Source organism: Ranitomeya imitator, chromosome 1, assembly GCF_032444005.1.
Source record: "Ranitomeya imitator isolate aRanImi1 chromosome 1, aRanImi1.pri, whole genome shotgun sequence".
In the NCBI taxonomy this organism is placed as follows: domain Eukaryota; kingdom Metazoa; phylum Chordata; class Amphibia; order Anura; family Dendrobatidae; genus Ranitomeya; species Ranitomeya imitator.
In genome coordinates, this window is record NC_091282.1 from 1,129,961,706 (window position 1) to 1,130,033,794 (window position 72,089).

General features: G+C 45.7%; 1 long non-coding RNA gene and 2 other non-coding genes across 4 annotated transcripts; all 3 read left to right on the forward strand.

Moving 5' to 3' along the window:
- The first annotated feature begins 20,790 nt into the window (after nucleotides 1-20,790).
- On the forward strand, nucleotides 20,791-32,427 carry LOC138657013 (uncharacterized). 2 transcript variants are annotated; one of them, XR_011316993.1, is made up of 3 exons: nucleotides 20,791-20,860; nucleotides 29,406-29,754; nucleotides 30,757-32,427. It is a non-coding gene; the product is annotated as an uncharacterized lncRNA (long non-coding RNA). The 2 variants fall into 2 exon arrangements; XR_011316994.1 differs by having other exon boundaries at nucleotides 20,841-20,957.
- LOC138660520 (small nucleolar RNA SNORA26) lies at nucleotides 21,073-21,188 on the forward strand. The gene has a single exon (XR_011317908.1). It is a non-coding gene; the product is annotated as a small nucleolar RNA SNORA26 (small nucleolar RNA).
- On the forward strand, nucleotides 30,554-30,683 carry LOC138660513 (small nucleolar RNA SNORA27). Its single transcript, XR_011317903.1, has one exon. It is a non-coding gene; the product is annotated as a small nucleolar RNA SNORA27 (small nucleolar RNA).
- Nucleotides 32,428-72,089: the final 39,662 nt, after the last annotated feature.

Here is a 72,089-nt window from a genome sequence, read left to right on the forward strand (position 1 = left end):
CTCGGATGCGCTCTGTCCAACTCCACAACATGGCATTGCTCCCTGAAAATTTTTGCAGGTTAACTATAATGGTTCCCAGGGAGATGCTAGACCTGGGGCCTCCCCCAACTGCTTGGTCTGCCCCTTCCGCGCTACCGTGTGACATCCTGCCGACTACGCCAAGTGTAATAGAGTGCAGGGTAGAGTATGTCACCACGGAACAGACAGACCAACTGTTGAAGGGGATTTATTAACAGGAGTAAGATTCTCCTCGCAGGGAGAAAAACGGGATTAGTAAAGATAAAGCAAGCAGTATAACAGTACACAACAAGTTAACTGAAGCTATGAAACAGTTAAGCAGAATAGAAATGGAAAAAAATGAGTGTTCTTGTAACTTATCAGTCCAGGGAGATACTGACTGGAGGGTCCTTATTCCAATGTGGGTACAGTCACCAGCAGCACTTGAAGATTCTGAAGTCTTTCCAGTCTTGAGAACTGGAGACTCTGGGGTTAAACCTTTGCAGTCTTTTATCCTCAAAGTGAAACTGAAATCAGGAAGTAGCACAGTCTCGGTCACTGCTGCAGGAGTCTCTGTATGTTAGCCTGGCAGTTTCTGTGTAGTAACGATGTCACACACACACTGGGCAGTTACTTATCACACTCAGGGATCTTTGCTTGTCACTGCGCCCTGGTCACTGTCTCTGCACTGTCAGGGGAAGAGTCTTCTCTGATTCAGGAGGCTTCCGAGTCTACACCCTCACATACAGCCTTCACTATGGTGGGTATCTCAGCCTCAGTGCCCTCATGGGGAGCACTACCTTTAGAGGAGCACGGCGCTGCAGCCTGCCCTCTTTTTGGCGCGCTGCCCTCTCTCTGCTCTCCCGCTCTTTTCTGACCACACCCCTCTCTCTTCCTCTCTTCTCCCAGCAGTCACCTGATCCCCTCTGTCCAGGGCAGAAAGTCTTCCCCCCAACAAAACAGCTGTCTAAGTGGTTCCAAGCAAGGAGCAGGGAAAGCAACCTCCTTACAGCAGTGCAGGAGTTAATTAGCTCTCAGCTGTGCACTGTTAGCCACTCCCATCTCCTAAATAAAACAGACCCTAGCACTCATTGTCAGAGATAGCTTCTGCTGCATGGTTGGAGGTTGTTGTTGGTTATTATTGGAGAAGTCATTTGGTGGATTTATCAGTGACTGTTGCTAGGTTTTGAGTGTGTGATAATTCCTTTTCTTCTCCTACTTTGGTTTAACCCCATCCTCCACTCCCTGGTGCATACCTCTGTTATATGTGAGTCACAAACTTATAATCCAGCTCAAGAAGGTCTGTTAAAAAAAAAAAACAACTTAATTCTTTATTGGAAAAATATCTTTCATAAAAATGGTTACATATCATAAAAAATCACAACCCCCATGTGGGAATATAGTGTGGGCAGACAGGTTTCGAACAAGAGTTATTAGTCCTTGCAAGTTTTTTTGTTTTTTTAACGGACCTTCCTGAGCTGGATTATACCTTCATGACTTACTTTTTTTCTGCTACACTGCAGTTTCTGTGCTTGGATACCGGGACCGATTGATGGGTGAGCTGACTTTTTTCTATATTTTCTGTTATATGTGAGTGTATATTTGTATGTTTGGTATTGTTCTTTACCCCAGTTCGTATTACCTTGTTAGTCTGGTTGGTGTATTACAGTACACTACTACCCCCGTCTTCCCTGGGTGGGGGAAGGATACAGACTGAGGACAAATTCAGGATCTAAGGCAAGATTTGTGGCCCCGGCATCTTCACCATCAGAAGTAATCCGGTGGAACAGGGCGAGCTAAGGCACCCGTAGTGTTAGGGATAAGGAAAGAGGCCCTCGTCCTGGGACACCCAGCAACAGAGTCGTGACATAGCAAGTGAAAATGTTATATGAAGACAAGAAATATTGGCATTATATTTACAAAAACTGTGCCACTCTTGGCTATATGTAGTGCCTGCTATTGCAGGTCAGTTCTATTGAGGCTGAGTGGCAATACCAGACATGGGCTATGGCAACGGTCAGGTACATATCAGTAGAAGGTTAGATGGACTCACTGCCAACTTGATAGTAACATCCTACTGACTGAATTAATACATTTCATGGCGCTCAATTAGCACAGAAAGTGGAAAATAATTTTCTTAGTTGATGAGAAAAGTTGGAAATTAGGTACATTATGCCACAATTATAAATACACAGACTATTTTTAGATTCTAAGTACAAAGGAGCCCAACATTCAGACACATGGCATATGTATGGCAGACCTATTTCATCTTTATGGCAGAAAAACAGGATTTGGACATTTGCGTAGACAGGGCCATTGACTTTAATGATTAGGACAAAGTCAAATTATACTGTCAGACATCATTTGTTCGTGGTTGACTGCGCTTAGGTGCAATCCTCAAATAAGAGGGTACTGATGAAAATGCCAAATGCTGTTTTTCAAACCTTCAAATATAAGCCCTGATGGCATCACTGAGGAGTGCATAATACGTGATGTGAACCCAGCCTTAGCAATTCAGCTCAGTCTATGGCTAGGTTCAGACGAACAACTGCAAAATCGCACATTTTTCATCAGGAAAAAAGCGGGCAATTTTTCATCTGTGTTAACATCCGTTTTGTACATCCGTCAAATACAGGATCCACAAAAAAAGTGACCTATGGATGGTAAGTGGTATGTGATCCATTTTTTGTGTACCAATTGACTCATAATAGGCATATCTGATCCAGAATATGGATGAAAGTACTGCATGCTACAACTTTTTAAATGCAAACCATCGGTCTGTGTGTAAAAATGTTCATGTGAACAATCTCATTGACTTGCATTGGTCCTTGCACTGTCGGTGTGCTATCTGTTTTGCATACGGACAGCACACGGAGATGTACTACAGTCGCCTCACTGAGCCTTAAAACGAACCTGTCAGCAGTTTTGGCTGATATAAGATACGGACACCGCCTTTCAGGGATTATCTACAGCATTCTATATTGCTGTAGATAAGCGCCCATCAAACCTGAAAGATAAGAAAAATAAGTTTTATTATACTCACCCAGGGGGTGGAGTTCTCCCGTAATGGTGAAGCAAAACTAGAAGCCCCGGCTATGGACAGCATCTCCATTGCCGGGGCTTCTAGTTTTGCTTCACCATTACGGGAGAACTCCAGACAGTCAGGAACTTCTCAAATAACTTTGGTGAGATCTACCCATAATTTGGGAATGTTTAGTGTACACATTGGTTGTTTGGTTGGACCAACGTCAATGATTTATACGCATTTAAGCTAACTCTAGCATCTGTAGTTCTACTGTAAGGGAACGCCCATTAATACTATAGGGGGCAAGATGGTTCCATATTTACAAGAATGTGGACTACTGTGCATTTGTTATAATGTTGGCTTTGAAGCCCCTTTGCTATGCTGCTACTAATTGACAGTACTGTGTTGTATGGTTTATAATTGGGACGCTCATAAGCACAATATAGCGGTTCAGCCCCCAGGTGTGACATTATAGGCTGTGGACCCGCATTGGTGACTAATGCTGTCCTCATATTCCTCTTATAAAAGCCTCCTGATATAACACTGTGGGCTGTAACTTCATTCTAATCCAGTATCCTCCGAGTGGTTCTGATATATGCATGTCTTGACTTTAGTTTGTATAGATGGAATAAGTAGATATCAGTCCATATCTTGTTACCCCTCATGGTAGATGGTTTTGTGATGCATTATTCTTTTGATTTAAATTTTTCACTCTCTCCATAGGGATTAGGAGGAATAGTGCTTCCCTACTGCACTTTAGTAGTGTAGATTTTTTGCATTACCTTTGTTGCTGGCATATTACCAGTCCAACTTAAAATCAGTACTGTCATTTTATATTTGTGTCTGTGTTTGTCTTCCCTTCTGTGTTAGGGTATAGGGCACTTCCTCACTTTTGGTCCCTTTCCTCCGTGTACATATTTTTTGTTTTGGTGCATATGTCGCATTCATTTAGTATTTTTAACATTAATAAATAAAAGTTAGGTTTCAAAAAACAATAGAGTACATGGTGTGTTTTTCATAATTTTCTGTAGCATTTCTACACCAATTAGCTAATTTAACCTTTTAATGATCGCCGATACGCCTTTTAACGGTGACAGCTAAGGGTACTTAAACCACAGCGCCGTTAATTGCGCTGTGGAAAAAGTGTATAGCGCCCCCCAGAGTCGGATTTTCTCTGGGGTCTCGGTTGCCAAGGGTAGCCGAGACCCCAGAGAACATGATTCGGGTTGGTTTTTACTGACCCCCGAGTTGCGATCGCCGGTAATTAACCGTTTACCGGCAGTCGCAAAAAAAAAAAGCGATTTGCCATTTAATTTCTGTCCTCCGATGTGATCGCATATCAGAGGACAGAGAAATGGGGTCCTTGATCACCCCCGATACTCATCCGTCTCCCCCGGTGCTCCTCGTGGTTCCCCATGGGCGCCATCATCTTCTTCCGGCAAAAAAATTGCGGGGGCATGTGCAGTGCGCCCGCCGGCCGGCACCAGGGAGATCTTTGGGGTCTCGGCTGCCGGGGGTAGCTGAGATCGCAAAGAACATGATTGGGGTTAGTTTTTACTGACCCCTGTTTTGTGATCGCTGGTAAATAACCGTTTACTGGCGACCGCAAAAAAAATGCGGTGTTATTCTCTGTCCTCTGATGTGATCACACATCAGAGGACAGAGAAATAGGGGGATCGGGGACCATGTTATACTTACCGGTGTTCCTGGGTCCTCCTGCTTCTTCTCCTGGCCGCCAGCATCTTCCTCCGGGAAGAAAATGGCGGGCGCATGCGCAGTGCGCCCGCCGTGATCTGACGGCCGGCAGAGGAAGATACTTCCTCTTGTTTTATTTTGGTCACTGTGAGATCCTATCAAAGTGATCAAAATTTAAAAAAATCGTAAATAACCCCCCCTTTATCACCCCCTTAGTTAGGAAAAATTAATAAAATAAAAAAAAGTATGTATTTCCATTTTCCAATTAGGGTTAGGGTTGGGGCTAAAGTTAGGGTTGGGGCTAAAATTAGGGCTAGGGCTAGGGTTGAGGCTAAAGTTAGGGTTAGAGTTGGGATTAGGGTTGGGATTAGGCTTTGGATTAGGGTTAGGGTTGGCATTAGGGTTACGTTTGGGATTAGGGTTACGTTTGGGATTAGGGTTAAGGTTAGGGTTGGGATTAGGGATGTACTGGGATTAGGGTTAGGTTTGAGGTTAGGGTTGAGATTAGGGGTTTAGGGTTTTGATTAGGGTTATGGTTAGGGTTGGTTGGGATTAGGGTTGTTTTGGGGTTAGGGTTGTGATTAGGATTATGGATCGGGTTGGGATTAGGGTTAGGGGTGTGTTGGGGTTAGGGTTGGAGTTAGAATTGGGGGGTTGCCACTGTTTACGTACATCAGGGGGTCTCCAAACAAGACAGGCAATTTTGCTTTCAAAAAGTCAAATGGTGCTCTCTCCCTTCTGAGCTCTGCTGTGTGCCCAAACAGTCGTTTACCCCCACATAAGGGGCATCAGTGTACTAAGTACTAGTTGGACAACTTTTGGGGTCCAGTTTCTCCTGTTACCCTTGGGAGAATAAAAAAAAATTGGGGGCTAAAAAATCATTTTTGTGGAAAATGATTTTTTATTTTCATGACTCTGCAACAATTACTGGGGTCTAATTTCTCCTGTTACCCTTGTGAAAATAAAAAAATGCTTGCTAAAACATCATTTTTGAGGAAAGAAAAATGATTTTTTATTTTCATGGCTCTGCGTTGTAAACGTCTGTGAAGCACTTGGGGGTTCTAAGTGCTCACCACACATCTAGATAAGTTCCTTTCGGGGTCTAGTTTCCAAAATGGGGTCACTTGTGGGGGGTTTCTACTGTTTAGCCACATCAGGGTCTCTGCAAACGCAATGTGACGCCCGCAGAGCATTCCATCAAAGTCTGCATTTCAAAACGTCACTACTTCACTTCCGAGCCCCGACATGTGCCCAAACAGTGGTTTACCCCCACATATGGGGTATCAGCGTACTCAGGAGAAACTGGACAACAACTTTTGGGGTCAAATTTCTCCTGTTACCCTTGGGAAAATAACAAATTGCAGGCTAAAAGATCATTTTTGAGAAAATATTTTTTTTTTTTTATTTTCATGGCTCTGCGTTATAAACTTCTGTGAAGCACTTGGGTGTTCAAAGTGCTCACCACACATCTACATAAGTTCCTTGGGGGGTCTAGTTTCCAAAATGGGGTCACTTGTAGGGGCTTTCTACTGTTTAGGTAAATCAGGGGCTTCCGCAGACCATTCTATCAAAGTCTGCATTCCAAAACGGCGCTCCTTCCCTTCCGAGCTCTGCCATGCGCCCAAACAGTGGTCCTCCCCACATATGGGGTATCAGTGTACTCATGGATAAATTGCCTAATACATTTTGTTGAAAAGTTAAATGTTAATTTTTTCCTTCCACGTTGTTTCAGTTCCTGTGAAGCACATAAACTTCTTGAATGTGGTTTTGAGCACCTTGAGGGGTGTAGTTTTTAGAATGGTGTCAAGTTTGGGTATTTTCTGCCATGTACACCCCTCAAAGTGACTTTAAATGTGAGATGGTCCCTAAAAAAATGGTTTTGTAAATTTTGTTGTAAAAATGAGAAATCGCTGGTCAACTTTTAACCCTTATAACTTCCTATCAAAAAAAAATTAGGTTTACAAAATTGTGCTGATGTAAAGTAGGCATGTGGGAAATGTTATTTATTAACTATTTTGTGTGACATATCTCTATCTCTCTGGCTGCGGTCACACTAGCAGTATTTGGTCAGTATTTTGCATCAGTATTTGTAAGCCAAAACCAGGAGTGGGTGATAAATGCAGAAGTGGTGCATATGTTTCTATTATACTTTTCCTCTAATTGTTCCACTCCTGGTTTTGGCTTACAAATACTGATGTAAAATACTGACCAAATACTGCTAGTGTGACGGCAGCCTTAAGGGGATAAAAATTCAAAGTTTGAAAATTGCACAATTTTAAAAATTTTCGCCATATTTCCATTTTTTTTATACATATCGAAGAAATGTTACCACTTACAATATGTCACGAAAAAACAATCTCAGAATCAGCGGGATCCGTTAAAGCGTTCCAGAGTTATAACCTCATAAAGGGACAGTGGTCAGAATTGTAAAAATTGGCTCGGTCATTAAGTACCAAATTGGTTCTCTCACTAAGGGGTTAAGTTACCTTTTTGTGTATTTTTTTACATGCATTTTTATCACTTTTTCTCCCTGCAGATTTTGTCACCTTTTGTTATGTCATACTTTATGTAAAACTTCCTTGTTTTGGAAACTTCTTTTTGCTCATTAACTCTGTTTTGATAAAATGTTATTGGTGAAGTCATGTCCGGATTACATGCATTTTTACTGGGTTTCCACTACAGTAACTGTATAAAAACATCACACATTTTTATCTGTTGATTTTTGATATCTAAATCTATAGGGAAAATCTGCAAATAATGTGTATTATTATTATTATTATTTATTATTATAGCGCCATTTATTCCATGGCGCTTTACATGTGAGGAGGAGTATACATAATAAAAAACAAGTGCATATATATTTACAGCTAGAAAAATAACATGGTGACCGAATCTATGTGTGAAAAAAAAATTGCAGAATGCTCTAATTTTTCCTGTAAATCGGATGACACTCATCCATTTAAGTTGATAGGAGAAAAAAAAATCAGATGACATACAGAGCCACCATATAGCATCCATTTTTATGGATAAATTGCAGCTCTGCAACATTGGAAACTGAAAATGGCCGTATAAATGATTAAAATCTCTGAAATCTGTGAAAAAAAAATGGGATTGCACACGAATGACGAGAGAGAAAAATATTGTCCCACTTTTCTGGATGAAAATCTTAACGGTTTTATGTGCTTGTTAAAACTTTGCTTCAAGCGACATTGACACATCTGAGAGAAACAGACCCATATCTCAGATGTCATTCAAGATGCTTTAGATTTTTTCTCAAATTTTTTCTTTATTTTTTTGTACTGAAGCAGATAGACTGAGTTCAGGAGAGTTCACGGCCAATGAACTCACTTTCTGACGTCAGCGCAAGCGCTGTGGGAAAATTTCCCATGGCGTTCGCGCCAAAGTCATTTAGGTGAAGTAAGTTCATTGGCCGTGAACCCCAGGACCTGTCTGACAGCACCGCGAGCAGAACTTTCTCATGCTCGCGGTGCCCTTAGGGAATAGCAGTTCACAGGGAGACACTGAGCACACTGTGCTCAGTGTCTACTGGATGACAGGCTGCATGGTCGCATCATGCAACTATGCAGCCTGCCATCTACAGGTGCTTCTCACAAAATTGGAATATCATTCAAAAGTTAATTTATTTCCGTTCTTCAAGTGAAACTCATATATTATATAGTCATTACAAACAGAGTGTTCTATTTCAAGTGTTTATTTCTGATAATGTTGACGATTATAGCTTACAGCCAATGAAAACCCAAAAGTTAATATCTCAGTATATTAGAATAATGAACAAAAAAAACACTTGCAAAGGCTTCCTGATCGTTTAAAAAGGTCCCTAAGTCTGTTTCAGTAGGCTCCACAATCATGAGGAAGACTCCTGACTTGACAGATGTCCAGAAGGCAGTCATTGGCCCACTCCACAAGGAGAGTAAGCCACAAAAGGTCATTGCTAAAGAAGCTGGCTTTTCACAGAGTGCTGTATCCAAGCATATTAATGGAAAGTTGAGTGGAAGGAAAAAGTGTGGTAGAAACAAAGTGTACAAGCAACTGGGATAACAGCAGCCTTGAAAAGATTAAGAAAAGGCCATTCAAAAATTTGGGGGAGATTCACAAGGAGTGGACTACTGCTGGAGTCATTGCTTCAAGAGCCACCACACACAGACATATCCAGGACATGGGCTACAAGTGTCAAGCCACTTTTGATCAATAGACAACTCCAGAAGGGTCTTACCTGGGCCAAGGAGAAAAAGAACTGGACTGTTGCTCAGTGGTCCAAGGTGTTGTTTTCAGATGAAAATAATTTTGCCTTTCATTTGGAAATCAAGGTGCCCGAGTGTGGAGGAATAATGGAGAGGCACACAATCCAAGTTGCTTGAGGTGTAGTGTGAAGATTCCACAATCAGTGGTGATTTGGGTAGCCATGTCATCTGCTGGTGTAGGTCCACTGTGTTTCATCAAGACCAAAGTCAGCGCAACCGTCTACCAGGAAATTTTAGAGCACTTCATGCTTCCCTGCTGACAAGCTTTTTGGAGATGGAAATTTAATTCTCCAGCAGGACTTGGCACCCGTCCACATTACCAAAAGTACCAATATCTGGTTTAAAAACAACAGTATCACTGTGCTGGATTGACCAGCAAACCCGCCTGACCTTAACCCCATAGAGAATCTATGGGGTATTGTCAAGAGGAAGATAAGAGACACCGGACCCAACAATGCAGATGAGCTGAAGGCTGCTATCAAAGCAACCTGGGTTTCCATAACACCTCAGCAGTTCCACAGGCTGAACATACATTTCAGTAGGCCAACATTTCGGATTTTAAAATAATTTTTCAAGCTGGTGTTATAAAGTATTCTAATGTACTGAGACAATGACTTCTGGATTTTCTTTGGCTGTATTGAAGAACTGAAATAAATAAAGTTTTTGATGATATTCTAATTTTGTCAGAAGCATCTGTAGATGTAGCAGAGCTAGACTCGTCCTGAGACAAATGGATTAAAAGCATCTCTGCGGAAAGGTGAGGAATATTGTTGTTTCTTTTTTACCTCTTTTGCAGATGACGAGGGCATCTGGGCAATGGGAGAGGTCGTAAGTATGGTTTAATTAAGATTATTAAAGGAGTCAGTGTCTTTCAATTAAAAGACTTTTTCTGGGTGTCTGTGTTTTCTTACAATGTGACTATGGGGTTAGTAATGGGGGTGTCTTATTAATGCATCTCCATTACTAACATCGGGCTTGATTTCACCTGACACTACAAAGGTGACATTAACCCCAACTATCACCACACTTGCCACTACTACAGTGCAAGTGGGAAGAGCAAGGCTAAGTGCCAGAATTGCCTTTTCTGAGGTGGCTGAGAGCTGATGTTTTTAGCCAGGGGGGCTGTATCTATGGTCCTTTCCTTGGCTATTAATATCAGCCCACAGTTGTCTGCATAGCCTTTGGTGGTTATTAATTATAGGGGACCCACATCACTTTTTTTAGTGCCCCCTATTTTAATAGCCAGTAAAGGCTAAGTATACAGCTGTGAGCTGATATTAATAGCCGGGGAAGCTAAATGGGTATTACCCCCTTCCCAGGCTATAAATATTGGCCCCCAGCTGTCGGCTTTCCCTCTGCTGGTTACAAAAATTATGCGGGAGCCCATGTTAGGGGTCGAGTTCCTGCCTCTGCACAAGGGGAATCTCGGGCCATCTCCGCTGCGGTCTCCCATTCTTCTCCTGCCACAGTGGAACCTGCTCAGCGGAGACGTCGATCCCAGCATCTCGCTCAGTCTGACTCTGTGCTAAGAGTTACTGCTGCATATCCTGCTTCTGCCATTGAAGTCAGTGCTGGGCAGCGGCGAGCAGACGCTTCTGGGACTAAGTCCTGCTTTTCACGTTCTGAGCATGCCCAGAGTAAGATCTCTCAGTGGAGATCCAGGGTCACATGATCAGATACTGCAGCTAAGTCATTGGTCCTTCTTGGAAGGTCCTTGTAGGTGCTAGGACTAAGTTCTGCTTTGCACTCTGAGCATGCCCAGGGCAAGATCTCTCAGTGGAGATCTGGGGTCACATGCTCAGGTACTGCAGCAACTCCATTGGTCCTTCTTTGAAGGTCCTAAACGTGCTGCAACTATTTAAGGCTCGCATGGCCGCACGACCATGCGCTAGTATTGATTTGATAATGTGTGTGTGTAGATGCATGTATGTCGATGGATGAAAGCTCCTAAATCATTCCCATTCCTAGTGTTGTTGACTGTTCGCGAATGATGGTAGCTATCTAGCGCCCGTCCAAGCCATCAGCACGTTACACACATTACAGCGCCTAATTGCTGTGACCGCCAGTGTGGCGCCGTGCGCATTCTCTGCGCTTTCCTGACCCAAGCCTGGGTGGTTAGTGGCGTCCGCCAGTGCGGCACTGCACGCACTCTCGTGCTTCTTAATTATTATTATTTCTGTCTCTCTGACACCCCAGTAGCGGTGTTGAGCGCATAGGTCTTTATGAACTCAAATCCTGAGTCTTGGGATTGAGTTTTGAAACTCCTTGCTTGCGCTCATGGTGCGGTACCGCGGCCCTGTGACGCAACAGGGTTCGCTTCCTTCACACAGGGTGAAGTTAACCCATGTGTGTATTCACATTGTACTGCCATATCGTCCGTCTCTACTAGCAGCAGGGTTTTCACCTGCACGGTAGACCTCGGACTGCGAACGCACCTAATACTATTTCATCTTAAACTTGGTGCGTTCCGCCAGTCCAAACAGCCCATGCCATTTTTTTCAGAAATTTTTTTTGTTTAAATACATGTCCTGTAATTTGCACAATCACTGTACTAATTGTATTTGTCACTGACATCTATATATCTACCTATTCTATATGTATTTACTGTATGTAATCCATCTCCTCTATCCTGTCGGCTTCTGCAGTGATTTTAAAGAACATGGCAGATAAATTACCGGCTTTTCTTCTATCTATGTAATATATACAGTACAGACCAAAAGTTTGGACACACCTTCTCATTTAAAGATTTTTCTGTATTTTCATGACTATGAAAATTGTACATTCGCACTGAAGGCATCAAAACTATGAATTAACACATGTGGAATTATATACTTAACAAAAAAGTGTAAAACAACTGAAATTATGTCTTATATTCTAGGTTCTTCAAAGTAGCCACATTTTGCTTTGATGACTGCTTTGCACACTCTTGGCATTCTCTTGATGAGCTTCAAGAGGTAGTCACCGGAAATGGTCTTCCAACAATCTTGAAGAAGTTTCCAGAGATGCTTAGCACTTGTTGTCCGTTTTGCCTTCACTCTGCGGTCCAGCTCACCCCAAACCATCTCGATTGGGTTCAGGTCTGGTGACTGTGGAGGCCAGGTCATCTGGCGTAGGACCCCATCACTCTCCTTCCTGGTCAAATAGACCTTACATAGCCTGGAGGTGTGTTTGGGGGTCATTGTCCTGTTGAAAAATAAATGATGGCCCAACTAAACGCAAACCGGATGGAAAAGCATGCCACTGCAAGATGCTGTCGTAGCCATGCTGGTTCAATATGCCTTCAATTTTGAACAAATCCCCAACTGTGTCACCAGCAAAGCACCCCCACACCTCCTCCTCCATGCTTCACGGTGGGAACCAGGCATGTAGAGTCCATCCGTTCACCTTTTCTGCATTGCACAAAGACACGGTGGTTGGAACCAAAGATTTCAAATTTGGTCTTATCAGACCAAAGCAGATTTCCACTGGTCTAATGTCTATTCCTTGTGTTCTTTAGCCCAAACAAGTCTCTTCTGCTTGTTGCCTGTCCTTAGCAGTGGTTTCCTAGCAGCTATTTTACCATGAAGGCCTGCTGCACAAAGTCTCCTCTTAACAGTTGTTGTAGAGATGTGTCTGCTGCTAGAATTCTGTGTGGCATTGACCTGGTCTCTAATCTGAGCTGCTGTTAACCTGCGATTTCTGTGGCTGGTGACTCGAATAAACTTATCCTCAGAAGCAGAGGTGACTCTTGGTCTTCCTTTCCTGGGGCGGTCCTCATGTGAGCCAGTTTCTTTGTAACGCTTGATGGTTTTTGTCACTGCACTTGGGGACACTTTCAAAGTTTTCCCAATTTTTCGGACTGACTGACCTTCATTTCTGAAAGTAATGATGGCCTTTCTTTACTTAGCTGCTTTTTTTTGCCATAATACAAATTCTAACAGTCTATTCAGTAGGACTATCAGCTGTGTATCCACCAGACTTTTGCACAACACAACTGATGGTCCCAACACCATTTATAAGGCAAGAAATCCCACTTATTAAACCTGACAGGGCACATTTGTGAAGTGAAAACCATTCACGGTGACTGCCTCTTGAAGCTCATCAAGAGAATGCCAAGAGTGTGAAAAGCAGTCATCAACGCAAAAGGTGGCTACTTTGAAGAACCTAGAATATAAGACATAATTTCAGTTGTTTCACACTTTTTTGTTAAGTATATAATTCCACATGTGTTAATTCATAGTTTTGATGCCTTCAGTGCGAATGTACAATTTTCATAGTCATGAAAATGAAAAATCTTTAAATGAGGTGTGTCCAAACTTTTGGTCTGTACTGTATATATATATATATATATATATATATATACATATATATGTGTGTGTGTGTCACTGACATATATATATATATATATATATATATATATATATATATATATGTATATATATATACAGGTCCTTCTCAAAAAATTAGCATATAGTGTTAAATTTCATTATTTACCATAATGTAATGATTACAATTAAACTTTCATATATTATAGATTCATTATCCACCAACTGAAATTTGTCAGGTCTTTTATTGTTTTAATACTGATGATTTTGGCATACAACTCCTGATAACCCAAAAAACCTGTCTCAATAAATTAGCATATCAAGAAAAGGTTCTCTAAACGACCTATTACCCTAATCTTCTGAATCAACTAATTAACTCTAAACACATGCAAAAGATACCTGAGGCTTTTATAAACTCCCTGCCTGGTTCATTACTCAAAACCCCCATTATGGGTAAAGGTACCTTCACACATAACGATATTGTTAACGATATCGTTGCTATTTGTGACGTAGCAACGATATCGTTAATGAAATCGTTATGTGTGACAGCGACTAACGATCAGGCCCCTGCTGGGAGATCGTTGGTCGCTGAAGAAAGTCCAGAACTTTATTTCGTCGCTGGACTCCCTGGAGACATCGCTGGATCGGCGTGTGTGACACCGATCCAGCGATGTCTTCACTGGTAACCAGGGTAAACATCGGGTAACTAAGCGCAGGGCCGCGCTTAGTAACCCGATGTTTACCCTGGTTACCATGCTAAAAGTAAAAAAAAACAAACACTAGATACTTACCTACAGCCGTCCGTCCTCCAGCGCTGTGCTCTGCTCTCCTCCTGTACTGTCTGTGAGCCGGAAAGCAGAGCGGTGACGTCACCGCTCTGCTTTCCGGCTCCCAGACAGTACAGGAGGAGAGCAGAGAAGCAGAGCGCAGCGCTGGAGGACAGACGGCTGTAGGTAAGTATCTAGTGTTTGTTTTTTTTTACTTTTAGCATGGTAACCAGGGTAAACATCGGGTTACTAAGCGCGGCCCTGCGCTTAGTTACCCGATGTTTACCCTGGTTACCGGCATCGTTGGTCGCTGGAGAGCGGTCTGTGTGACAGCTCTCCAGCGACCAAACAGCGACGCTGCAGCGATCCGGATCGTTGTCGGTATCGCTGCAGCGTCGCTAAATGTGAAGGGGCCTTTAGACTAGCGACCTGACAGATGTCAAGAAGGCCATCATTGACACCCTCAAGCAAGAGGGTAAGACCCAGAAAGAAATTTCTCAACAAATAGGCTGTTCCCAGAGTGCTGTATCAAGGCACCTCAATGGTAAGTCTGTTGGAAGGAAACAATGTGGCAGAAAACGCTGTACAACGAGAAGAGGAGACTGGACCCTGAGGAAGATTGTGGAGAAGGACCGATTCCAGACCTTGGGGAACCTGAGGAAGCAGTGGACTGAGTCTGGTGTGGAAACATCCAGAGCCACCGTGCACAGGCGTGTGCAGGAAATGGGCTACAGGTGCCGCATTCCCCAGGTAAAGCCACTTTTGAACCATAAACAGCGGCAGAGGCGCCTGACCTGGGCTACAGAGAAGCAGCACTGGACTGTTGCTAAGTGGTCCCAAGTACTTTTTTCTGATGAAAGCAAATTTTGCATGTCATTCGGAAATCAAGGTGCCAGAGTCTGGAGGAAGACTGGGGAGAAGGAAATGCCAAAATGCCTGAAGTCCAGTGTCAAGTACCCACAGTCAGTGATGGTGTGGGGTGCCATGTCAGCTGCTGGTGTTGGTCCACTGTGTTTCATCAAGGGCAGGGTCAATGCAGCTAGCTATCAGGAGATTTTGGAGCACTTCATGCTTCCATCGGCTGAAATGCTTTATGGAGATGAAGATTTCATTTTTCAGCACGACCTGGCACCTGCTCACAGTGCCAAAACCACTGGTAAATGGTTTACTGACCATGGTATTACTGTGCTCAATTGGCCTGCCAACTCTCCTGACCTGAACCCCATAGAGAATCTGTGGGATATTGTGAAGAGAAAGTTGAGAGACGCAAGACCCAACACTCTGGATGAGCTTAAGGCCGCTATTGAAGCATCCTGGGCCTCCATAACATCTCAGCAATGTCACAGGCTGATTGCCTCCATGCCACGCCGCATTGAAGCAGTCATTTCTGCCAAAGGATTCCCAAGTATTGAGTGCATAACTGAACATTATTATTTGATGGTTTTTGTTTGTTATTAAAAAACACTTTTATTTGATTGGATGGGTGAAATATGCTAATTTATTGAGACAGGTTTTTTGGGTTATCAGGAGTTGTATGCCAAAATCATCAGTATTAAAACAATAAAAGACCTGACAAATTTCAGTTGGTGGATAATGAATCTATAAGTTTAATTGTAATCATTACATTATTGTAAATAATGAAATTTAACACTATATGCTAATTTTTTGAGAAGGACCTGTATGTACACTGCTCAAAAAAATAAAAGGAACACTAAAGTCCCACATCCTAAATATCACTGAATGAAATATTCCAGTCGTAAATCTTTATTCATTACGTAGTGGAATGTGTTGAGAATAAAACCTAAAAATGATCAATGTAAATCACAACCAATATCCCACGGATGTCTGGAGTTTGAATGATGCTCAAAATCAATGTGGAAAATGAAGTTACAGGCTGATCCAACTTCAGTGGAAATGCCTCAAGACAAGGAAATGATGCTCAGTAGTGTGTGGCCGCCACGTGCCTGTATGATCTCCCTACAAGGCTGGGCATACTCCTGATGAGGCAGCAGATGGTCTCCTGAGGGTTCTCCTCCCAGACCTGGACTAAAGCATCAGCCAACTCCTGGACAGTCTGTGGTGCAATGTGACGCTGGAGGATGGAGCAAGACATGATGTCCCAGATGTGTTCAATCGGATTCAGGTCTGGGGAACGGGCGGGCCAGTCCATAGCTTCAATGCCTTCATCTTGCAGGAACTACTGACACACTCCAGCCACTTGAGGTCTGGCATTGTCCTGCAGGGCCAACCGCACCAGCATATGGTCTCTCAAGGGGTCTGAGAATCTCATCTCGGTACCTAATAGCAGTCAGGCTACCTCTGGCGAGCACATGGAGGGCTGTGCGGCCCTCCAAAGAAATGCCACCCCACACCATTACTGCCCCACTGCCAAACCGGTTATGCTGAATGATGTTGCAGCAGATCGCTCTCCACGGCGTCTCCAGACTGTCACGTGCTCAGTATGAACCTGCTTTCATCTGTGAAGAGCACAGGGCGCCAGTGGCGAATTTGCCAATCCTGTTCTGTGGCAAATGCCAATCGTCCTCCACGGTGTTTGGCTGTGAGCACAACCCCCATCTCTGGACATCGGACACTCAGACAATCCTCATGGAGTCAGTTTCTAACCATTTGTGCAGACACATGCACATTTGTGGCCTGCTGGAGGTCATTTTGCAGGGCTCTTGCACTACTCCTGTTCCTCCTTGCACAAAGGCTGAGGTAGCGGTCCTGCTGCTGGGTTGTTGCCCTCCTACGGCCCCCTCCACTTCTCCTGGTGTACTGGCCTGTCTCCTGGTAGCGCCTCCAGCCTCTGGACACTACGCTGACAGAAACAGCAAACCTTTTTGCCACAGCTCGCATTGATGTGCCATCCTGGATGAGCTGCACTGCCTGAGCCACTTGTGTGAGTTGTAGAGGCTGTCTCATGCTATCACGAGTGTGAAAGCACAACCAACATTCAAAATTGACCAAAACATCAGCCAGAAAGCATTGGTACAGAAATGTGGTCTGTGGTCCCCACCTGCAGAACCACTCCTTTATTGTGTCTTGATAATTGCCAATAATTTCCATTTGTTGTCTATTCCATTTGTACAACAGCATGTGAAATTGTCAATCAGTGTTGCTTCCTAAGTGGACAGTTTGATTTCACAGAAGTTTGATTTACTTGAAGATATATTCTGTTGTTTAAGTGTTCCCTTTATTGTTTTGAGCAGTGTGTATATATCTATTCTATTCTAACCTGTCAGTGTGATTTTACTGTTCACCGCACATGAATTGACGGCTTTTCAAAGGACACCGGTGTGTAAAAATTGGTCAGCACTTGCATGGTCTGAGTGCTGTGCAATTTTTTTTCTCGCACCCATAGGCTTGTATTGGCGAGTCTCGACCACGCCTCGGTGGACTAGCGGTGGATACCGCATCGCACTAGCACAAGCCGGCACCGGTCTCTTGATAACTGTGGACGCTATAACCCGGACTTCATTACCTCGAGCAGCTCATACTGCACTAGTGCCGTACATCCCACATCATGTCCAAGGGACGCTTCTATATCTTCCTTATGGAAATTGTTACTGAAGAAGGCCAAGCATTGAGGCCGAAACGTTTATTTTGATGACTACAATAAATTACAAAAAACTCCATTTGAGTGCCTAAGTTTATCTTTCACTATTCGGTGACAATTGCAGCATGCTGCGATTTCACTCACATGTAGAATACGCCTGAGAAAATAAATGGTGATGTGAGCTGCCCCATAGATTAACAGTGGCCCGAGTGCTGTGCAATGTTTTCACACATAGCACTCACCCGTAGCCTACGCCAGTGTGAAGCCGGCCTTATTCTGGGACTAGTAGGTCATTATGGTGTTTCCTGTACGGCCATGTGCACACTATCAGTATTTTACCTCAGTGGGTGGGTGATAATACACAGGTGGTGACGTGTCTATTATGCCGGTGTCACATTTGTAACTGCAATGTGAGAAACTGGCGCAAGTCTCTCCCCTCAATACCCGGCAGTGAACGCTCCGGCCCCCAGTGCCGGCGGCAATGGCGGTTATTGAGACCAGAGCCTCACATGAGTTTCTCGCAAGTGTGATCCCGGCCTTAGACTTTTCCTCCAATTGTTCCTCTCCTGATTTTGGCTTACACATACTGAGGCAGGGCCGCCATCAGGGCATGACGGCCGTGACTGGCGTATGGGGCCCGGTGAGCAGAGGGGGCCCGCAGGCTGAACCGGGCCCTTAGCGCCGACGCTGCAGCTGTTTAAAGCTATTGACGTGCGGGCGCGGGCAGACAGAGATGGGGCAGAGTGCTGGGAAGAGATGGGGCAGAGTGCTGGGCAGAGTGCTGGACAGAGATGGGGCAGAGTGCTGGACAGAGATGGGGCAGAGTGCTGGACAGAGATGGGGCAGAGTGCTGGGAAGAGATGGGGCAGAGCGCTGGGAAGATATTGGGCAGAGCGCTGGACAGAGATTGGGCAGAGCGCTGGACAGAGATGGGGCAGAACGCTGGACAGAGATGGGGCAGAGCGCTGGACAGAGATGGGGCAGAGCGCTGGACAGAGATGGGGCAGAGCGCTGGACAGAGATGGGGCAGAGCGCTGGACAGAGATGGGGCAGAGCGCTGGACAGAGATGGGGCAGAGCGCTGGACAGAGATGGGGCAGAGCGCTGGACAGAGATGGGGCAGAGCGCTGGACAGAGATGGGGCAGAGCGCTGGACAGAGATGGGGCAGAGCGCTGGACAGAGATGGGGCAGAGTGCTGGACACAGATGGGGCAGGATTGGACACAGATGGGGCAGAGTGCTGGACACAGATGGGGCAGGATTGGAAACAGATGGGGCAGACTCAGTGCTGGACACAGATGGGGCAGATATGCTGGACACAGATGGGGCAGAGTGCTGGACACAGATGGGGCAGAGTGCTGGACACAGATGGGGCAGAGTGCTGGACACAGATGGGGCAGAGTGCTGGACACAGATGGGGCAGAGTGCTGGACACAGATGGGGCAGGATTGGAAACAGATGGGGCAGAGTGCTGGACACAGATGGGGCAGAGTGCTGGACACAGATGGGGCAGGATTGGAAACAGATGGGGCAGAATGGAGACAGATGGGGCAGGATTGGAGACAGATGGGGCAGGATGGATACGATGGAGACAGATGGGGCAGGATGGGGAGATCATATGGGGCAGAATGGATACTCATGAGGGCAGGATGGGAGAACATATGGCTGGAGCCTGCAATGAGACACACGGGGGCTAGGATGGCGAATATTACCATAGGGGCTAATTAAGGGATATTATTATTGCAGTGATGTATTTATTTTATTTTTTGAGTATACTGTTTTAAATGGGGGGAGGTCCTGTTACTGTGCAGAGTGACACTATGTTACCTTCTTCATGTGGTGTAATGTAGAGGCTGTGAAAATTAAGTAATGTGTTCTGCAAGTGGAACTCAAGATAACTGTGTTATTTCCTGCAGAGACGAGTCCTGGCTGGAAGAAATGATAGCGGTCTGTGCTGGATGAAAGATGAAGGACTTCACCTAGAGACGTCACTGGTGAGTCAGTGTTAACTATACACTGACACTATACACTGTATACTATATACAGAGCTCCTGTGTATAATGTCACCGGTGATCACTGTATTACCTGTACACAGACACTGCTTACTAATTACAGATCTCCTGTGTATAATGGCACTGATGGTGATAGTATTTTTTTTTTTATTATTACTGATCAGTATTGTAGTATTCAGTCATTTGTGGTTATATGCGGTCTGGTCATGGTGTTGTGGTAATTGTTCCTTGTGTTTGATATTATTCTGTCACTGTGGTGGTAATATGTCATCTGGTCATAGTGCGGTGGTATTTGTTCCTTGTATGTATTATAGGTCATTTTAAAAATTGAAAAATAAATAAAAATATACCTAAATTGTATTGCATATTTTAACAAATATTTAGTAGGTTACAGTACAGTAGGGCCCGGCCAAAAGTGTCAACCGTGTTCTGGTGGCGGCTTAAAAAATCTTTTGGCCAAAACAAAAGCTGTCGGCTATATGTATATATATATTCTTCCCTCTCCTAGTGTATCCTCACCCACCCCCTGCAGACTGTGAGCCCTCGCGGGCAGGGTCCTCCCTCCTTATGTACTCGTGTGCCTTGTTATCTGCTCATGTTTAATGTATTTGTCTATATCTGCCCCGTATTCACATGTAAAGCGCCATGGAATAAATGGCGCTATAAAAATGTATAATAATAATAATGTGATCTGGTGATGGGAACTGTCAATGTGTGATAGGTGAGAAGTGGAGATTTTCCAAGAGAGAGCGGTGGGACTGTGGACAGATCGAGGGGTGGAGCCTGGCGGCGGGGCTGGGGTGGAGCCTGGGCGGAGTCTCAAGGGGGCCCCGAAAATTTTGCCAGTATGGGGCCCCGAAATTTCTAGTGGCAGCCCTGTACTGAGGTAAATACTGATTACATACTGGTCTTAGAACGTGTTCATTTTGTGGCACAGGAGTCGTTGCCAGGTTTGGACTATCACTCTCACTATTCGCTAACTTAGCAGAACCGCACATCCCTGCGGACTACAACGCCTATCATTCACATCAGTCCGTGAACAGCAAGGCATGCAGGGAGTTGTAGTTCCGCTGCACACATTAGCTTGGAGCAGGAGCGAGAATCAGTCACGTGGCGTCTGGCTGCTGGCAACGCGCGCAACCCCCCTCCCCCCCCCCCCCCCCTCCTGACTCTCGCGAGAGCTGCTCGCCTTTATTAGCTGCGGCCCGGCCCGCCTCTTCCTCTCTGAGTTCGGTTGCTGGTAAGTAGCAGTGCGAGGTCCGAGCTGTGTGCGGGACGTGCTGCGCGGGGCGGCGGATTCAGCTGTTGCCCGGGGTTACGGTGCAGCCGAGACGTCGGTAAGAGCCGCGGTGCTCGCTCGTCGTCGTATCCCGCGGAGCCTGGCGGCCGGCCACTATTCTTCTCAGCACAGGCCGAGGTCTGGTCATGTGCCGCCGCTCGTCCGCCCCCTCATTGTCCACTCAGAGCTGCCGTGCCTGCAGTGGCATCACCGGGGGCAGAGCGAACCCTCTCTAAAACACAGCGCGGAGCCGCCATCTCCCCCCTGTATCCTGTCGTGAGGGACAAGAACTACCCGGCCGGGAGGGGGTTAACTCCCCAGCTGTGAGCGCTGCGCCACGTGATGCGGGTCTGCGGCTGGGAGGCGCGGGGGAGCGCTGCAGGCGGAGCATCTGGGGCCTTTGTTTCTCCACTGATGCATCTAAATAGTGATAACAAGGCTCCAGTGACTGCTGGCGCCATGTTGTGCTGCACATTAACCTTTGCTGTGATCATAGAAAAGCGGGGGAGGCCTGGTGGGCTACATTGTCATGGGGGGGCACTGTGCAGGCTACAGGAGACTAGTAAGTAAGAAGAATAATCTGCAAATCACCAAGTATTCAAAATGCCAATCCAGTGCCTAAGCCTCCCCTCTGGCTCCATCTGCTCCTCATCCATTAAGGGCTCTGTTTTGTCCTTGTGCAGTAATACATGCGGTGTCTGGCATGCCAGCCATTGGGGAGACTTCATGCCTTTATTGCGCTTTCGGGAAACTAAATATACAAATCTTCTCTTCAGAGTAAGAGAACTAACTAGCGCCACCTATGGGAAGTAGCGATCCTACCGGTCACTTGTCGACCCCTTTACCCCCAAGGGTGGTTTGCACGTTAATGACCAGGCCAATTTTTACAATTCTGACCACTGTCCCTTTATGAGGTTATAACTCCGAAACGCTTCAACGGATCTTAGCGATTCTGAGATTGTTTTCTTGTAACATATTGTACTTCATGATAGTGCTAAAATTTCTTCGATATAACTTGCGTTTATTTGTGAAAAAAACGGAAATTTGGCGAAAATTTTGAAAATTTCACAATTTTCCAACTTTGAATTTTTATTCTGTTAAACCAGAGAGTTATGTGACACAATATAGTTAATAAATAACATTTCCCACATGTCTACTTTACATCAGCACAATTTTTGAAACAAACTTTTTTTTTTCAAGGAAGTTATAAGGGTTAAAATTTGACCAGCAATTTCTCATTTTTACAACCAAATTTACAAAACCATTTTTTTTTAGGGACCACCTCACATTTGAAGTCATTTTGAAGGGTCTATATGGCAGAAAATACCCAAAAGCGACACCATTCTAAAAACTGCACCCCTCAAGGTGCTCAAAACCACATTCAAGAAGTTTATTAACCCTTCAGGTGATTCACAGCAGCAGAAGCAACATGGAAGGAAAAAATTAACATTTTACTTTTTAGTCACAAAAATGATCTTTCAGCAATAATCTTTTTAATTTCCCAAGGGTAAAAAGAGAAAATGGACCTCAAAAGTTGTTGTCCAATTTATCCTGAGTACGCTGATACCCCACATGTGAGGGGGAACCACTTTTTGGGCGCATGGCAGGGCTCAGAAGGAAAGGAGCGCCGTTTGACTTTTTCAAGCTAAATTTGGCTGGAATTGAGATCAGACGCCATGTCGCGTTTGGCGACCCCCTGATGTGCCTAAACAGTGGAAACCCCCCACAAGTGACACCATTTTGGAAACTAGACCCCCTAAGGAACTTATCTAGATGTGTCATGAGCACTTTTATCCCCCAAGTGCTTCACGAAAGTTAATAACGCCCGGGCGTGAAAAAAAAAATTCCTATTTTTTCCACAAACATGATCGTTTAGTCCCCAATTTTTTATTTTCTCAAGGGTAAAAGGAGAAATTGGACCCCAAAAGTTGTTGTCCAATTTGTCCTGAGTACGCTGATACCCCATATGTGGGGGGGGACCACTGTTTGGGCGCATGGCAGGGCTCAGAAGGAAAGGAGCGCCGTTTGACTTTTTCAAGCTAAATTTGGCTGGAATTGAGATCGGACGCCATGTCGCGTTTGGAGAGCCCGTGATGTGCCTAAACAGTGGAAACCCCCCACAAGTGACCCCATTTTGGAAACTAGACTCTCTAAGGAACTTATCTAGTTGTGTGGTGAGAATTTTGAACCCCCACGTGCTTCACTAAAGTATATAATGCCCAGGCGTGAAAATAAAAAATCCTATTTTTTCCCACAAAAATGATATTTTAGTCCCCAATTTTTAATTTTCCCAAGGGTACCAGGAGAAATTGGACCCCAAAAGTTGTTGTCCAATTTGTCCTGAGTACGCTGATACCCCATATGTGGGGAGGAACTACTGTTTGGGCACACGTTGGGGCTCGAAAGGGAAGTAGTGACGTTTTGGAATGCAGACTTTGATGGAATGTTCTGCTGGCATCATGTTCCATTTGCAGAGCCCCTGATGTGACTAAACAGTAGAAACCCCCCACAAGTGACCCCATTTTGGAAACTGTACCTCCTAAGGAACTTATCTAGGTGTTTGGTGAGAAATTTGAACCCCCACGTGCTTCACTAAAGTTTATAATGCCCAGGCGTGAAAATAAAAAATCCTATTTTTTCCCACAAAAAATGATATTTTAGTCCCCAATTTTTAATTTTCCCAAAGGTAACAGGAGAAATTGGACATCAAAAGTTGTTGTCCAAATTGTCCTGATTACGCTGGTACGCCATATGTGGGAAAAAACTGTTTAGGCACACGTTGGGGCTCGAAAGGGAAGTTGTGACGTTTTGGAATGCAGAAATTGTCTGCGGTCGTCATGTTCCGTTTGCAGAGCCCCTGATGTGCCTAAACAGTAAAAAAAAACCCACAAGTGACATCATTTTGGAACCTAGACCCCCCCCAAGGAACTTATCTAGATGTGCCCCCTTTTTGGAACTAATGTACGCTTTCTTGTAAAGTAAATTAGTAGTGCATGGAGGTGTGGTACAATCTGAAGCAATCCTTCATACACAGGCCAGGTTTTTCGGGGCAGGTGTCGCATTGATAAATGGTGTCCTTGCGTATTCCCCTTTTGTAACACACTCGGCACCTTTTTTGCGGCTTACCTTTTCTGCCGGTTGGCGGGACCACCCCCGGAAAATGCTGGCCTGGTACGATACGAGCACCTTCAGTTCCGGAAGTACTGGGGCCCTCTCCTTCCGGAGTACCAAATATCAGGGCCTTAACCACTACCTCCTGGAACTGAAGGTACGACGTATCGGTGTGGCGTGCACATCGTAACAGCAGGAAAGCGTTGAGCATTGCCATTTGTACGATGTGGACGGCCAACTTTTTGTACCACACCTTGGCCTTTCTCAAAGCACTGTATGGTTGGAGGAGTTGATCAGAGAGATCAAACCCCCCCCATGCTTTTGTTGTAGCCCAGTACACAGTCCGGTTTGCAGACCTGTGTAGAGGTACCCCGTACAGTGCTGAGGGCTCTGCCATCACCGTGTATGGTGGTCAAGAGAAGGACATCCCTCTTGTACTTGACCACCAGCAGGTGGTCGCTACATTGGGCCTTGCTCTCACCTTTTCTGAGCATCTGCCGAAGTAGCGTCTTTGGGAGGCCTCTCTGATTTTTGCGCACAGTACCGCAGGCTGCGGTACCTCGCGCAGAGAGGGATTTGTAGAGTGGGATGCTGGTATAAAAGTTATCAGTATAGAGGTGATAACCTTTATCCAGCAGTGGGTGCACCAAATCCCACACGATCTTCCCACTCACTCCCAGGACAGGAGGACACTCAGGGGGTTCAATCCTGCTGTCCTTCCCTTCATACACTCTAAACCTGTGGATGTACCCTGAGGCACTCTCACACAGCTTGTAGAGTTTGATTCCGTACCTGGCCCTTTTGTTGGGCAGGTATTGACGGAATCCGAGCCGCCCCTTAAAATGGACCAAGGACTCATCCACGCAGATGTCCCTTTTGGGCACGTACACTTCAGAAAACTTTTTGTTGAAGTGTTCGATGACCGGCCGAACTTTGAACAGACGGTCAAAGTTGGGGTCATCTCGTGCGGGACACTGTGCATTATCGGAATAATGCAGGAATTTATGGATGGCCTCAAAACGTCTCCGAACCATGGCCATTCGGAATACTGGAGTGTTATATAAAACATCTACACTCCAATATTGCCGCATTTCTGGCTTCTTCACGATCCCCATGTGGAGGACCAGGCCCCAAAACTGCATCATTTCAACTGCGTCTACAGGAGACCAGTTGGAAAATGATGTACCGGGGTTTTGCTCCAAAAATTGACGAGCATACAAATTAGTTTGCTCCACCATGAGGTTAATAAAATCCTCAGAGAAAAAGACTTTGAAAGTCTGTTTCTGTGAGGCCCGTGGTGTCAAACTTGATTCCTGATTCTGCCACAAAATCAGGAATCAGTGGCTCGTAATTTTCGGGGGGCGAGGTCCATGTGGGTTCCGCAGTGGGGAGCGCTGGTTCAGGAGTGGTGGGGGCTGCCTCATCTTCTGTCCTGGGGCGTCTGCGTGGTGGTTCCGCAGGACCCGAGGAGGAGGAAGAGGATGAAGAATCAGAAAAGTGGGATCCTCTCCCTCGCTATCAGTGTCGGAGGCAAGGAAAGCATATGCCTCCTCCAATGAATAGCGCTGTTGGGACGAGCGGGACATTTTTGTGTGAATATGGTGATTGGGTGCACTTTATTGATAACTGTATGTGTATGTGTGGGGGGATAGTGATTTGTGCAAACTTATCTGAAAAGAAAATGCTAAAAGGAGAAGAAAAACCTGTAAAAAAAAAAAAAAGCAGGCACAAACACTGATAAGAGAACTGCGTCACTTATCAAAGTTTGGCGGCTGCGGGATGTGTGTACGGAGGTTGCGCAAAAAGGCTGAAGGGGAAAAAAGCGAGCGCGAGAGTTGATCGGTGAACTGCGTCACCAATCAACGCTCGGCGGCTGTTAAATGGGCGCACGGAAGGAGGTGCAAAGGGGGGTAAAAAGAGGGGGAAGGGAGATGGGGGTGGAAGTGGGGATTGGGCAGGGATCAGTGATCAAAACGTACGGTTGTAGTCAGGTGGCGCAAAAGGGGGGTAAAAAAAAAGGAAAACGGCAGGCACAAACTCTGATAAGTGAACTGCGTCACTTATCAAACTTTGGCGGCTGCGGAATGTGTGTACGGAGTTGGCGCAACGGGGGCGAGGGAAAAAAAGCGAGCGCGAGCGTTGATCGGTGAACTGCGTCACCAATCAACGCTCGGCGGCTACTAAATGTGCGCACGGAGGCGGCACAAATGGGGGTGGAGGGGGTAAAAAGAGGGGGAAGGGGGGATTGGGGTGGATGAACGGGGATTGGGCAGGGATCAGGGATAAAACTTACGTTTAGTTGTCTTCTTTCTTTAGCAGGGATTGTGGTGCTACAGGCTGCTGTGGCACCACAATACCCAGCACGGCAGGGAGATCCAGGCACAAAATCCAGCAGGGAGATCCAGCAGTATGACCGCTCTGTAGGAATCCTCAGCTAGAATGAGGACCCTGCAGAGCGGTCATACACAGGTCAGGCAGGTGACACAGACAGGTCACAGAGCGGTCATGCTGCTGCTGTGACCTGTCATTGGTGGGATCGACCATAACATCGATCCCACCAATCAGAGCTTTCCTGGTGACCTGCCTAGGATCGGATCTGTTCGCGCCATCCTAGGCAGGTCACAGCCAGGTCACCTGCAGGGCACAGAGCGGTCACAGCGTGATCGCCGCTGCGCCCTGTGATTGGCGCGATTGACGATGACATCGATCGCGCCAATCGGCTCCTGCAGGCCCTGCTGGGCCTGCACTGTGTCCTATCCTAGGATCGGTGCTATTAGAGCACCGATCCACGCAGGTTCCGGCAGGGCACAGCGCGGTAATACCGCGCGGTGCCCTGCGATTGGCGCGATCGCGCCAATCCGGGGTGTTCTTGCCGGTGCCTGGCGTTGCCAGGCACCGGACCTAGGATCGAGTACATCGGTACTCGATCCTAGCCTGTGACCTCATTGTTTCAGCCGCTCCGATTGGCTGAAACAATGAGAATGGCTGTGATTGGCTGTTCAGAATTGAACAGCCAATCACAGCGATCGAGAGGGCGGGTGGGCGGCGACAATGCCCTGGATGCCGAGGCCATCTCCCCCCAGGTGAGATGGCGTCGGAATTTTAATGCGATCACCGCGACTTAAGTCGCGGTATCGCATTAAAGGGCAGGACGTACTATCCCGTCAAGGGTCAGATAGGCCCAGGGCACCTCGACGGGATAGTACGTCCAAGGTCACAGAGGGGTTAATCAGTCTTTTGCAATATGACTTGGGCTAAAAGCTGAATCCGAATCTCCACTTGCAGGCAGTGTTTTGGGGTACTGACAAGGGGCATTGCTGCTATCAATACGTGGTGGTAGCGTTCAAGTCCTCTTCCCCCTCTGAACACCATTTGCCTATGTTTTTTATTTTTTAGAAATCCACAATACTGCACTTTAATATATCTAGCAGCCCTTTTGGCTCCTAAAAATGATTGAAGGATAAATGCTATATAAAATATATAGGTTTTTTTGTGCTGTTTTTCCATTTCAATGGGTAGGGAATACTGACATTCAATCTGCAATGAAAAAGGTAGCATGAGTTTCCTGAAAAATCTCATTTAATCGGACATTAAAAAATGCTGGGGTAAAACACAATGTAGGAAAAAGTCCTAAGGGTCTGTGAACATGTTAGTGTGTTTTGTTTTTATGATCTGCAGTTTTGTCACAACCTGAAGGATTGCCTAGGCCCAGCAATCAGATTTGTGATGTCTTGTCCACATGTTGTTTTTTTTTTTTTTTCTTGCAGATTTTAATCTACAGCATGCCAGTTCTTTCAGTGTTTGCTGTGGTTTCACCCATACAGTGTAGAAAATTGCAACAAACTTGTATATTTTAGGCCATGTTCACACAGTGCGTTTTTTACTGCGGAACCGCCGCAACTTTGCCGTTGCGGCTCCGCAGCTGTTTTCCATGCAGGGTACAGTACAATGTACCCTATGGAAAACAGGAACCACTGTGCACATGATGCGGGAATTAACTAAAAAAGCTGCGCTGAATAGCTGCGGTAAAAAAGTAACATGTCACTACTTTTTGCGGAACTGCAGCGGTTCTGCACCCATAGACCTCCATTGTGAGGTAAAACCCGCAGACGAAAAAAATATCTGTGGGTTTTCTGCGTTTTGTGGTGCAGAACCGCTGCAGTGTGGCTGCCCCCCCCCCCGTGCCCTCATCTCCCCCCTTATACTTACCCAGCCTCCCGGTGTCCGTCTGTCTTATCCCTGGGCGCCGCCATCTTACAAAATGGCGGGCGCATGCGCAGTGCGCCCGCCGAATCTGCCGGCAGATTCGTTACAAAGTGCATTTTGATCACTGAGATATAACCTCTCTGTGATCAAAATAAAAAAATAGTAAATGACACCCCCCCCCCCCCCTTTTGTCACCCCCATAGGTAGGGACAATACAAAAATAAAGAATTTTTTTTTTCCACTAAGGTTAGAATAGGGTTAGGGTATTTTCAGCCATTTTAACCCTAAAAAACTTCCTAGAAAACAGACTCTGCATCAAAAAACGCACCAAAAAAAGGACCTGCGTTTTCTGCCAAGAGCTGCGGTTTTTAGTGCAGAAAAAAACAGCAGGGAAATCAGGAACGTGTGAACATGGCCTTAAGCTGTTTTTACTGCCATGACATGTAGAAATTTTCACAGCAAATACTTGGTGTTCACATACCTAAGAGGTCTGGGTCAGTTATTCAAAGGGAAGCAGAGTGGCCCTGTTTAATGAGGTCTGTGTAGTGTGTTGATGGATATATAAATATCTTTTTAGATAATAGAGCCCATAACATGGAACTCCTGCTTCTCTGATACCATGAAACACTTGGTCTGTTCCTACAGACACAATGTCTGAGGCACTTGGCCCTGGATGCAAGCTGGCTCTAGTCATGTCTTTCTAATGGTATGACTGGATTGACCAGTTTGGGTTTATTTATATTGTGTTCATAATGGGACATACGAATAAACTATGGATTCAAAACACTACCTTTAATTGTGGAAGCTTTTACTAGAAAATTGTTCCTCTTCATTAAAAGACCAATGAAGGGGGTTTTACACTCCGTTATGGCACATGGCTGTAATAAGTGGCAATTAGTGATGTGCTCAAACGGTTCCCTCAATGTCTGCCTATAGAGGCTACCCTATTTGGAGAGTTTGGGACAAGAGTGAGCTTGGTAACATAGCATCGCATTGTGCTGCTATTATGAATTAGGACTGGGTACATACCCCAGTTGTCATTTGTTAGGATAGTAATAATCTCAGAATAAATGTTTGTCATGTTCATCCAAGGCTTCTTTGTTCTCTATATATTCCTGCTTGTTCAGGGTCTGTGCAGACTATATGTATCTTCATTCTACACTTACAATTGTTTGCTTTTCTTTTGTAGGAATCTCTTGGAAAGCTGTGCTATTTGACCGACTGGAGTGAAATTTCTGGCAGTGGAACTTTATTTTTAAGACTCTCGTGTGTGCAGCAATTAGTGCTCCAAAATGGGGAAAATGAAAGAGTTGAATGAATTTGAACGTGGCATGATAATTGGCACGATCCTTTCAGGCAAGAGTGTTGCAGAGGCTGCAAAACTGCTCGGCTTTTCACGTGCAACAGTATCTCGTGTGTACAGAGAGTGGTCCAATTCTCAAACAGATGAGGACAAACAGCAGGCCAGTGCCCCGAAACAGGCGGCTTAGTAAATGCTCCAGCGTACCCTAATCTCCACATCATGCTGAACGACACGGGTGTGTTTACATTGATTTGTTCCCAGTGTACAAGCTTGGCCTGTTAATGCAGTCTGCTTTATGCAGTGATTAGTTTTACAGCCCAGTCTTAGGCTATGTGCACACGGGTTAAGAGGTGCAGAATTTTCTGCACAAAATCAGCATCTCCTGGCAGAATCCACAGCTGTGGATTTGCCATGGTTTTTATGTGGTTCTTGTGCAGAATTGATGCAGATTTTCTGCAGTTTTTACCACTGGATTTCTATTAATGGAGGGGTGCAGAAACGCTGCAGAACTGCACAAAAGTGACATGCACTTTTAAATCTACAGCGTTTTTGCGCGGATTGTTCTGCACATCATTTTTTTTTTTTTAACATGGATTTACATTGTACTGTAAATCACAGTGCAGATCTGCAGCGTTTCTGCACTAAATCTGCATCGTGTGCACACAGCCTTAAACCTCTGTGGCTTTGCTTACTCTACATGTAAGTGTATACATTGCTGAATTACTAACAACATATTGTATCTGTTTTTATGGGATTTTATAAAGTTGTCCATATGCTGGAGACATTGACCTGCAGTGCATACTAGAATGTGATAAATCTGCATGTAACAAATATTTTGTAGATAGTTCCCTGTGATCTATAATGGATTGCAATTGCTTTAACTATAGTTATGCAAGCTTTTGGTGGTTTGTAATGTGCACCTATTAGACAGCCTCCCAAGATAGAGGCTATATATAGAGGCTAGATAGGCTATATACTGCCTCACTACTCTGGTAGTCCATTATAACAGTAAGTATTCAAACTAGTTCTAAATGTGTCCCCTTTCCAGCTTTGCCCACTTTAAGACTTATTCTTTCAGTGGCCATCACAGGGGGGTATATAAAAGCTCTCTAAAACTCAAGGTAAAAATGTTTTTACTTTTGTATCCTGTCGGGAGCAACAGTTCATTGTCTGACTTGCAGTTATTTACATCAATGTTTTAATTTGTGTATACTAAAACTTGGTCTTATTATTACAGGAACTTGAGAATCATCTAAAGTCCACTTCCTTTATCTATGGCTTACAATCTGCAATCTGTCTACCCTGATGGCCAAGATCCATTTAACTCTTACACCACCTGACTTGGCAGACTCCTGTCTGATGCCTTTCTTGACTCTCGCATTGGCCTAGTGGAGAGCTTGGTAAAATGTGTGCTTGCATAATTATACTATTCAGCTTGTGCACAACATTTAGTAAAGTCTTATTTCCATTCCCACGCCATATCAATCTAACCTGTGGAGTTGGGTCTAAAGTCTCAAGAGTGGGTTTGGCTCGGTTATTCCTTATGTTCAGATGTGTAATTGGGTATTGTGGCTTTTTTTTTTTCTCCCCCTTCCAGCAGACAGTGGGCCAAAACGTTCACTAGAAGTTACTTGTGGCTGCAGCATTATTTCCAAATGCCAGTGATCTGTCTCAATGGTTATGGTGCTGAGATGTATTGGTAAGAATAGGGGGCATGCACTTAAAATATCGGCCTAGGAGGCTCACTGATATGTGAAGTCACATGCATAGTGGTAAATCTGTTACAAATTAAAATGCTCCCTATGGGAAAGCCTCCTGATTTTGCAGCCTTTTCAAGAATTTACTAGAACACAATAACTACTAGTTGGTATCTGAGGATTCTCACTACAAATAATGGCTGCAATTTCTCCTAATATAAGCTAAATGTCATGTGGTTCTGGTATTTCCAAACATCACCAGCCTAACTGGCTGCAAGATCCAGTGCTCAGTACATTACATTGTAATCTCCAGTAGCCTGATGGCCAATTGTCAGGAGTAGGATGACTGCTATCAGGCTTGGGGTACATTCAGACAGTGCCACCAAGTCACACTTTATAACGGACTTAAACTGCACTCGCTAGCTATTTCTGACAGCCTCTTAAACCTAAAAAACTTACTAGGTGCATGGATGTAGTGAAAACTGCAAATGGCCATACTTTCCTGCAGTGACACCCCCCACACCCATCCCCCATTCATCCAGCACAGCCCACGCAAGAAGCAGTGACCCATTTGTCACACCCACTGAGGCATTGGCTTTCTCTGATGCACATGGCTGTCACCTGATCACTGCTGCCACAGGCTTTGGTGGTCCTGTGACAGCAGTGATGTCACTTAGGTGCCTGCAGGAGTAGCCTGTGCTGGGCTCACGGAGGTGCCCGCAGGGGGAGTCCTAGGATAAATGTTGCAGTCGACCCAAGTTGTAATGAACTGCTTCAGGAATCACAGTATGTCATCATGTATTAACACTTGGTGTGCAGACTTGTAACAGAACAACTTTATTTCAAGTTTTTTTATTTAGGTTTGTTTCCCTCTAAATGGTGAAATTCCTGGTTAGTTGCATCTTCTGCCCACTGAAATACTGGTAAACTCCTATAGCACTTGTTTTGTGTGCTTGGATGGTATATCTATGCACCTCTGGGACAGCAAGAAATGGAACAGTCTTATTGCCTAAATGCTAGATCAATCGTTTTATGTGAAGTGTATTGAAGAATTGTTTTGTTTGGTTTTTTTTTTTTTGTGGACCAAATGCTCTTATTCTGTGTGCTATTGTAGTGCTGAATATTCCTATTTTGCTTTGAAAAGCTGTTTGTTTTGTTATTTTTTGTATCCTTGACTGACATGAATAATAAAAAAAGAAACTTAATGAAAATGACTCTGGCTGTGAATATTAAAGTAAAAATGATGCTCAGGAGAATCATCCTGGGGTGCTCTGTAAGGAAGTAACTGGCTTGTTTCCCTTAAAACTGCGTTTTGTTGATCAGTATACATAAAACCTGGTGTAGTTTTTCTAAATCTTGACAACACATGAAAAGAACCAACATGGGTGTGAACTTGGAGCCATTCAAGTCTTATCCAAACTAGAAGCTTCTGCACAATGCCATTAAAAAGGGTTTAAGTACAGTCATTGATAGACCATTATTTTTTCATCTTTAAAGTGAACCTTTCACCCCCAAAATCGAAGGTGAGCTAAGCCCCCGATGTAAGCTGAAAGAGGTTAGATTATAGTCACCTGGGTGTCCCTGTCCAGGGCCTCCAATCTTCTTACGATGTCCTCTTGTATTCATGCTCCTGCTCAGGTGTACTTTGTTTGCCCTGTTGAGTGCAGAGCAAAGTAATGCAGTGCGCAGGCACTGGGCCTCTCTGACCTATCCCTGCTCTCTGCAGTACTTTGCTCTGCCCTCAACAGGGCAGTCAAAGTGCACCTGAGCCTCAGAGTGAAGACAAGGTGTCATCATAAGAAGATGGGAGGTGCTGGACTGGACCAACACCCATCGGACCAGAACCGCCCCTGGGTGAGTATAATCTAACCTCATTTTCTCAGTCGCCCATGACAGCACTACCAGAGGGAATCCGCCCTTCAGGGACAGGAAACATACAGGATAAAAAGGCGGTACCGCTCTCCTGCGTCAGTTTGGTTTCCTGTCCCTGACAGGGAACCCTCTAGGATTGGTACCTGAGATCTGGAGTCGACCTATGACTGGGGAGGCCGCTGGCGCAGTGTCCGCCGCCACTTCTGGGTCCGGTGGGGCTGCAGAGTGCAGAGGGAAGTGCAGCCGCCTCCCCGGATTGGGGTAGGGGCTTCAGGGACCCGGTGTGCCTCAGCGGCAGAGGCACTTCCTGATTCAGAGCGGTGGCATGGTGTGTGTGTGTGAGCACCAAGATGGCCACCGCACCGGATATAGATACAGCTACTTCCGGGTCCCGGGCAGAGCATGCATGCGCAGTTGAATCAAGGGGATCAGCGCTTCCCTGGAACGCAGCCCTGGAGGAGGGGTGAATCGGCGCCAAAAGTAGCTATTTAAAGACTGCTGTGGAGTCGCTCTTTGCTGTGTGCAGTCCTAATAATGGACAGCGATCAGCAGCTCCAGCCGGCGCAGCCCTTACAGCGGCAGCAGCAGCGTCACCACCAGCGCAAGCCAGATGCGCAAAAGGAAAGGTCCTCTGCAGGCACCCGCTCCAGCAGCCATTCCACGCCAGAGTAAAGCCTCCAATATGGCTAACCAGCCGACACATCGACTTCGGATCTCATACAGGATCCTATACCTCCTCCAGAACCGGTACCTGTGGCTGCGCAAGATGGGTGAGTGATCTTCGTGAAAGTTCACCAAATAATTGGGGTCCCCTTTTCCGTTTATTTTTAGGCAAGAAAAAGAACGGAGAAAACTAAGCATAGAGCCTGCCCTTTATGCAGAGAACCCCTGTTGCAAAACTGGGATAAGAAATTGTGCGGTTCCTGTATTGGACAAGTCCTTTGTGAAGAATCCCCTAGTTTTGCCTTTGAATTACGATCTGTAATAAGATCACAGGTAGAAACGGCATTTAAATCCCTTAAAGGGGAAGGGGTCAAGGAGAAAACACCTGTACCCTATTCTCACTCCCGATTCTTCTAGTTCTGAGGGGATGCTTCAGACAGGGCTCCTCATCCTCGGGTTCTGAGAGCGGAGGCTGCCACTGCTTCTCCTTAGACGAAGTAGATGCCCTTGTGAAGGCCGTAAGATCAACCATGGGGGTCCTAGATCCACATCCTGACAACTGTACAGGACATTGTTTGGAGGCCTGGGCCAGAAAAGGCGTAGTCTTTCCACTTAATGAAAATGTTCAAGCCTTAATTAAAAAAATAGTGGGAGAGACCAGAAAGGAAAAATTCATCCGTGTCCTCCCTTAATAGGAAATATCCCTTCGAGGAAGAGGCTTCTACGTCATCGGACAAGGCCCCTAAACTTGACGTAGCAGTAGCCAAAGCGTCAAAAATCGCATTGCCCTTTGAGGACATGGGAACTCTGAAAGATCCCCCTCGATAAAAGAGCCGATACCTTCCTTAAAGGGGCCTGGGAATCGGCAGGGGGATGTTTAAGGCCTGCAATAGCAGCTGCATGTACTTCCAGATCTTTAATGATTTGGATAGATAACTTGGAAAAACTAAGACTGGGTATCCAGACATAAAATGATTGAATCAAGTCCCATGATTAGAGGGGCGGCAGCCTTTTTGGCAGACTCGTCAGCCGATTCAATCAAACTTTTGTTTAGGGAAACCCTAGATGACATTTTTACAAAAAGCCAGGGATGAAGGGGGTTCCCTAACCTGGCCACACCATTTGTTAAGCGGTCCTTTCGGAGTAGGAAGTTTTTTTCCGGAGACGTCCCCCAAGGGAACAGAACAGATGGGATGATGGGAGAAGGAGGGATAGGGGCTTCCTCTTAGGTTTTTTTTTTATCTCTTGGGGAATTACCAAAGTGACACCTCCCCCAGGGTGGGAGGGAGATTATCTCAATACTTTCCGGCCTGGGAAAAAATCTCAACCAATACTTGGATTTTAAATCTGATAAAGATGGGACTTCAAATAAACTTTACCTCCCTTCCTCCCCAAAACTGTGGTCACCCCACTAAAACCCTCACCTCATCAACAGGCCTTGGAACAAGAAATCTCAAAGCTCATAATCAAAGACGTGATCCAAGAAGTTCCCCTACTGGAAAGAGGCAAAGGGTTCTTTTCCCCACTTTCTGGTCCCAATACCGGATGGTTCCTTCCGCACAATAATAAATTTACAGAAACTAAACAGTTATGTAAAAAATCAGACCTTCAAAATAGAATCAATAAAATAAACAATCAAAAACCTGTTTCCGAATTGCTTCATGATAGTACGCGTCGCTGAGATCCAACACTATCACGTCCACATCCACAAAAACGCCCAGAAATACCTCAGACTAGCGGTAGTCATGGGAGGGGAAATAAAACAATACCAGTACAAGGCCCTTCCATTTGGCATTTCAGTAGCACCCCGTATATTTACCAAATTGGTAGTGGAAATGATGGCCCACATAAGAGAAAGACATTTTAATAATGCCATATCTGGACGATATCCTAATTGTCAGGAACTCAGCCCAACACTGTCGCCAACAATGCGACAGAATTTTTATTATGCTAACGGAGTTAGGTTGGCTCCTAAATCTCCAAAAGTCAAAACTAGAACCGACCAGGGTTCAAGAGTTTTTGGGCCTAAGTTTGGACTCTATAACGCAGGAATGTCGTCTTCCAGACCAGAAAATATCAAATCTTGTGTCCAGAGCTCGCTCAAACCCTCATATGACCCTGAGAGGGGCAATGTCACTGCAGGGGTCCCTTTCTGCTTGTCTCCCAGCAATACAGTGGGCACAAATTTCACACGAGGGACCTCCAGTGGGATATTCTGAGGAATCAGGTTACACTGGGGGGACACCTAGAAGGACACACGACTCTAAATTCAAACACTATTCGTTCCCTAGCCTGGTGGTTAGATCCCAACAACCTATCAAAGGGGGTTCTGTGGGTAATAGACATATCTCGGATAGTTACCACGGATGCCAGTCCCTCGGGGTGGGGAGCTCACCTGGACAACAGTATCACTCGGAGTCTGGACAGATCAAGAATACGAGGTATCCTCAAATCGAAAAAAAACTCTGGGCAGTGAGCCACGCTTTTTTTTTTTTTTTTTTTTTTTCTCTCTTCCCAGCCTGCAGGGGCATCATGTCCGGGTTTTTTCAGACAATCAGGTAGTGGTAGCCTACCTGAACCATCAGGGGGGACCAGATCCCAAGACCTAATGAAGGCCACTTCCCAGATCTTCACCTTAGCAGAACACAACTTCCTATCCCTCTCTGCGCTATATATAAAAGGGGTAGAGAACCAAAAAGACTTCTTAAGCCGTACCCGGTTAAAACGGGGGGAATGGGCACTGAACCAAAGTATCTTCGATCGGATCACCAAAATCTGGGGGGTCCCTGTAAGATCTTTGCCAGTACAGAAAAGTAAGGGAATTTTGTTCTCTGAACCCCAGAGGGGGCCCTCAGGCTCTGGATGCATTCACGATCCCCTGGACTCGGGGTCTGACATACGCTTTTCCCCCTCACATACTTATCCCGGCAGTTCTGCGGAAAATCAGACCAGACAGGGCAAGAATCATCCTAATAGCCCCCTTCTGGCCCAAAAGAGCCTGGTTTTCCTGACTGAGAATCCTATTGGTCACCGATCCCTGGGTTCTCCCGGACCTCTTAGCACAGGGACCGGTGTTCCACCCTCAGTCAACAAACCTCCACTTGACAGCGTGGAACTTGGGAGGTCACTATTAAGGGCAAGGGGCTTTTCAGATAATTTAGTGTCTACGCTATTAAAAAGTAGAAAAACAGTAACAACTAAAATCTACGGTAAGACCTGGAAAAAGTTTGTCCACCTCTGGGGTAAAACTACAAGATGGGGTCCCAGTGGTCAAAATATTAGAATTTCTACAGAAAGGCTTGGATATGGGCCTCTCGGTGAGAACCTTTAAAAGTGCAAATAGCGGCTTTAGGTGCATTATACAGTGAGAATATTGCCACTAACCCATGGGTAACAAGGTTTATTAAAGCTGCAATACGGTCTAAACCCTTAAATATAAAAAACCTTCCGACCTGGGACTTCAATTTAGTCTTATCAGCTCTGACAGAACCTCCGTTCGAGCCCATAGATTCGATACCACTTATAATCTTATCTTTAAAAACGGCCCTTCTCACAGCTTTGACATCTGCCCGTAGAATTAGTGACCTCCAGGCTCTATCTGCGAACCTTCCCTTCACGCAAATCCTGGATGATGGGGTAATACTAAAAACAGACCCTGCTTATCTACCCAAGGTAGCTTCCAATTTCCACAGGTCTCAAGAAATAATCCTTCCTTCCTCCCAAACCCTACCACACTCAGTCTATGTTTGGATGTGGCGGTCAGGTTTTTGAAATGTATTCTTTAGCCTTCTGATCGTGCACTCCGCCTCCTAGCTTCAGGTGTTTTAATTGCAGCAGGTCCAATACCCCTCCATAGAGAGAGAATTTTAGTCTAGGAAGAGGTTTCACATGTACCCATTCAGATGGAGACGTTTATTCTCAGCGAGGTAAGGCAAGCGTAGGACCTGGTATAAGAGAGATGCCGTAAAGGGGCTACCAGGTACACATAAAATTGGCCATTTTTATGCGCTAAAAGCTCTCATTTTTCATATTTCTAGTGCAGTAATGCAGTTCAAATTTCGTGTTTTCAAGTTTACATGTTTTAGCGCTGCAGTGTGCTGCCTTATTTACTTAATTAATTACTTACCTAAAAATAAGAGGAAAGGTTCCACACATTAGATGTGAGAAGGTGTTTAATACATTACTTGGAATCCTCCCGACAGTATAGGAAGGAAGGGTCTCTCTTTATCTGTTTTCAGGGACCTAGGAAAGGATTCAAAGCCTCCAAAAGCACTATAGCTCGCTGGGTAACAGATGCGATAGCCTTGGCATACTCATCCACGGGAAACAGTTCCTGAGGGGCTCAAGGCGCACTCTACAAGAGCTATGGCGACCTCCTGGGCCGAAAGGTCGGAGGTACCAACAGACAAAATCTGTAAGTCGGCCACCTGGTCATCACCTTCAACCTTCTTTAGGCACTACTGCTTAGACCTGGCCTCTTCATCTGACTTAACCTTCGGAAGAAGGGTTTTGCAGGCTGTGGTCCCTCCCTAAAGCAATAATCTCTGTAATTCTCTCTGGTAGTGCTGTCATGAGCGACTGAATAGAGTAGTTACTTACCGATAACAGTATTTCTCAGAGCCCATGACAGCACCTGCTTATTCCCCCCCCCGTCACGTGTGCGGTGAGCACCTTATTATACGAAATGTGTTTCTAATTTAGACACGGTGTAATCCTGATAAATATTTTGTTAAAATTGTATATTTTCCTGTTGTCACTATCCTGGAGGACATCTGATGCTCTGTAAACCAAACTGACGCAGGAGAGAGGTACCGCCCTTTTTATCCTGTAGGTTTCCTGTCCCTGAAGGGCGGATTCCCTCTCTGGTAGTTATGTCATGGGCTCTGAGAAATACCGTTATCGGTAAGTAACTACTCTATTCTCAGCTTTCAGGATACATTGGGGGCTTATCTACAGCATTATAGAATGCTGTAGATAAGCCCCTGATGCCGGTGGGCTTGGATCGCCTTCGATTTTGGGGGTGACAGGTTCCCTTTAAAGACTCCATAATAACAGGGTCTGTACCACAGGACTGGCATATAGCAAATGTGCCAATTTCAAAAGGGGGCAAAACTGAACTTGAACATTTTAGGCCAGTAAGCTTAACCTACTGTGGGTAAAATCCTGGTGGGCATGCTAAGGGATGCTATGCTGGAGTATCTGAAGAGGAATCGCCTCATGATCAATATCAATATGGGTTTGCTAGGGACCGTTCCTGTCAGACTAATCTGATCAATTTCTATGAAGAGGTAAGTTTCGGACTGGACCAAGGGAACGTCCATAGTGTATATAGACTTTTCAAAAGCTTTTGATACAGTGCCACACAAGGTTGATACATAAAATGAGAATAATGGGGATAGTGGAAAATGTGTAAGTGGGTTAAGAGCTGGCTCAGGGATGGGAAACAAAGGGTTGTTGATGGCGCACACTCGACTGGGTCGCGGTTAGCAGTGGGGTACCACAGGGGTCCGTATTGGGCCCTCTTTTAACATTAATGACCTTGTAGTAAGCATACAGAGCAGAATTTCAATATTTGCAGATGACCCTAAACTCTGCAGGGTAATCAATACAGAGGAGGACAATTTTATATTACAGGATTTATGTAAACTAGAAGCTTGGGCTGATAAATGGCAAATGAGCTTTAATGGGGGTAAATGTAAGGTCATGCACTTGGGTAGAAGTAATATGTATAACTTTGCTTAACTCTAAAATTCTGGGCAAAACAGTCTATGAAAAAGACCTGGGGGTATGGGTTGATGAGAAACTCACATTTAGTGGCCAGTGTCGGGCAGCTGCTATAAAGCCAAATAAAATAATGGGATGCATTAAGAGGCATAGATGCTCATGAGAACATAAGTTTTCCCTTCCCCATGACGGCACCTATACATGAGAGATGGTCCCAGGAACAGGAAACCTGCAGAGGAGATAAAAGATGGGGGCGGCACCTCTGTTTGGTTTCCTGTGGGGAGCCTGCGATGATGGTGGGATCTCTCTTGGGCTGTGCCGGTCTGGAGAAAAGGTCTGCAGCTGGACTAGCTGGTCAGTGCGCAGGGGTAGCAATGTGTGGCATTACGGAGCGCATGGCTGTTGGATGGCGTCTGTCCCGCTGCAGGCTTCCCGGCATCTGCTCCTGGCCGGAGGCTGGGCCGGGGTAGGGGGCGTGCCCATCACTAAGCTGGCGCTGAGGTGAATGGGATGACTTCTGGTTCAGACCGGAAGTGATGTTGCACGCCGGGGGAGCGGTGTGCTGACACTCCCAGGGGGAGAATGTTCAGGGACGCTCACGCCGCTCTCACCCTATAATATTTAAAGAAGCGCAGCGCAAGTAACGGTGGCTTTAGCTTCTCTGACAATCCACAGTCTGGTCTGCCAATTGCCGGTTCCGGTGGACATCTTGCAGACTCCCATGGTACTGAGGTTCTGGTGGGTGAGTGCCTTTGTAAGGCGAAACACGTCAGTAACAGTGTCTTTCTGTATCATGTTATGCAGGGAAAGAAAGCTACGGCCAAACAGAAAAACAAAGTGAGAAGCGGATTTGCCAGCTATGTATAGATAAAACCGTGGCCGAGGAATACTCATCATTGCTCCAAAACATAAAATCTATCTTTAGAGATGAAGTTAAAATCACCGTAAAAGAGCAGATGAAACAACATGGGTTACATAGCTCTGAAAATCCACCCTCTAGACCTGCCCAAAACTGATGTGGAATCAAAAGGTGAACCGGGGGAATTACCACCTGGTGATGACTCAGATTTAGACTTCAGACGAAGAGTGTGGTCGGCCGTATGTATTATCTGAAGATGTGGGGGGAAAAAAAACTAGTTAGATCCACCTTGGGGGTCGAAACACCAAAATAACATAAAACAACCCAAGACTCTTGATTCCAACAAAGAGAAAAATGAAAGTGGCACTCACCCCGATGCTGCTGTCAAATGAAGTCCTTTATTCGAATATATACATGAACAAACGAGAGTTGAGAAGGCGGCTGGTAGTGAGCAGGGTGCGGGAGGGAGACAGGGGGACGTCCCCCTTTCTCCCTCCCGCACCCTGCTCACTACCAGCCGCCTTCTCAACTCTCGTTTGTTCATGTATATATTCGAATAAAGGACTTCATTTGACAGCAGCATCGGGGTGAGTGCCACTTTCATTTTTCTTTGTTGGAATCAAGACGATATTTCTCACAGTTGAGAACCACCCACTAAGCTGCGATCTTGGATTATATGCTGTAGCGATCCCATATTAAATCTTATAGCTTAAGAGGCTGAGAAGTGCCTTACGAGTGTCTAGTTGCCTTCCCACCTTCTCTTTTTGCAACCCAAGACTCTGTTTAGTAATCTAGAGGGGAAAAAAGTTTTTCCTTTCCACGAGCATGTATTAAATCTAATTGGGAAAACAAAATGTCAGGCCCTTAAGCGAAAATATCCATTTGTTGATGAAATTTGTGACAAATGGGGGGTTGCACCTAAACTTGACTCAGCAATTGCGAGTACCTCCAAAAGGCATAGCACTTCCCTTCGAGGACATGGGAGCGTTAAAAGATCCTCTTGACAAAAAGGCGGATGCCTTCTTAAAATCGGCATGGGAAGCATCGACTTGGGCATTTAAACCAGGGGTGGCCGGTACTTGTACAGCTCGGGCCATGATAAAATGGTTAGAGGAACTGAGCGACCAAATAAGAGACAAATGTCCAAGGGACAGACTCTTGGAAGTAATACCCTCATTACAAAATGCGGCAGGTTTCCTGGCGGATGCTGCCATTGACTCGGTACGGTTTTCTGCCTGTGCATGTGCTCTCTTACCATGGAGTCCTATTATGGACATTTCTGCTGAACACATAGGTGCTTTCTTTTAGGCCAGGCACACTGTTGCCTCTGTGTGTGTATATATATGTGTGTGTGTGTGTGTGTGTGTGTATGTATACATACATACATACATACATACATACATACATACATACATACATACATACATACGATCTTCCCCTCTCTTTTTTTTCTGGGGGGGGGGGGCAGGGGACTCTTGTGTGCTCCTCCATTGGTAGCAATACTTGGGGGGAAAGGGGGCTTTTTCTCAGCATGCTTCAGGCATTCATTTTTGCTCTCCTTACTAATTAATGATACTTGCTATTAAATTACATGTTTTTGTACTATTTATGGAATAAAGTTTGTTTAATGAAATGTTCATCGATGCTCTGTATTTTTCTCCATGAAACAAAAGTCAAACTGTGTGCAGTCCCTTGTGAAGGGCAGTAATTATTTGGGAAAGCACTAGATTAAATTCTAGAAAAAGCAGCAGATAAGAAAAAACACTTCCCTTCTTCCCGCTTCTCAAGACGCCGTTGTAATGATACCCGGTGTTCCTTTCCGGGTTCTAGAAAAGCAGGCCAGGGTCAGCTGGGGATAAGTCCACACGAGGGAAGCCCTGGAATGAGAGAGAGGATACCTCTTTAATAAACCCCCTCAAAAACCAGACCCCAAACGACGCCGACATCCGGGTGGGGGGAAGGCTTTGGTTATTTGTCCATCAGCGGGAAAAGTTAAGTCTCAAAATGGGTAATCGCCCTATTATCCGAAGGCCTACGGCTGAACTTCACCTCCCTCCTCATCGAGTAAAAATCACCCATGTTGCAAAAAGAATCCAGGTGACGCTAGAAAGGGAAATTCATCTCGTAGAAAAACAAGTCCTTATAAAAGTACCTGCACAAGATAGGAAAGGGTTTTACAGTACCGTTTCTCACACCAAAGTCGGATGGTTCACTAAGAACTATCTTCAACTTAAAATCCCTAAATCAATATATCAGAGTAGAAAAATTCAAAATGGAGACGTTTAAATCGGAAAATCGCCCTATGGCCACAAGTTCAGGACTCTTTAAATTTGTGGCTAAAATTAGAGAATTTAAAAAAGGGGGTGCCATGGTCGATCCCCCAATCCAGTGGTACTAACCACGGATGCGAGGCCTCTCGGCTGGGGGCCCACTTTAAAGATCAGATTCTGCAAGGCAGATGGGATCCTCAAATGGAGTCGGGATCCTCAAATGGAGTCGGCATCCTACAACCTAAAGGAACTAACAGCAGTAAGGCAAGCAGTTCTACAAATGGAAGGGACTATCAAAGGAAAATACCTAGTGGTCCTATCCGACAACAGCACAGCAGTCTCTTACATAAATCGACAAGGGGGGACAAGGTCGAGGTCTCTGTTAGAAGAAGCCAAAAGACCGTTTTCTTGGGCAGAAAAATCACCTCTTATCCTTGACAAGCACACACCTAAAAGGGACAAAACCTTGTTGCAGACTTCTTAAGCAGTCACGTGCTACACCAGAACGAATGGTCCCTAAATCAAGAAATATTTGGGGAAATGTGCGCCAGTTGGGGTATTCCACAGGTAGATCTCTTGGCCACAAAACAAAACCGGAAGGTAGAAAGATTCTATTCCCTGAACCCAGAAGGAGTGGATGTGCTGTTGCACCAATGGAAGTTCCAATCTGCCTACGCATTTCCCCCGATTCTGCTAATACCAACAGTGTTGAAAAAAATCCAAGAGGACCTGACACGAATAATACTGATCGCTCGAAGAGGGCATGGTTCACCTGGCTCAGACGTATGTCCATATCGGACCCATGGGTCCTTCCAGATGGTCCAAATCTACTACACCAGGGTCCAGTATACCATCCTCAAGTACACAGCCTACATCTCACTGCCTGGAACTTGAGAGGGGGCTTCTGCTAGCAAAGGGATTTTCAGCTCCGTTAATTGCTACTCTGCTATCCAGCAGGAAAAAAATTACATCCGATAAATATCAGAAAATCTGGGAAAAATTTCTAGAATTTTCAGGACGACGCCCGTCAAGTACCACTCAAAGTCCCAATAAGTAAAGTCTTGAAGTTCCTCAAAAAATGGTTGGAACGGGGTTTATCTACCAGCAACCTAAAGGTGCAAGTTTCGGCGCTTGGCGCCTTATTTGATCAAAAATTGGCTGATCACCCCTGGGTGTATAGGTTCATCCGAGCCTCCTTCACAGCCAGACCATTTAAACATCGGCCAAAGGTAGCTCCCTGGGATCTAAATTTAGTGCTCCAGGCCTTAACCTCTCCTCCTTTTTCAGCCTCTTAACTCCATCTCAGAAAAAATTCTAACCTTAAAAACGGTTCTCCTGGTTGCCCTTACGTCGGCTCGACGCATTAGTGAGATTCAAGCTATCTCTATTGATCCTCCATACACTACCTTTTTGGAGTACAGAGTAATAATTAAAACGGACCTGGCCTTCTTACCAAAGGTCAATTCAAAATTCCATAGGGACCAGGAGATACTTTTACCCTCATTTTGTGCTAACCCAAAATCCCAGGGAGAACAAACCTTTCATTGCCTTGATGTCAGACTTTGCCTAATTCAATACCTAGAAGTGACAAAACCATGGCGACAGTCTTTGGCCCTTTTTGTCTCCTTTCAGGAAGCAAACGGGAAAGAAGGCCACAAAATCTACTATTGCACAGTGGCTCCGCTTGGCTATTGCACTCTCCTACTCTTCAGGGCAATGCCCTCCACTAGGGGTAACGGCAAACTCCACAAGAGCTATTGCCACATCCTGGGCGGAAAGGGCAAATGCGTCGATAGAGCAAATTTGTAATGCGGCAGTATGGTATTCACCCTCTACCTTCTTTCGCCAGCCACTATAGATTGAACCTGGGGCTTTCAAGTCTTGCCTGCCTTTGGGAGGAAAGTCTTATGCTGGGTTCACACTGCGTTGTGTGAACCCGTTTAACGGACTACGTTACACCGCGGCATAACGCGGTGTAACGTAGTCCGTTAACGCCGCCATTACAAGCAATGGCGAGCGCATCGCTAGCGCACGCCCACAATGGGCGTGCGCTAGCGATGTGCCGTCATCATTGAGTGACGGACCCGAGACGCCGCCTGCAGCGTTTTCGGGTCCGTCACTGCTAGCTCGCGGCTAGCGCAGATGGAGCTAGCAGAAGCTCCATCTGCGCTAGCGCTGTGCAAGTGCCAGCACTTGCGTTAGTGCAGTCCGTTTAACGGATATGTTGAACGGACTGCACTAACGTAGTGGGAACCTAGCCTTATCCGCTATTGTCCCACCCTAGGAGTCTTCTATTTCTTCCCCTCATGTATGTATCTCTCCATAGTTTTTCCTGTTCCTAGGGGCGGATCCCCTCTCTCAAGTGGGTGCTGTCATGGGGAAAGGAAAAAATAATTACTTACCGGTAACTTGATTTTCCAGATCCATGACAGCACCGCACTAATTCCCACCCTATCTTGGTGATAGTTGTACTTTGCACAAAAAAAGTGTGTGTGTATGTATGTATGTGTGTATGATACTCAAAAAAGGAAAAGCGGCACAAAACAATTGAAAAAAAGTGGACTTTAATGCCTGAATGGCGTGGCAACGTTTCGGATGTGTTATCCTTTGTCAAAAAACTGATTGGGATATGTAACTATATCAAGTGACAGCCTATAAGAATAGATGTAATATGCATAAAACTTGAACTAACAAAGCAGTTACCTTGCATACTCTGTAAACAAACTGAGGAGAGAGGTGCCTCCCCCATCTTCTATCGCCTCTGCAGGTTTACTGTTCCTGGGGGCTGGGACCATCTCTCATGTATAGGTGCTGTTATAGATCTGGAAAATCAAATTACCGGTAAGTAATTATCATTTTTCTCTTTGCCATGACAGCACCCACTTGAGAGAGGGGATCCGCCCCTAGGAACAGGAAACACTATGGAGAGATAAAAGGGGCTGTCCCCCTCGCTCCCACAGTTGGCTTCCTGTTCCTAAGGGAACTCATGGAGAGAAGAGGATGCCTAGCCTGGATGCTGCTTGCACGGTTACCTTGAGGACGGCAAGGGCTCCAGAGCTGGAAGCAGCGTCGGGGTCCTGTCTTCAGCTCCCCCCTCTGCTGGCAGGTGCCGTGAGGCCAGGTTCGGGGAGTCGCCCGGCTCACGGAGGATGAGCGTCTTCTCATGGCCTGCGGAAGGTGAATACACGTAGGTAAGCTCGTTGCCACTCCGTGCTCAGCGAGCGCACGCACGGTCATGTGGCCCGGTGTGTCTTCCCCTGGAAGTGATGTGAAAGCTTCCGGGGTGAATGAGGAGAGACGCAGGCACATACAACATGGCCGTGACCCGGAAGTGACAAGTACTTCCGGGTGCAACAGGAAGAAGATGGCGGCTTCCATTATAAAAAGACACCGGCGGTGCTACTCTGGTGTCCAGCATGACTTCTCCTAAGGACTCAGCGGTGCCTTCTTAAGAAGACGCAGCAGTTGCAGCTCGCAGCCGTACAAGCAGCAGCGGACGCTCCAAGCAGAGCAGATCCTCCACAAGGAGCGCTAAAGAAAGATCCGATCGATCTACCTCTCAGCCTATACCTCCGTCTCCTCTTCAGCCAGTACCTTGACCGAAAGCTTCACTGGGGTGAGTGTATTTCCCACCCTATTAAGCTGATTGTTGTTCCCCCTCTTCTATGCACCCTAGGCAAAAAGAACTGAAAAATCGAAGCACAAACAATGTGCTTAATGCTCCCAGCCCCTCCCGGATAGTCATACAAAAAAGATGTGTCACACATGTATTGAGTCCACCTTACGTGAAGAATCCTCAGTAAGGTCAGAAGATATTAGACAAATGATCAGAGAGGAATTACGAGCCTTAAGGGGTTCGGATAGTATTCCAGAAATTAAAACCAGGAAAAAATATGATTCACCAAAATCCGACCATTCTACTGATAATGAGGATAGGGATACGGCTATTTCCCAGGAATACCTTTCCTCAGAAGGTGAACAAGACACACGCTTTTCAACAGAAAGCATTGATAATCTCGTTAAATCTGTCTGCGACACCATGGGTATTACAGATACCAAAGACCTCAAAACCCCACAGGACATCATGTTCGCAGGCTTATCAGAGAGAAAAAGACCAACCTTTCCAGTAATTGCAGCAATCAAAAATTTGGTCAAAAAGGAATGGGAAAGCCAGGGGCAAAAAGGGTTGCCTTCATCATCACAAAGGCGCTATCCCTTTTAATGATGAGGATTTGTCTACATGGACATAAGCCCCAAAAGAAGATGCTGCAGTAGCATCCACATCCAGAATATCTTTACTACCAGTAGAGGATTCGGGTTCCTTACAGGACCCGCTGGATCGTAAAGCTGACTCCCTTCTAAAGAGGTCATGGGAATCGTACAGGGGCATTTAAGCCGGCAATATCCGCTTCATGTACAGCAAGGTCCATGTTAGTCTGGTTAAATGATCTAGAGGAAGGTTTAAAAGGCGGTCTCTCCAGAGATAAACTAATCTCTTGCATACCTTTGATTAGAGGTGCTACAGCCTTTCTGGCGGATTCCTCTGCTGACTCTATTTTGTTAGCAGCTAAATCAGCAGGCCTAACCAACGCAGCACGCTGAGCACTTTGGCTAAAGGGTTGGAAAAAAGATGCTCAGACGAAATCTAAACTGGCCTACCATGCCAGGGTGAGTACCTGTTTGGCACAAAACTAGTCGAAATTCTCACCAAAGCGGGCGAGAGGGAAAAAAGGATTCCCTAATAATTATTTTCCGTCTTATAGGAGAGCATTCCGGAAACCCGTATTTAATAAGAGAAAGGATTTTAGAAACCAGGACCGCTGGGCCAATAAAGATACCAATCAAAAAGGTGCAGTTTTCAGAAAACGTCCATTTTAAAATGGATGACAAACCACGTTAGGACAGATTTACCAGTGGGTGGTAGATTGTCTTTTTTCTCCCAACAATGGGGAATAGTAACATCCAACTCATGGGCAACTAGCCTTGTAACTTCAGGCCTAAAATTCCTGTTGACTTCTCTAAAATCTCAATCTCAACAGGAGTTTTTTGAGCAGGAAATATTAAATCTCCTATCCAAAAGGGTATTAGTAGAAGTTCCGTTTCATCAGAGGGGAAAGGGATTTTACTCCCCTTTATTTTTGGTTCCAAAACCAGATGGGTCATATAGAACTATAATAAACCTTAAGAAATTGAATATCTTCTTAGAAAACCAAATCTTCAAGATGGAGTCTATCCGATCCACTGTAAAACTTCTGTTTCCCAGGTGCTTTATGGCAGTCCTCGACCTAAAAGATGCGTATTACCATCTACCAATTTATATCGAACATCAGCAGTATCTTCGTGTGGCGGTCATGATGAAAGGACAAGTATGTCATTTTCAACATACAGCAATGCCCTTTGGACTGTCAATAGTTCCCAGGGTCTTTACCAAATTAATATCAGAAGTGATGTCATACTTAAGGTTAAAAGATACCCTCATAGTCCAATACTTAGATGACCTTTTAGTGGTGGGAAATTCCCCTTCACAGTGTCAGCAATGCCTGTTTGATACAGTTTAATCCCTGCAGGAATTGGGATGGTTATTTAATTGGGAAAAATCCAGATTGTCTCCAACAACCCGCCAAACATTCCTAGGTCTTCTCTTAGACTCCGTAAGTCAGAGGTGTTTCCTTCCAGAATCTTAACAAATAACAATAAGGACTAAAGTACAATCAGCTGTAAATAACCCTATAATTTCCCTCAGGGAAGGCATGTCCCTTCTTGGTTCCATTACATCATGCATTCCGGCTGTCCCATGGGCTCAATTCCATACTAGACGGCTGCAGTATGCCATACTACAGGAAGGAGAGAGACTACAGGGTCATTTAGGAAATTCTCTATCCCTACCAATAGAAGTAATCGAGTCCTTGACCTGGTGGCTAGACCCAAATCATCTTGTAGGTGAGGTCCATTGGGTGGTTAAACCCTCAAAAACAATTTTTACTGATGCCAGTTCTAGTGGTTGGGGAGCACATCTAGGTGATCAAATAGTTCAAAGACAATGGTCTATTAATGAGTCAAACGATTTATCTAATGAAAGGGAACTAAAAGCCATGCATCATGCCATGTGTAAATTACTTCCACAGTTACAAGGAACACACACAAGAATACTATCAGACAACATGACATCCGTCGCGTGCATAAATCAAGGAGGAACGAGATCAGGAGCTCTCATGTCTATAGCTGACAACATCCTATCTATAGCCGAGAAACCTCTTCTATCCTTGTCAGCACTGCATGTCAGAGGAGTGGACAATTCAAAAGCAGATTTTCTCAGCCTTCGCTCCCTCCACCAAGGAGAGTGGGTTCTCAGCCGTCACATCTTCACAATAACTGAGAAATGGGGCACACCCGAAACAGACCTTTTCACAACAAGGAGCAACAGACAAGTCAAAAAGTTTGCTTCACTGTTTCTGACCGACAACCCCAATATCCTCGATGCCCTCCAAGTTCCGTGGACATTCCGGCAAGCATATGCATTTCCTCCATTGATACTACTTCCAATAGTGATCAGGAAGATAAGGGAGAACAGAGCAAACGTGATTCTAATAGCACCATTTTCGCCCAAGAGACCATGGTTTTCCTGGCTCAAAGCCATGTCAATCTCGGATCCATGGATTCTCCCAGAAGTTCAGGATTTCCTCTCCCAGGGCCCCTTCAACCACCCTCATGTGAAGGGCCTACGGTTGACAGCCTGGAATTTGAGAGGCAGCTACTAAAGCTAAGAGGTTTTTCAAATAAACTAATTGATACCCTTCTAAGTAGGAAAAGAACTACAACAACTATATATGTAAGGGTATGGAGAAAATGTATTAGTTTCTACCCAGCTGCTCTGTCAAAAGAAATTCCCATTTCCGCTATCTTAGAGTTTCTCCAAAGAGGCCGTGATTTAGGCCTATCAGTTAGTACTTTGAAAGTACAAGTATCTGCTCTAGGAGCCTTATATAGTCACAATATTGCAGGAGACAGGTGGATAGCCCAATTTATTTTAGCATGCCAAAGGTCAGAACCAGTCCAAATTCCCCACATACCACCATGGGATCTTAATCTAGTTCTCGAAGCCTTAACAGGGCACCCATTTGAGCCACTACACTCCGCCCACATAAAATACGTCTCCCTTAAGACAGCTCTTCTTGTTGCCTTAGTATCAGAAAGAATAGGTGACATTCAGGCATTGTTAATAGATCATCCCTTTCTGTCAATATTCCAGGATAGAATTGCCTAAAAATAGACCCTTCTTACTTGCCTAAAGTAGGCACCAAATTCCATAGGTCTCAAGAAATCTTCCTTCTATAGTAACCCTGCAAATCAGGAAGAGGAAAAATACCATACGCTAGATGTAAGAAGGGCCATAATAGCTTACCTAGACAGAACTAGCCCTTGGAGGAAGAGCAGGGCTCTTTGTTTCCTTCCAGGGCCATAAGAAAGGATCTTGAGTCACGAAAAGAACGTTATCCTGGTGGATTCGGGATGCAATATGCCTGGCTTATTCGTCAAAAGGGGAGAATCCGCCTGAGATCGTAAGGGCACACTCCGCCCGGGCGATAGCATCATCCTGGGCTGAAAGAGCGGAGGTCCCAATAGAACTAATATGTAAGACCGCAACTTGGTCTTCTCCTACTACCTTTTGTAGTCACTATAGATTGAACTTGTCTTCCTCCTCTGACTTATCTTTCTTTTATACTCTTACATAATTTATTTTGGTGTCTTTTTATCTTTCAGTAGATCAGTTCTTAACACGGTGATGCCCCCCAAATGACTCTCTCAGAAAGTCTCTCAAGTGGGTGCTGTCGTGGCGAAGAGAAAAAAAACTGATTACTTACCGGTAATACTCTTTTATAGAGCTACGACAGCACCCCTTCACTTCCCTCCCTAATAAGTTATTTTGCATAAGAGCACTGATAAGGGTGAATGGTTCATTTAGTCATACTTTTAAGTTAACTAAATATAACAATATTGGATTGCCTACTAAAACTAGTAGGTGGTTCCTCTCATTCTCTGTAACCCAACTGTGGGAGCGAGGGGGACCGCCCCTTTTATCTCTCCATAGGGTTTCCTGTTCCTAGGGGCGGATCCCCTCTCTCAAGTGGGTGCTGTTGTGGCTCTATAAAAGAGTATTACCGGTAAGTAATCTGGTTTTTTATCTCTATACCAGTCACTAGTGCAGGGGTGTCAAACTGCATTCCTCGAGGGCCGCAAACCATGCGTGTTTTCAAGATTTCCTTAGCATTGCACAAGGTGCTGTAATCATTGTGTGTAGGTGATTAAATTATCACCTGTGCAGTACAAGGAAATCCTGAAAACATGACCTGTTTGCAGCCCTTGAGGAATGCAGTTTGACACCCCTGCACTAGTGCGACCACACTTAGAATACTGTGTACAGTTCTGGTCTCCGGTGTATAAGAAGGACATAGCGCTGAACTAGAGCGGGTGCAGAGAAGAGTGACCAAGGTTATTAGAGGACTGGGGGGTTTGCAATACCAAGACAGGTTATTACACTTGGGGTTATTTAGTTTAGAAAAACGAAGGCTAAGTGGTGGTCTTATTTTAATGTATAAATATATGCGGGGACAGTACAAAGACCTTTCTGATCTTTTTAATCATAGACCTGAGACAGGGACAAGGGGGCATCCTCTATGTCTGGAGGAAAGAAAGTTTAAGCCTAATAACAGATGTGGATTCTTTACTGTAAAAGCAGTGAGACTATGGAACTCTCTGCCGTATGATGTTGTAATGAGTAATTCATCTCTGAAATGTAAGAGGGGACTGGACGCCTTTCTTGAAAAGTATAATGTTACAGGGTATATATACTAGATACCTTGATAGGGCGTTGATCCAGGGATCTAGTCTGATTGACATATGTGGAGTCGGGAAGGAAGTTTTTTTGTTTTTTCCCCCAATGTGGAGCTTACTCTTTGCCACATGGGGTTTTTTTTGCCTTCCTCTGGATCAACATGTTAGGGCATGTTAGGTTAGGCTATGGGTTAAACTAGATGGACTTAAAGTCTTTCTTCAACCTTAATAACTGTGTTTTTTTTTTTTTTGTTCTGTTGGGTCAAGGCTGGGTGCACACGATCCGTAGCTAGCAGCACATTTGCTGCATCCAAAGCACTGTCTTCTATTGTGTGCAGATAATGCTGCACGTGTTCACTGAACCATGTGGATTTACTGTATCCAAATTCTATTGATTAAACTTCTGTTGGCTCAGTGGTTAGCACTACAGTGCTGGAGTTCTGGGTTCAAAGACCACATCTGCAAGGAGTCTGTATGTTCTCCCCGTGTTGTGAGTTTCCTCCGGGTACCCCAGTTTCCTCCCACATTCCAAAGACATACTGTTAGGGAATTTAGATTGTGAGCCACATCGGAGACAGCGATGATAATGTGTGCACACTAAACCGCTGCAGAATATGTTAGCATTATATAAAAAATAAAATTATTACTATTCTGTTAGACTAGCACCTCCAGAAGAGAAATTAACATGCTGCATGTCGGTCTCCAGTCATCTCTGGATTTCTACAAATCCCACCAATATGTTGTAACATCTGGACACTGCTGGTTTGACGTAGCATAAATACACGGTGTCAACCCTGCAGCAAGACCCATACCCTTAAAACTCAATTGCTAACAACTGTCCTGTTCTGCCCAATGCCGATCTCTAGCTGCACAGAGCGGTTACCACTCCTGCTGGCGAGCAGCAACCTATGCTGATGGGTTTACCGATAAGCTTTTCTTCCACCCTGTTCTGTTAGTGACTGCTGTCACCTGCCTTCCTTGCTGCCTAACTGGGAACTTGGCTGTCAATCAGCAGTCATGCCCCATCAAAAGAGCAGCCTTGAACAAAAACTGCTTGCAGCTGAATTGCCACCATGCGTTCACGGACTGCTCTTGAGCTGGATAGAGCAGGCAGGTAGTTGCTTACCAGTTAACTTTTGTTTTCTTTTTGACCCATGTGTTTAAAAAAAAACAAATCCAAACCTTTACTTACCCCTTAAATGACCAGAATTGTATTGTTCAGAGCAGTGAGTGTATACTTGATCAGACCAAGTTTTCAGTGCATACACCTCATTCCTCTTCTCAGTAGTACCTCTTCTGAGCTGTCCAGCTGGTCTGTGTAGAATTTGCCTTAGGGCTCCTTCTCACTTGCGAGTAACTCGGATGAGTCTCGCATGTTTAAATCCCGGCACTCAGATCGGAGCATGCAGCCGTATAGGAATACATTCAGCCACACACTCTGCTCCTCTGTGCCAGCAGCAGCGCTGGGGTATTGCCGTGCAAGACACATCAGAGTCACGCACAAGTGAGAAGGAGCCCTAAGGGCTCTTTCTCATTGGCTACAAATATGTCCGAGTCTCGCAGGTTAAAACCCTTATGCTTCTGTACACACTGCTCCTGTAAAAAGGCACACAAACACGTAAACAAGCGGCCAATACAAATAACCCACTAAAGCAACTTTGTGTGCTAATTACAATAAAATACCAATAATTTCCACAAATGCCACCCTACAGTAAACCACTAAAGCAAACGGCCTGTAGTAGACATGAGTACGAGGGTGAGCATGAGCAGTTACTAAAACCAAAGTTAATATTGTAAATGTATAATCCCTCTTCCAATACATGCCAGTTGTTTGGTGGATTAGGACAGAGCCACTGATCGGAACCTCAGTGGTTCTGTCCTGGTGAACCTCTGATCTGAAAAGGGCTTCATTGAGCCTCTTACCCTGTGTTGCATTAGCTAGTTATAGCAGAGCTAGATTCTCCTACACTCCTCTACAATGGCACTACAGAATTGATTATTGCCTGCTGCTGTCATCGGTTTTATGAAACTGCAAATGCTGCGCTAAGGAGAAGCTGTGAGAATGGTTAAAAGCCAACTGGAGGGATATGTGATAAACTGCCATGCATAAAATGGGTTATATTGTTAAAAATTAGTCCATTGTAATTTTGGGAATACTCTTGGGGTATGTGCACACGTTGCGGAAAGGTGTGCAGATTTTTCCGCACTGATTTAGGGAAATCTGCACTGCGGATTCCAACTGCGGTTTCACACCTGCGGATTCCTATTGAGGAACAGGTGTAAACCACTGCGGAATCCGCACAAAGAATTGACATGCTGCGAAATAAACAATGCAGCGTTTCCGCGCTGTTTTTTTGGCAGCATGTGCACTGCAGATTTTGTTTTCCATAGGTGATATTGTAAACTCATGGAAAACTGCTGCGGATCCGCAACAAAATCAGCAACGTGTGCACATAGCCTTAATCACTTTAGGGCTTCTTTTAAAAGAAACAATTGATAGTCCTCTCTTGCAGTGCTGGTGTTCTAGCAATGTCAGTGCTATTCCTGGCAGGTGGTGTAATACTTTCCATAAAACTGCTGCATCGGATCTTTGTGTTGCTGACCTGATTTACTACAGTATAGCTGAAGATAAATGCCCATCCTCTAATGATGAGATAATTATGCACATTGTACCAGTCTGTACAGCAAAGCTGACCTGCAAAGTGCAGAAACTAAGAAATATCAGTATGAGCCCATATAAAATACTTGATTTTTTTTTTTCTTAGCACACTAATAGTTTTGCCCCTACAGATGTCACTTTGCTTAGTGACTGTCAATGGCCCGCAGGTACATATGTGGGTATTGACATGCTGCACCATGTAACTTTAATGACACTTCCTCTGCTCTTAATTGGTGCAAGCTACAATCAGCTATGCTTCTCACCCACATGTGTAACGGTTTCAAGTACCAATTTCCAGATGACGCTTGCCGTGTGATGACTGCTATTGTAAGTGCTTCACCTGTGATGTGACTCCATAGAGGTGACTCATCCATCTATAAAGTCGAAATCCTCCCACCAAAATAAAACACAAAATCAGCCTATGAATTAGAGGTTCGTCTTCCAATATGTTACACTAATCTGCTGTTTGGCACACACTGATCATACTTCTATGTGTATTTAAAATTAAAAGAAAAAATTAGGAAACTTTTGGGAACACATATTTGTGTGTAATCTTGTACCAAGATTAGAAGTTATTACTCCTATCTAGGGTTGAGCGAAACGGGTCGTTCATTTTCAAAAGTCGCCGACTTTTGGCAAAGTCGGGTTTCATGAAACCCGATCCGACCCCTGTGCGGGGTCGGCCATGCGGTACGCGACTTTCGCGCCAAAGTCGCGTTTCAATGACGCGAAAAGCGTCATTTCTCAGCCAATGAAGGTAAACGCAGAGTGTGGGCAGCGTGATGACATAGGTCCTGGTCCCCAACATCTTAGAGAAGGGCATTGCAGTGATTGGCTTGCTGTCTGCGGCGTCACAGGGGCTATAAAGGGGCGTTCCCGCCGACCGCCATGTTACTGCTGCTGATCTGAGCTTAGGGAGAGGTTGCTGCCGCTTCGTCAGAAGCAGGGATAGCGTTAGGCAGGGTCCATTAACCACCAAACCGCTTGTGCTGTAGCGATTTCCACTGCCCAACACCACCTTCGGTGTGCAGGGACAGTGGAAGCTACATTTTTTTTTTTTTTTTCCCCTCAGCGCTGTAGCTCATTGGGCTGCCCTAGAAGGCTCCCTGATAGCTGCATTGCTGTGTGTACGCCGCTGTGCAAACCAACTGCTTTTTTCAAAGCACAAATCCTCTTGTTCCTTCCTTTCTGCACAGCTATCTTTTTTGTTTGTCCACACTTTTTATTTAATTTGTGCATCAGTCCACTCCTTATTGCTGCCTGCCATACCTGGCTGAGATTACTGCAGGGAGATAGTAATTGAAGGACACTCCCTGTTTTTTTTTTTTTTTTTTTTTTGTGTGGGAGATTAAGATTGACATTTCTGCTAGAGTGCCATCCCTGTGTGTGCTGTTATGCTGTGCTATCAGGCAACACAGTGTGCAGTAATCAGCGCACATACAGTGATATGGCAATAACCCAAAAACAATAGAACAAGCTCTGAGACGTGGAATCTCTGCAGACTGCAATACCTGAACCTATCCTCACACAACTAAAAGCAGCAGTGGATTGCGCCTAACACTACCTATGCAACTCGGCACTGCCTGAGGAGCTGACTAGCCTGAAGATAGAAATACAAGCCTGACTTGCCTCAGAGAAATACCCCAAAGGAATAGGCAGCCCCCCACATATAATGACTGTTAGCAAGATGAAAAGACAAAACGTAGGAATGAAATAGATTCAGCAAAGTGAGGCCCGATATTCTAGACAGAGCGAGGATAGCAAAGAGAACTATGCAGTCTACAAAAAACCCTAAAGCAGAACCACGCAAAGGGGGGCAAAAAGACCCACCGTGCCAAACTAACGGCACGGCGGTGCACCCTTTGCGTCTCAGAGCTTCCAGCAAAAGAGAATAGCACAGCTGGACAGAAAAAACGGAAACAAAAACAAAGTAACACTTATCTAGCAGAGCAGCAGGCCACAGGAAAGATGCAGTAGCTCAGATCCAACACTGGAACATTGACAAGGAGCAAGGAAGACAGACTCAGGTGGAGTTAAATAGCAAGGCAGCCAACGAGCTCACCAAAACACCTGAGGGAGGAAGCCCAGAGGCTGCAATACCACTTGTGACCACAGGAGTGAATTCAGCCACAGAATTCACAACAGTACCCCCCCCTTGAGGAGGGGTCACTGAACCCTCACCAGAACCCCCAGGCCGACCAGGATGAGCCACATGAAAGGCACGAACAAGATCTGGGGCATGGACATCAGAGGCAAAAACCCAGGAATTATCCTCCTGAGCATAACCCTTCCATTTGACCAGATACTGGAGTTTCCGTCTAGAGACACGAGAATCCAAAATTTTCTCCACAATATACTCCAATTCCCTCTCCACCAAAACAGGGGCAGGAGGCTCCACAGATGGAACCATAGGTGCCACGTATCTTCTCAACAACGACCTATGGAATACATTATGTATGGAAAAGGAGTCTGGGAGGGTCAGACGAAAAGACACCGGATTGAGAATCTCAGAAATCCTATACGGACCAATAAAATGAGATTTAAATTTAGGAGAGGAAACCTTCATAGGAATATGACGAGAAGATAACCAAACCAGATCCCCAACACGAAGTCGGGGACCCACACGGCGTCTACGATTAGCGAAAAGCTGAGCCTTCTCCTGGCACAAGGTCAAATTGTCCACTACCTGAGTCCAGATCTGCTGCAACCTGTCCACCACAGAATCCACACCAGGACAGTCCGAAGACTCAACCTGTCCTGAAGAGAAACGAGGATGGAACCCAGAATTGCAGAAAAATGGAGAGACCAAGGTAGCCGAGCTGGCCCGATTATTAAGGGCGAACTCAGCCAACGGCAAAAATGACACCCAATCATCCTGGTCAGCAGAAACTAAACATCTCAGATATGTTTCCAAGGTCTGATTGGTTCGTTCGGTCTGGCCATTAGTCTGAGGATGGAAGGCCGAGGAAAAAGATAGGTCAATGCCCATCCTACCACAAAAGGCTCGCCAGAACCTCGAGACAAACTGGGAACCTCTGTCAGAAACAATATTCTCAGGAATGCCATGCAAACGAACCACATGCTGGAAGAACAAAGGCACCAAATCAGAGGAGGAAGGCAATTTAACCAAGGGCACCAGATGGACCATTTTAGAAAAGCGATCACAGACCACCCAAATGACCGACATCTTTTGAGAAACGGGAAGGTCAGAAATGAAATCCATCGAAATATGTGTCCAAGGCCTCTTCGGGACCGGCAAGGGCAAAAGCAACCCACTGGCACGTGAACAGCAGGGCTTAGCCCTAGCACAAATCCCACAGGACTGCACAAAAGCACGCACATCCCGTGACAGAGATGGCCACCAGAAGGATCTAGCCACTAACTCTCTGGTACCAAAGATTCCTGGATGACCAGCCAGCACCGAACAATGAAGTTCAGAGATAACTTTACTAGTCCACCTATCAGGGACGAACAGTTTCTCGGCCGGACAACGATCAGGTTTATTAGCCTGAAATTTCTGCAACACTCTCCGCAAATCAGGAGAGATGGCAGACACAATGACTCCTTCCTTGAGGATACTCGCCGGCTCAGATAACCCCGGAGAGTCGGGCACAAAACTCCTAGACAGAGCATCCGCCTTCACATTTTTAGAGCCCGGAAGGTACAAAATCACAAAATCAAAACGAGCAAAAAATAACGACCAACGGGCCTGTCTAGGATTCAAGCGCTTGGCAGACTCGAGATAAGTAAGATTCTTATGATCAGTCAATACCACCACGCGATGCTTAGCTCCCTCAAGCCAATGACGCCACTCCTCGAATGCCCACTTCATGGCCAGCAACTCTCGGTTGCCCACATCATAATTACGCTCAGCAGCAGAAAATTTCCTGGAAAAGAAAGCACATGGTTTCAACACTGCGCAACCAGAACCTCTCTGTGACAAAACCGCCCCTGCTCCAATCTCAGAAGCATCAACCTCGACCTGGAACGGAAGAGAAACATCAGGTTGACACAACACAGGGGCACAGCAAAAACGACGCTTCAACTCCTGAAAAGCTTCCACGGCAGCAGAAGACCAATTAACCAAATCAGCACCCTTCTTGGTCAAATCGGTCAATGGTCTGGCAATGCTAGAAAAATTACAGATGAAGCGACGATAAAAATTAGCAAAGCCCAGGAATTTCTGCAGACTTTTCAGAGATGTCGGCTGAGTCCAATCCTGGATGGCCTGGACCTTAACCGGATCCATCTCGATAGTAGAAGGGGAAAAGATGAACCCCAAAAATGAAACTTTCTGCACACCGAAGAGACACTTTGATCCCTTCACGAACAAGGAATTAGCACGCAGTACCTGGAAAACCATTCTGACTTGCTTCACATGAGACTCCCAATCATCAGAGAAGATCAAAATGTCATCCAAGTAAACAATCAGGAATTTATCCAGATACTCACGGAAAATGTCATGCATAAGACTGAAAAACAGATGGAGCATTGGCAAGTCCGAACGGCATCACCAGATACTCAAAATGACCCTCGGGCGTATTAAATGCCGTTTTCCATTCATCTCCCTGCCTGATTCTCACGAGATTATACGCACCACGAAGATCAATCTTAGTAAACCAACTAGCCCCCTTAATCCGAGCAAACAAGTCAGATATCAATGGCAAGGGATACTGAAACTTAACAGTGATCTTATTAAGAAGGCGGTAATCAATACACGGTCTTAGCGAACCATCCTTTTTGGCTACAAAAAAGAACCCTGCTCCCAATGGTGATGACGATGGGCGAATATGTCCCTTCTCCAGGGATTCTTTCACATAACTGTGCATAGCGGTGTGTTCAGGCACGGACAAATTAAATAAACGACCCTTAGGGAATTTACTACCAGGAATCAAATTGATAGCACAATCACAATTCCTATGCGGAGGTAGGGCATCAGACTTGGGCTCTTCAAATACATCCTGAAAGTCAGACAAGAACTCTGGGATGTCAGAAGGAATGGATGACGAAATAGACAAAAATGGAACATCACCATGTACTCCCTGACAACCCCAGCTGGTTACCGACATAGAGTTCCAATCTAATACTGGATTATGGGTTTGTAGCCATGGCAACCCCAACACGACCACATCATGCAGATTATGCAACACCAGAAAGCGAATAACTTCCTGATGTGCAGGAGCCATGCACATGGTCAGCTGGGCCCAGTACTGAGGCTTATTCTTGGCCAAAGGTGTAGCATCAATTCCTCTCAACGGAATAGGACACCGCAAAGGCTCCAAGAAAAATCCACAACGTTTAGCATAATCCAAATCCATCAGATTCAGGGCAGCGCCTGAATCCACAAACGCCATGACAGAATACGATGACAAAGAGCATATCAAGGTAATGGACAGCAGGAATTTGGACTGTACAGTACCAATGACGGCAGAGCTATCGAACCGCCTTGTGCGCTTAGGACAATTAGAAATAGCATGAGTGGAATCACCACAGTAGAAACACAGCCTGTTCAGACGTCTGTGTTCTTGCCGTTCAACTTTAGTCATAGTCCTGTCGCACTGCATAGGCTCAGGTTTACTCTCAGACAATACCGCCAGATGGTGCACAGATTTACGCTCGCGCAAGCGACGACCGATCTGAATGGCCAAGGACATACTCATTCAAACCAGCAGGCATAGGAAATCCCACCATGACATCCTTAAGAGCTTCAAAGAGACCCTTTCTGAACCAAGCCGCCAGTGCAGATTCATTCCACAGAGTGAGTACTGACCACTTCCTAAATTTCTGACAATATACTTCTACATCATCCTGACCCTGGCATAAAGCCAGCAAATTTTTCTCAGCCTGATCCACTGAATTAGGCTCATCGTAAAGCAATCCAAGCGCCTGGAAAAACGCATCAACATTACTCAATGCAGGGTCTCCTGGCGCAAGAGAAAACGCCCAGTCCTGTGGGTCGCCGCGCAAAAAAGAAATAATAATCAAAACCTGTTGAATAGGATTACCAGAAGAATGAGGTTTCAAGGCCAGAAATAGCTTACAATTATTTTTGAAGCTCAGGAACTTAGTTCTGTCACCAAAAAACAAATCAGGAATAGGAATTCTTGGTTCTAGCATAGATTTGTGATCAATTGTATCTTGAATCTTTTGTACATTTATAACGAGATTATCCATTGAGGAGCACAGAGCCTGAATATCCATGTCCACAGCTGTGTCCTGAAGCACTCTAATGTCTAGGGGAAAAAAAAAAAAAAACTGAAGACAGAGCTGAGGAAAAAAAAAATGATGTCAGGACTTCTTTTTTCCCTCTATTGAGAATCATTGGTTTTGGCTCCTTGTACTGTTATGCTGTGCTATCAGGCAACACAGTGTGCAGTAATCAGCGCACATACAGTGATATGGCAATAACCCAAAAACAATAGAACAAGCTCTGAGACGTGGAATCTCTGCAGACTGCAATACCTGAACCTATCCTCACACAACTAAAAGCAGCAGTGGATTGCGCCTAACACTACCTATGCAACTCGGCACTGCCTGAGGAGCTGACTAGCCTGAAGATAGAAATACAAGCCTGACTTGCCTCAGAGAAATACCCCAAAGGAATAGGCAGCCCCCCACATATAATGACTGTTAGCAAGATGAAAAGACAAAACGTAGGAATGAAATAGATTCAGCAAAGTGAGGCCCGATATTCTAGACAGAGCGAGGATAGCAAAGAGAACTATGCAGTCTACAAAAAACCCTAAAGCAGAACCACGCAAAGGGGGGCAAAAAGACCCACCGTGCCGAACTAACGGCACGGCGGTGCACCCTTTGCGTCTCAGAGCTTCCAGCAAAAGAGAATAGCACAGCTGGACAGAAAAAACGGAAACAAAAACAAAGTAACACTTATCTAGCAGAGCAGCAGGCCACAGGAAAGATGCAGTAGCTCAGATCCAACACTGGAACATTGACAAGGAGCAAGGAAGACAGACTCAGGTGGAGTTAAATAGCAAGGCAGCCAACGAGCTCACCAAAACACCTGAGGGAGGAAGCCCAGAGGCTGCAATACCACTTGTGACCACAGGAGTGAATTCAGCCACAGAATTCACAACAGTGTGCCATCTCTCACTCAGTGGGCCATAGAAAGCCTATTTATTTTTTTGCTTGATTTGGGTTATAAAATCTACCTGAAAAAATCACTATATCAATCAGTGGGAGAAAAATATTGGCCTCAGGGCTTGTGTGCCACTCTTGACTCCTGTGTGTGCCAACTCTCTCACAAATAGTGGGCCATAGAAAGCCTATTTATTTATTTTTTTTTGGTTTTATAAATTCTCCCTGAAAGAAAAAAAAGGGAGATTAATATTGGCCTTTGGGCTTGTGTGCCAGTCCTAAGCGTGCCATCTCTCTCAGATAGTGGGCCATAGAAAGCCTATTTATTTTTTTATTGGGTTTATAAATTTTCCCTGAAAAAAAATAAAAAGTGGGAGATTAATATTGGCCTCTGGGCTTGTGTGCCACTCCTGACTCCTGTGTGCGTCATCTCTCACTCAGTGGGCCATAGAAAGCCTTTTTTTGTTTTATTCGTTTTCTAAATTCTCCCTGAAAAAATCATTTTATTTTATTTGGTTTCTAAATTCTTCCTGAAAAAATCATTTTATTCTATTTTATTTTTTTCCTAAAGTCTCCCTGAAAAAAAAAAATCAAATCAGTGGGAGATTAATATTTACATTTGTGCTTCAGTGACAGTCCTGCGTGTGTGGCATCTCTCTCATTTGTTGCCACCAACAACAGAGTGTGTAACATTGTGCCTGATTTTCATTGTGGTCTCACTCACCTGTAAAGGGGTAGCTAAATCATACTGAAGTTATAGCTCACCGTGTAAGTTGTGTGACAGCAACAAATACCGTTAGTTTGTTTACATTTTTAAAACAATGAGGAAGTCTGGTGGAAGAGGTCGTGGCCGGGGGCGTTCATTGTCAGCTGGTAATGAGGGTAGTGGTAGTGGTGGAGCATCAGCTGGTCGTGGGAAAAAAAATATTGCACCTAAGTCTGGAGCTGTGGAGCCAGGTTCGTCGTCTGGCTACACAAGGCCTCGAACGCTCCCTTTTCTGGGAGTAGGAAAACCGCTTTTAAAACCGGAGCAGCAAGAGCAAGTTTTGGCTTATCTTGCTGACTCAGCCTCTAGCTCTTTTGCCTCCTCTCGTGAAACTGGTAAATGTCAAAGCAGCGCGTCGTTAGTGGATGTTCACGGTCAGGGACAAGTCGCTTCCTTGTCCTCTTCAGCAAAAACAACAACAGAGAAGAATGCAGCAGGCGACACAACGGGTTACTCCATGGAGCTCTTTACACATACCGTCCCTGGCTTAGAAAGTGAAGCAGTTAACAGTCCATGCCCATTACAAGTTGAATCTGACATGGAGTGCACTGATGCACAGCCACAGCCAGACTACTATGCTGGTCCTTTGACTCAGACCACAACATTGCCCTCGCAGGGTAATGATCAAGAATCAGACCCTGATGAGACTATGTTGCCCCATCACGAACGCTATACCACCGACCGACACGGTGACACAGACGAAGTTGCACACGAGCTACAAGAAGAGGAAATAGATGACCCAGTTCTTGACCCCGATTGGCAGCCATTGGGGGAACAGGGTGCAGGTGGCAGCAGTTCTGAAGCGGAGGAGATGGGGCCGCAGCAGGCATCAACATCGCAACAGGTTCCATCTGCCGGGCCCGTATCTTGCCCAAAACGCGTGGGAAAGCCAAAACCTGTTGGAGGACAGCGTGGCCATCCGGTTAAAGCTCAGTCTGCAATGCCTGAAAAGGTATCCGATGCTAGAAAGAGTGCAGTCTGGCATTTTTTTAAACAACATCCAATTGATCAGCGCAAAGTCATCTGTCAAAAATGTTCAACTACCTTAAGCAGAGGACAGAATCTGAAAAGTCTCAATACAAGTTGCATGCATAGACATTTAACCACCATGCATTTGCAAGCCTGGACTAACTACCAAACGTCCCTTAAGGTTGTAGCACCCTCGGCCAATGAAGCTAGTCAGCAACGCAACATCCCTTCCGGCAGTGTAGGGCCACCATTTTCCGCACCACCTGCAGTATCTGTGCAGGTTTCTTTGCCAGGCCAAAGCAGTCAGGGTCAGGGAATCACCAGTTTCGTAGTAGGAAACACTGCATCTAGGGCACCCGCGGCAACAATACCATCTCCCACCGTCTCTCAGTCTGCCATGTCCACCGGCACCCCCGCTAGTTCCATGATCTCCAGCTCTCCAGTCCAGCTCACCCTACATGAGACTATGGTTAGAAAAAGGAAGTACTTAGCCTCGCATCCGCGTACACAGGGTTTGAACGCCCACATAGCTAGACTAATCTCGTTAGAGATGATGCCCTACCGGTTAGTTGAAAGCAAAGCTTTCAAAGCCCTGATGGACTACGCTGTACCACGCTACGAGCTACCCAGTCGACACTTTTTTTCCAGAAAAGCCATCCCAGCCCTCCACCAGCATGTTAAAGAGCGCATCGTCCATGCACTCAGGCAATCTGTGAGCACAAAGGTGCACCTGACAACAGATGCATGGACCAGTAGGCATGGCCAGGGACGTTACGTGTCCATCACGGCACACTGGGTGAATGTTGTGGATGCAGGGTCCACAGGGGACAGCAAGTTTGGGACAGTTCTGCCTAGCCCACGGTCTAGGAAACAGTTGGCTGTAGCCGTTCGCACCCCCTCCTCCTCCTCTTTGTCCTCCTGCAGAAGCGAGAGCTCGTCCACAGACCGCAGTCGCACAACCACTCCATCCGCAGCTGCCACCAGGTCTCCCATTATGGGGCAGCTACTGGCAAACGTCAGCAGGCTGTATTGGCTATGAAGTGTTTGGGCGACAACAGACACACCGCGGAAGTTCTGTCCGAGTTCTTGCAGAAAGAAACGCAGTCGTGGCTGGGCACTGTAGATCTTGAGGCAGGCAAGGTAGTGAGTGATAACGGAAGGAATTTCATGGCTGCCATCTCCCTTTCCCAACTGAAACACATTCCTTGCCTGGCTCACACCTTAAACCTGGTGGTGCAGTGCTTCCTGAAAAGTTATCCAGGGTTATCCGACCTGCTCCTCAAAGTGCGTGGACTTTGCTCACATATCCGCCGTTCGCCCGTACACTCCAGCCGTATGCAGACCTATCAGCGTTCTTTGAACCTTCCCCAGCATTGCCTAATCATAGACGTTGCAACAAGGTGGAACTCAACACTGCACATGCTTCAGAGACTGTGTGAACAGAGGCGGGCTGTTATGTTTTTGTGGGAGGATACACATACACGGGCAGGCAGTAGGATGGCAGACATGGAGTTGTCAGGTGTGCAGTGGTCGAAGATTCAAGACATGTGTCAAGTCCTTCAGTGTTTTGAGGAATGCACACGGCTGGTTAGTGCAGACAACGCCATAATAAGCATGAGCATCCCCCTAATGCGTCTGCTGATGCAAAGTTTGACGCACATAAAGGATCAGGCGTCTGCAGCTGAGGAAGAGGAAAGCCTTGATGACAGTCAGCCATTGTCTGGCCAGGGCAGTGTACAGGACGAGTTAGCGGGCGAAGAGGAGGAGGAGGAGGATGATGGGGATGATTATATTTTTAATGAGGAAGCTTTTCCGGGGCCACTGGAAATTGTTGGCGCGGCAAGGCCGGGTTCTGGTTTTTGGAGGGACACAAGTGACGTGGATTTGCCTGAAACTGCCCCTCAACCAAGCACAACCGCAGATTTGAGAACTGGAACTTTGGCCCACATGGCGTATTATGCCTTGTGTATCCTCAAAAGGGACACACGCATAACTAAAATGATGAACGATGACGATTACTGGTTGGCCTGCCTCCTTGATCCTCGCTATAAAGGCAAATTGCAAAATATAATGCCACATGAGAACTTGGAACTAATATTAGCAACCAAACAATCAACTCTTGTTGACCGTTTGCTTCTGGCATTCCCTGCACACAGCGCCCGTGATCGTTCTCACACGAGCTGCAGGGTCCAGCAGACCAGAGGAGTTAGAGGGGCAGAAATCAGAAGTGGCGTTGGCCAGAGGGGTTTTCTGACCAGGTTGTGGAGTGATTTTGCTATGACCGCAGACAGGACAGGTACTGCAGCATCAATTCAAAGTGACAGGAGACAACATTTGTCCAGTATGGTTACAAACTATTTTTCATCCCTTATCGATGTTCTCCCTCAACCGTCATTCCCATTTGATTACTGGGCATCAAAATTAGACACCTGGCCAGAATTGGCAGAATATGCATTGCAGGAGCTTGCTTGCCCGGCAGCTAGTGTCCTATCAGAGAGAGTATTCAGTGCTGCAGGTTCAATACTAACAGAAAAAAGGACTCGTCTGGCTACCCAAAATGTAGATGATCTAACCTTCATTAAAATGAACCACAACTGGATTTCGAAATCTTTTGCCCCACCTTGCCCGGCTGACACCTAGCTTTCCTATGAAAAGGTCTTGCCTGTGGACTATTCTGAATGCCTTTTCCAATCTCGTAATTTTCTGCACCTGATTGTCCAGCATACGACATGTTTACACCTCACTAAATGGCCAAACTCCCCACACGGGGCCGTGGTATCGACACTTGGCGACAGCACCCGTGAGAGTGCTGTTTGTCTGAAGTGGTGGGTGTGCCCGCTTTTGGTCGACGGCACTGCCACTGGGTCCCTCCTAGTACAATAAAGTGTCTCTGGCGGTGGTGGTGCGCACCCAACGTCAGACACACCGTTGTAATATGAGGGGCCCTGGGCCTGTACCGCCGGCCACAAGACAGTTTCCCCCCCCCCCCCAGCTCAAACAGTGCTCTACCACTTGCAAAATTATCTCACAGCTCCACCAATGTTTAGTCTATGCGCTGACATCCTTCAATGCCTGCCACTGACAATGCCATTGTATTGACATTTTTGTTATGTTAGGCATTCGAAGCCTGTCTGCGGTCACTCCTTCCACTATGCCTCCACTGACCACACCACTGCTGCCCGTGTACCCCTGGAACCAATTTAAAGTTGCCTACAGCCATGTGTTATTATTTTAGGCCTTCGATGCCTGTCTGCGGTCCATTCTTTCTACTACTACTACACTGACCAGGCCACTGCTGCCCGTGTACCCCTGGAACCAATTTAAAATTGCCTACAGCCATGTGTTATTGTGTTATTATTTTAGGCCTTCGAAGCCTGTCTGCGGTCACTCCTTCCACTAGGCCTCCACTGACCACACCACTGCTGCCCGTGTACCCCTGGAACCAATTTAAAATTGCCTACAGCCAGCCCAATTTTTTTATTTTAGGCCTTCGATGCCTGTCTGCGGTCCGTTCTTTCTACTACTACTACACTGACCAGGCCACTGCTGCCCGTGTTCCCCTGGAACCAATTTAAAATTGCCAACAGCAATGTGTTATTATGTTAGGCCTTCGATGCCTGTTTGCGGTCACTCCTTCCAATAGTTCTCCACTGACCAGACCAATGCTGGACGTGTACCCCTGGAACCCAGCTGAAAGTGCATGTAGCCTCCTTTTTTTCTTTGTTTTATATTTAGAAAGCCCAGATGAACTACGCTGTGCAACGGTTCAAGCTACCCAGTCGACATTTCTTTTGCGAGAAAAGCCATCCCAGCCCTCCACCGGCATGAAAAAGTCTGCATTGTCATAGCACTCAGGCAATCAAACAGTAGAAAGGTGCACCTGACAAGAGACGCATGGACCAGTAGGCATGTCCACAAAAAGTTACGTGTCCATTACGGCGCACTGGGTTAATGTGTTGGATGCATGGTCCACAGGGGACAGCCTACAAAGTCTGTCTGCAGTCCCTAATTCCAATTTTCCTCCGCTGACCACACCACTGCTGCCCGTGTACCCCTGGAACCAATTTTACAGTGTCTACAGCCTAATTTTGTTATGTTAGGCCTACTACGCCTGTCTGCGGTCCCTCCTTCCAATACTCGTCCACTGACCACACCGCTGCTGCCCGTGGACCCCTGGAACCTATTTTTAATTGCATAGAGCATCCTTTTTTTAATAGTAGGCGTACAAAGTCTGTCTGCGGTCCACTATTGAAATTGTCCTCCACTGCCCAGAGCACTGCTGCTTGTGTACCCCTGTAACTTTTTTAAGCTGCAGTGAGCCACATTTTTGGGTTAAGTCCTACTACCTGTGTCTGTCTGCGCCACTCAATTCAGCTGTGTTCCTTTGAAAAAAGCTGAGCGTCAATAGTCTTGTTTTCAGCCTCTAGGAATTTTAAAACTGCATTGGGGGTACAACTTTGGTAGGGCCTACTAACGGTGTCTGCCTCCCCAAGGTGTGCCCCAGGTTTCCTCGCCATTGCTTCGCTCTTAATGCTCTCGTTTAGTAGTTGTTGGAAACTACACTGCATTAGGCCTACAAATTGGGTATGGGGTGTAGAGAGATGGTGTGTTCCACTCCAAGGTGTTCTCCAGGTTACCTTTCCTGAGCTCCGATCTTCCGGCTCTCGTTTAGTAGTTCTTGGAAACTACACTGCATTAGGCCTACAAATTGGGTATGGGGTGTAGAGAGATGGTGTGTTCCACTCCAAGGTGTTCTCCAGGTTGCCTTTCCTGAGCTTCGATCTTCCTGCTCTCGTTTAGTAGTTGTTGGAAACTACACTGCATTAGGCCTACAAATTGGGTATGGGGTGTAGAGAGATGGTGTGTTCCACTCCAAGGTGTTCTCCAGGTTGCCTTTCCTGAGCTTCGATCTTCCGGCTCTCGTTTAGTAGTTGTTGGAAACTACGCTGCATTAGGCCTACAAATTGGGTATGGGGTGTAGAGAGATGGTGTGTTACACTCCAAGGTGTTCTCCAGGTTGCCTTTCCTGAACTTCTATCTTCAGGCTCTCATTAAATTGTGGTTAAACGGAACAACTGCATTTGGCGTACTAGTTGGTTTGGGGCCTACTATCGGTGTCTGCCACTCCTTGCTGTTCTCCTGGTTTCCTGTCCTGAAATTCCATTTTCAGGCTCTCGTTAAGTAGTTGTTAATGTTAGACTGCATTTGGCCTACTAGTTGGGTTGGGGCCTACTATCGGTGTCTGCCACTCCTTGCTGTTCTCCTCCACTGAACAAAGCTGTGCCGCCTGTTTACTACGGTTGCCAATTTTGAACTGCATTTCGACTACTTACTGATTTGGGCCTACTCTCTGTGTCAGCCTCTCATTCCAGTTGTCCTCCACTGCAATGCCCCCTGGTTAGTCCTGTGTTACCAATTTTGAACTGCATTTAGCCAACTTTATTCTTTGGGCCTATATCTGTGTTTCCTCCTCATCCTGCCTATTGCCCAGCCAGTGATAGATGAGTCTGCTGGTACATTGACCCATAACGCAAAATTCCCCGTGCACGCTACACAGCAAGATTGTGACCCTGCTGAAAGTCAGGTTCCTCTTCCCGCATACCATACCACCTTACACGGGGACAAAGAGGAAGGTGCAGATGAAAGTGCAGGTTCCTTCATCAGGTGGGGGGAGGAATACTAGTTGGCGACGTCACTGGCACAGGGCCTCTCATAGTACGCAAAAGTGTTGCTGCCGGTGGGAGGCGCCCCCGCCATGCAAACACACCGCTGTACTTTGAGGGGCCCTGTGCCAGTGCCAATGCCAACGAGTGGGCCCCCCCTGCTTGCTCAGGATCACGGCACTTGCAAAGTTGAAATACTTACCTCTCCCTGCTCCACTGCCGTGACGTGGTCCAGATTTACTGGGCCCACTAATTACTTGAACCAGCCCTACCCCCCACAACTTTAGCCAAATGACCCCCAATTTCAAATGCCTTCCAATTATTATAAGGTAAATTACGATTGACAAGCTTCTTTAACAAGAATGGATGTTTTTGCCATTAAAATGGGCAGTGTAGGTGTTTTCCTGGCCTCCACTCACTGCCGACTATGCTCCCCCATTGACTTGCATTGGGTTTCGTGTTTCGGGCGATACCCGACTTTTCGCGATAATCGGCCGATTTCACTCGACTCGACTTCTAAGATAGTCTGGTTTCGCGAAACACGGCTCGACTCTAAAAAGGTCAAGGTCGCTCAACCCTACTCCTATCCACATGCTAGAACCCCCATTGATCCTGACAATACAACTCTACAGAGCCCCATTGGAATAGAATAATCTTTATTTTTATATAGCGCTAACAAATTACTCAGCGATTTACAGTTTTGCACACATTATCACATGCACCCCTCTGCTCCATTCACTGTCTATAGGACCGCCACCTCTGACAGTCCCATGGGGAGGAGATAAGCATGCTACTGTGGATGGGGGTTAACTTCTAAACCTGGTTCCACCCCTTTTAATTTGTTAATTTTAAACCCAGGCAAAAGCTATACAAGGTAGGTCGTATTCAGACATGCATGTGTCAGAGTCCAAGAACTTGACAGCAGAGGCATATTTGAAGCTGTCAAGTTCGGGTCAGGTCACCTGAAGCTGGTCTGTACTTGGACCGTGACACACGGATATGTGGATGTTGGATCAAATACAATGCTCATGTAAAATCCAATAAAAACAAGTACTGATCTTAAGGCTACTTTCACACTTGCTTTTTTTTTTTAATCCGTCGCAATCCGTCGTTTTGGGCAAAAAACGGATCCTGCAAATGTGCTCGCAGGATGTGTTTTTTGCCCATAGACTTGTATTAGCGACGGATCGTGACGGATGGCCACACGTCGCGTCAGTCGTGCGACGGATCCGTCGTGTTTTGGTGGACCGTCGTCACAAAAAAGTTCAATGTAACGTTTTTTGTCCGTCGCGTCCGCCATTTTCTATCGCGCATGCGAGGCCGAAACTCCGCCCCCTCCTCCCCGGACTTCAGAATGGGCAGCGGATGCGTTGAAAAACTGCATCCGCTGCCCACGTCGTGCACAAATTTCACAATGTGCGTCGGTACGTCTGCCCGACGCATAGCGACGGACCCGTATCGACGCAAGTGTGAAATTAGCCTAATTGTTCAGGGGTTCAACTTTCCTCTGCCTCCTCTCGTCTGGCTTATTGTAGGGGAGGATGGAGGGGGATGCTGCGCTCCTGGAGATTGACCGTTTTGACCAGCATCGGTTATTCGCTGGTCTGAACTGTGCTTTCTCCCATGCTGCAAGCAGAGGCAGCTTTGCTTGAGAGGAGCACAGAGGCACTGAAGCTGGCTTGGATCGCTGGAAGACTAGAAAGCTGGCCGCCACTGAAAGACTGCAGACGTGACTAATCACTAAAGCAATCTGCAGAGAAGAATAGAGTTAAAAATCCCTTTGTTCTTGAGAGCAGAGAAGATTTCTAATAAAGGTACCTTCACACATAACGATATCGTTAACGATATCGTTGCTTTTGGTGACGATGCAACGATATCGTTAAGGAAATCGCTATGTGTGACAGCGACCAACGATCAGGCCCCTGCTGTGCCATCGTTGGTCGCTGAACAAAGTCCAGAACTTTATTTCGTCGCTGGATCTCCCGTGGACATCGCTGGATCGGCGTGTGTGACACCGATCCAGCGATGTCTTCACTAGTAACCAGGGTAAACATCGGGTAACTAAGCGCAGGGCCGCGCTTAGTAACCCGATGTTTACCATCCTAAAAGTAAAAAAAACAAACCGTACATACTTACCTACCGCTGTCTGTCCCCGGCGCTGTGCTCTGCACTCCTCCTGCTCTGGCTGTGAGCGTCGGTCAGCCGGAAAGCAGAGCGGTGACGTCACCGCTCTGCTTTCCGGCCGCTGTGCTCACAGCCAGTACAGGAGGAGTGCACAGAAGCAGAGCGCCGGGGACAGACAGCGTTAGGTAAGTATGTACTGTTTTTTTTTTTTTACTTTTAGGATGGTAACCAGGGTAAACATCGGGTTACTAAGCGCGGCCCTGCGCTTAGTAACCCGATGTTTACCCTGGTTACCGGCATCGTTGGTCGCTGGAGAGCGGTCTGTGTGACAGCTCTCCAGCGACCAAACAGCGACGCTGCAGCGATCCGGATCGTTGTCTGTATCGCTGCAGCGTCGCTTAATGTGAAGGAGCCTTAAGAGGTAAATTGCAAAGTTGCTTGATCTTGCATATCATTTTATCTACTTAATACTAGATGACCTCTTTTACATAAGGTCTCTTTTTTAATAAAGTATGATTAATAAAACTATTCACAAGCTGTGCACAGTATCTAGAAGAAATGATGCTGTTTTGAAGGCATTGGTGATCACACCAAATATTGATTTGTTTTAGATTTTCTTCTTTTGCTCATTCACTTTGTATTTTGTTATTTGATGGAAATTAACTAGTAACACTTCTATTTGTGAAAGCATTCTTACTTTGCAGCATTTTTCTACACGTGACTAAAAATTTTACACAGTATTGTATGTCCAAAAAACGTTATCTCAACAGGAATTCATAGTTGTATCTTGTGGACTCTGATAACACTTTTCAAGAAATTTTCATGAATTCTTTGTAAATGCATTCAAATGAGGTTTTTCACATTTCTATGACCATAAGAGAACAGAATATTACCATATTGCTAAATCATTAGCTCTAGTTTTTAAAATAAGAGATGTGGGGGTCAATGAAATACACAATTCATAGTTACAATGTGACATTTGCAAAAACTTTCCACACATTTATTTAAATTTGTATGACAAACTATCATTACATGGGACAAAGTACATAACAAATAACTAGATAACTACATTTATTGCAATTTCAAGCTGGGCGCTTTCTCTCGGCCTGCCGTTTGTAATGTAGCTCTGGATCGTCTCTTGATTGTCTAGCAGTAGTCAACTGCTGATGCTCTACTATGTGTATCGGGCGACCGCAACTTTAAGTCTCTTATTGGGACTATTGAAACCAGTAAAAAATTAAAGTTAAATGTCCCGATTCTGTTGTCGGATATCCTGGGGACAGGGGGTCCTTCCCTAGCGCTAGGGGCCCCCTAGCTATCCCTACTGACTGGATTACTTCTAATGGTGAAGACGCGGTGCCACGTACCTTGCTAGGC